This window comes from Lissotriton vulgaris, chromosome 6, assembly GCF_964263255.1.
Source record: "Lissotriton vulgaris chromosome 6, aLisVul1.2, whole genome shotgun sequence".
Classification (NCBI taxonomy): Eukaryota; Metazoa; Chordata; class Amphibia; order Caudata; family Salamandridae; genus Lissotriton; species Lissotriton vulgaris.
In genome coordinates this window covers 962,179,349-962,251,437 of record NC_141694.1, presented here as the reverse complement: position 1 = coordinate 962,251,437, position 72,089 = coordinate 962,179,349, and positions in this window count along the sequence as shown.

Here is a 72,089-nt window from a genome sequence, read left to right as displayed (position 1 = left end):
ATGGTTTGGATCATTGGTCAGAGTAGATTACTTAATGAGGCAGTTATTTTAGCTGGAAGGGGATCTAGGGGGGAGCCTGTTTTTATGTTGCTTATCAAAGACAGAATGTCATTTTGACTAGCTTCTGGGGAAGGCAGTCAGAGTACCCTTATGTATACTAGAATGTGCCAGAATACAGATAGCAGTGTCTTTGGAATTGTTAGCATTGGTAATTTTTTCATAAATAGCCTCTATTTTGTTTTAAAAAAATAAGGAGATGTCATTACATAAGGTTTGAGAGAACTCATCAGGACTCTCGCAGGCTGAGGGTTTCACAAAGGTCTGCAAGATCCTGTGAAGCTCTCTGGAGGAATTGCCTGCTTCTGTTAGCTGTGATGTCAGGCAGTTCTTCCTGGCTAGCCTGATGTTTTTGTAATAGGAAGACATGGCTTCTGAATGGTTTTTCTGGCTTTTTTCAGTGTGGGTTTTCCGCCATATTTTTTCCAACTTCCTGCAACCCTGCTTTTGTAGTCTAAGATGTTCGGTATACCATACCTCCTGCTTAGATGTAGGATGTTGTTTCATTAATTTCAGCGCGGCTAGGAGATTGACTGCTTCCATGAGAGCTGTGTTGTATTTGGAAAGAGCTGACTCTACGTTGTCTGTTACTGCAATGAGTGGCTCTCTCCATGCTTTTTGGATCTCATCTAAAGTAACCCTATGCCATTGTCTGAGCCATATGGGAGGGGCGGGGGATGTTTGGTGGATTTAACTAGACCAGGGAGGGAAAATTCAACCACACAGTGGTCTGACCAGTTTACTCGAGTCGGGGGATGGCAGTATATTGTGGGGCAATTGGAGAAAATTAAGTCTAGATTATGACCTCCTACATGGGTAAAGCCATTGTTCTGTATCTTAAATCCTAAAAAGGCAAGTTCGGAGAGCAAGGACAGGGTTTCAGGATGATCAGGGATATCAGCATGAAAGTTGAAGTCCCCTAACAGGAGAACATTTTCTTTAGCTCTAAGGTGTTGTGCAAGTAACTCAGTTAAAGACAGAGTAAATCCTGTACTTGGCCCAGGGGGGCGATAGATCAGGGCTCCTTTCCAGTGTTCTTATGGACCTGAATTAATCTTAAATATCATCACTTTCATCGAGGGGCGGCTAATCTGTTCAATTATAGAAACTTTTAAACCTTCTTTATATATAATAGCTATTCCATCTCCGGTTTTGATCGGGCAGTCCAGCCTTAGAATTTTGTATCCTGCAGGAATTCCTAGTGTAATGGCAGGGGTCTTGTGTGGTTTTAGCCAGGTTTCTGTTAAAAAACAGATTTCCGGATTGGCTGTGTTAATGAGGTCCCATACCTCAAGGTGGTTTCTAGGCAGTGAGCGGACATTGAGAAGAAAACTTTTCCAGCCCTTGGGCGCTGATGGTCTCCTTACAATGCCTCCAGTGAAATTAGCGATGTAAGATGCCTGGAATCTGCACTGAATGCATGAGAATGGGCCTTCAGGACATGGTCATTGATCACGAACACAGCCCACCGCCCCCTGAGGTTACAGGTCAAATAAGGCTTGGGATGTGTACCTGGTTTGGGTATCTGCCGTCCGATCCATGTCAATTCAAACAGAGTTTGTAGCCCCTAGCCCCGTTCTGTCGCGGACGGGCGCAGATGGGCTACTCTTTGGCTACTCTTCGGCGTAGCTTCAACTCCACTGCACGTGACTGCTGCGCGCTCGGAAGAGGGCGAGGGCTAAATAGCCCAGAAAAAAGCAGGCGCTAGAGTGCTAACCGCTCCAGCAATCACCCAACAGGAAGTGCCTGGCTCTCTCTGACCCGCCCACCGCACAACGGTACTAGGTACCTCGTCTGACCAGGGCGGGCAGGAGTGGAAATCGAGCCTAGGCTTCCTCCGCTGACCAGAAGTACCGTCCTCCCCCCTATTAAATCAGGACTGAGGAAAGGTGGTGCGAGGTAGCGCAAGGTATTAGGCTAACACAGAGAAATTAACATTTTTAAAATGTGTGCAAACAATTCAGTTCAGTTATTAAAAGTCTGTTTTTAAATCAACAGCAATTAAAAGATAGCAATTCTCTGAGCACAGCAATATAGGCACAGCGCAAGGCACAGTTCTTATACCTCTGGCGAGCAAGCGGATCGGAATGACTCTCCCACAGTCACAGTCACCCTACCGCAGCTCGCAGGTGAAAGGGCTCCGCCTAAATAGCCCAGAAAAAAGCAGGTGCTAGAGCGCTAACCGCTCCAGGAATCACCCAACAGGAAGTGCCTGGCTCTCCCTGACCCGCCCTCCGCACAATGGTTCTAGGTACCTCGTCGGACCGGGGCGGGCAGGAGTGGAAATCGAGCCCAGGCTTCCTCCGCTGACCAGAAGTACCGTCCTCCCCCCCTATTAAATCAGGACTGAGGAAAGGTGGCGCAAAGTATTAGGCTAACAAAGAGAAATTAACGTTTTTAAAATGTGTGCAAACAATTCAGTTCAGTTATTAAACGTCTGTTTTTAAATCAACAGCAATTAAAAGATAGAAATTCTCTGAGCACAGCAATATAGGCACAGCGCAAGGCACAGTTCTTATACCTCTGGCGAGCAAGCTGATCGGGATGACTCTGCCACAGTCACCCTACCGCAGCTCACAGGTGAAAGGGCTCCGACTAAATAGCCCAGAAAAAAGCAGGCGCTAGAGCGCTAACCGCTCAAACAATCACCCAACAGGAAGTGCCTGGCTCTCCCTGACCCGCCCTCCGCACAACGGTACTAGGTACCTCGTCGGACCGGGGCGGGCAGGAGTGGAAATCGAGCCCAGGCTCCCTCCGCTGACCAGAAGTACCGTCCTCCCCCTATTAAATCAGGACTGAGGAAAGGTGGCGCGAGGTAGCGCAAGGTATTAGGCTGACACAGAGAAATTAACGTTTTTAAAATGTGTGCAAACAATTCAGTTCAGTTATTAAAAGTCTGTTTTTAAATCAACGGCAATTAAAAGATAGCAATTCTCTGAGCACAGCAATTTAGGCACAGCGCAAGGCACAGTTCTTATACCTCTGGCGAGCAAGCGGATCGGGATGACTCTGCCACAGTCACCCTAACGCAGCTCGCAGGTGAAAGGGCTCCGCCTAAATAGCCCAGAAAAAAGCAGGTGCTAGAGCGCTAACCGCTCCAGCAATCACCCAACAAGAATTTCCTGGCTCTCCCTGACCCGCCCTCCGCACAACGGTACTAGGTACCTCGTCGGACTGGGGCGGGATCTCCACTCCACGTCCCCACTCACTTTCCCGGGTTGGCGAGCAGGCGGGGTAGATATTAGGAGGCAGCTCTACCTGACCCATATCGGCATCCTAGCAGTGGCGGGCAGGTAACAGGCTGCTTTTTCGGGAGAGGCTATGTGAGTATTTTCCTTCTGGTTCTTCACACCCAAAGAGGTAATATCCCTGGTACGAGTGCATTTGTGATACTGTTTTCAATAATGTCACTCACAGATATCCTCCTCCATTCCATGTTACAAACGTTGATACAGCCAACCTTAACTTCTGGTGGGGTAGAAGTTATATGTATATGTTTTATATGTGTCTATATGTATGTCTCATGTCTCAACCAGGATTTGTCACTCACAGGAGCATTAACCTTCCCTGAAAAGAGCAAATGAGTATACATTTTAACAGACTGCCAAACCTATCACAGCTCCCACGCCATTTTTTATAGACATCACGGAATTGTTTCAATCGAATGTGGATACATGATGAGTGTTGTATACACAACAGCATGCTGCCGCGCTAAAACACAATCTTTGTTTTTTGGAGATCCCCAAAATCTCATTACGAGCACTTGCAGAGGGCTTTAACTTTACGGTATGAATGGACACTGCATAGCCGGTTCCCGGTGTTTGAGGTATGTTTGTGCCAGCACGCCTCTTTGCCTATATGGATTTAAATAATCATTCGCACTATTTTGATTGTGATGGAAACAAGTGCTACGTTCTTTTTTCATAATAGTGTTGCCTGTGTTTTCTCTCTATCCATTTTTTCTCATTACAGGTTGGACTTAGAAAGTCTGAGAGGACGTTCTCAAGGTGTATTGACACCCCTTTATAACTTGAATATAGGTACTATAGGAATACTGGGTGTTGCCATCTCAGATTCCTATTTTTAATTTTCTCTGCACTTCTAGCACGGTCCTAAGAAATGCCACGGGATCCATTAGGGACCCTCCAAAGGCTTGAAAAATGTCGGCCTAACATATTCACTCACCACTATCACGTTTCGTTACCTGTTGACAACAACACAGAAGGAAAATATTCACACCTCAGATATTATTTTCCTAGAGGCCTTCTTTGTCATCAGTTTGAACCCAACCACACTGACTCCTGATTAATAGTTCTTTACGGTACCAGTGTGGTTATTTTATTTGCTCACCTCTCTTTTTTCTCCCCCCACACAACTGCACTCACAACTGCGGCGTTACTCATAAAAAGAACTCTGACAAAGAGCCCTCTCACAAGGCTCATGGGGGACTGCAGCGCCACCCCCACGACGAGCAACGCCCGATGATGAAGCATGACTCCTGCATGGTGTGTGAGGGCACTACTACCAAAAGGAGGAATTTTCTCACCTCCTCACTATTCTGTTTCCAACCTACCCTATGAGGTAATCACTCACCGTGTCTCCCAGTGACCATAATAGGCTAGCTCTCCTTTACTTTAGAAACAGTTACCCCTGTGTGATGATTACAGAAACTGAAAGCACCAGCTCCTGAGTATAAAGATCAGCTATGTTCTTTCTTGGTCCCGGCTGAATATTACTCCAGATTTTCAGAAGTGTTGCCAGTTTGAAATCCCTTTTTAGCTTTTTGATGAAGGAAGGGGAGAGGTATACAGGATTCAAGGATTCTTAAAAGGTAATCCTAACTATCAAAGAGGAAATGGGAAAGATGCCAACAATGGAGCATTTTGATATCAGTAAGAAGTCAGTATTGACACTGGATGCTAGTTTGCATAGCTTGGTTGCAGTGCTAGCTCGCTTTGAGAGTGGCAAGTAAAGGGAGGTGGTATTTGCCTCTCATTCTCTCAAAGAGAGAAGAGGCCAACTACTGTGTGAGTGAGAGAGAGGAATTGCCCGTTCATAAGTCATTCACCATTTCAAATTTTTTCTGTGGTGCACACTATTCATTGGAAGAATTGGCAGCCATCCTTTTATTAATGTGTTGTCTTGTAAAGCAGATGAGAAAGCAACGCCTGAGATCAACATGTGGCTGCAGGGCTCTGCATAGTTGACTTTCTGTTAACTTTATATTTGGAATATTAAACAAGATGGCTGATTTCTGTTTCTGACTCCTTATCTGGTCATAGGATTGTCAAAGTTTTCTCTAAGGTTTTGCAGGTCTATGAATGGAAAAGGCAGAATTGGATGAGGCTTTGTTGGTGGATGTGGTGTTGATCAAACTGAAGGAGATGGTAGTTTGAAGGTGGCCTAATTACTATGAGTAGACTAATGCAGGAAACCAGTTTTGGACAGTGAGAGATGAACTTTGCCCGTGCTGATGGTCATCTCGGAAGGAAGCTTACAATAGCCCTTCTTAGAAAATAATGCTTGTAGCCCAAGGGGTGGTGATTAATAGTATGCAGTTTGTAGGGAAAATAAAAATAAAACAGGCTGTGTTTTTACCAGGGGAAGTTCCTGGGGGACTATGGTCCATGTTAGCAATGGGTATTGTCGGGCCTTATAACCTTTTACAGCCTTTGGAGAAGGTTATCATTTCACTTATGGATAGCTAAGACATATGAGCTCAATCACTACCAGTTTTGTATGGAGTCTTTGAGGGTACATTTGCCAGTGAGGGAACACTCAAGGCCATTATATAGAATAACGGGGTCCAATTTGTGGATCACTGAAACAATATTGATGTCAACAATATCGAATTACAAAAATCTCGAGGAAAAATATAGAATACCAAAATATCGACCTCCTATCTCCAAACCGGTAAGTACAAAAATATCGAATAAAAAATATTGATGTAAAAAATACAGTTAGTCAAAATATCGAATTTTTAAAAATGCTTTAAATTAATTAAAAATTAATTAAATAATAAATATAATTAACTTAAACATACATAAAATACTTAAATAACCTAAACATACAAATTTATTTGTTAACACATATATATATATATATATATATAAACGTAATATTAATAAAAAAATACAATATTTTTACCGTAGGATAGCGGAAACGGTAACATTTACTATTACCACTCCAGTGACTGCTACAGTAGGGTAAGCGTTGGATAGCGCAGGGGTAAAAATTACTATTCCCACTCCAGAGAGTGCAACAGCAGGGAAATCGTTGGATAGCGTAGGGGTAACAATTACTATTCCCACTCCATAGAGTGCAACAGTAGGGAAAGCGTTGGATAGCGTAGGTGTAAAAGTTACTATTCCCACTCCAGAGAGTGCAACAGTAGTGAAAGCGTTGGATAGCGTAGGTGTAAAAATTACTATTCCCACTCCAGAAAGTGCAACAGTAGGGAAAGCGTTGGATAGCATAGGGGTAAAAATTACTATTCCAACTCCAGAGAGTACAACAGTAGGGAAAGCGTTGGATAGCGGAAGTGTAAAAATTACTATTCCAACTCCAGAGAGTACAACAGTAGGGAAAGCGTTGGATAGCGTATGGGTAAAAATTACTATTCCCACTCCACAGAGTGCAACAGTAGGGAAAACGTTAGACAGCATAGGGGTAAAAATTACTATTCCAACTCCAGAGAGTGCAACAGTAGAGAAAACATTGGATAGCAGCAGGGTAAAATTTACTATTCCCACTCTAAAGAGTGCAACAGTAGGGAAAGCATTGGATAGCGTAGGGGTAAAAATTACTATTCCCACTCCAGAGAGAACAACAGTAGGGAAGGCGTTGGATAGCGTAGGGGTAAAAATTACTATTCCAACTCCAGAGAGTGCAACAGTAGGGACAACGTTGGATAGCGGCAGGGTAAAATTTACTATTCCCACTCCAGAGAGTGCAACAGTAGGGAAAGCGTTGGATAGCGTAGGGGTAAGAATTACTATTCCCACTCCAGAGAGTGCAACAGTAGGGAAATCGTTGGATAGCGTAGGGGTAACAATTACTATTCCCACTCCAGAGAGTGCAACAGTAGGGAAAGCGTTGGATAGCGGAAGTGTAAAAATTACTATTCCAACTGCAGAGAGTGTAACAGTAGGGAAAGCGTTGGATAGCGTATGGGTAAAAATTACTATTCCCACTCCACAGAGTGCAACAGTAGGGAAAACGTTAGACAGCATAGGGGTAAAAACTACTATTCCAACTCCAGAGAGTGCAACAGTAGAGAAAACATTGGATAGCATCAGGGTAAAATGTACTATTCCCACTCCAAAGAGTGCAACAGTAGGGAAAGCAAGTGGATAGCGTAGGGGTAAAATTTACTATTCCAACTCCAGAGAGTGCAACAGTAGGGAAAGCGTTGGATAGCGTAGGGGTAAAAATTACTATTCCAACACCAGAGAGTGCAACAGTAGGGAAAGCGTTGGATAGTGTAGGGGTGAAAATTACTATTCCCACTCCAGAGAGTGCAACAGTAGGGAAAGCGTTGGATAGCGTAGGGATAAAAATTACAATTCCCACTCCAGAGAGTGCAACAGTAGGGAAAGCGTTGGATAGCGTAGGGGTAAAAATTACTATTCCCACTCCAGAGAGTGCAACGGTAGGGAAAGCGTTGGATAGCGGAAGTGTAAAAATTACTATTCCAACTCCAAGAAGTGTAACAGTAGGGAAAGCGTTGGATAGCGTATGGGTAAAAATTACTATTCCCACTCCACAGAGTGCAACAGTAGGGAAAACGTTAGACAGCATAGGGGTAAAAACTACTATTCCAACTCCATAGAGTGCAACAGTAGAGAAAACATTGGATAGCAGCAGGGTAAAATTTACTATTCCCACTCCAAAGAGTGCAACAGTAGGGAAAGCATTGGATAGCGTAGGGGTAAAAATTACTATTCCCACTCCAGAGAGTGCAACAGTAGGGAAAGCGTTGGATAGCGTAGGGGTAAAAATTACTATTCCAACTCCAGAGAGTGCAACAGTAGGGAAAATGTTGGATAGCGGCAGGGTAAAATTTAATATTCCAACTCCAGAGAGTGCCACAGTAGGGAAAGCGTTGGATAGCGTAGGGGTAAAAATTACTATTCCCACTCCAGAGAGTGCAACAGTAGGGAAAGCGTTGGATAGTGTAGGGGTGAAAATTACTATTCCCACTCCAGAGAGTGCAACAGTAGGGAAAGCGTTGGATAGCGTAGGGATAAAAATTACAATTCCCACTCCAGAGAGTGCAACAGTAGGGAAAGCGTTGGATAGCGTAGGAGTAAAAATTACTATTCCCACTCCAGTGAGTTCAACAGTAGGGAAAGCGTTGGATAGCGTAGGGGTAAAAATTACTATTCCAACTCCAGAGAGTGCAACAGTAGGGAAAGTAAATACTTCATATATAAATAAAAATAAATTAAATATTAATACCAATTACAAATTAATTAAAAGTAATTAACAATTTTATATAATATAATAATTAGTCAATTAAAAATAAAGTAAAAATTAATTATTAAAAAATATGACTTATTAATACAAATTATTTACCAATTAACAATTAATTAACAATTAAAAAATAATTAAAAATTTGAACAACAAAAAACCAATAAATAAATTAAAATATTTAATTAATTACAATTAAATTACTTCCCACCCTATTCCCCTACAAACCCACAACCCGCAACATAAAAATAAATTAATAAAATTAACATAATTATCAATTAATCAATTAATTAAAATAAATTGTCAATTATATTTTGTTTAATTACCAAATAAATATTTTAATATCAATTAATTCAAAATAAATACCAATAAATAAATGAAAGTTTTTTATTATTATAATCAAATTACTTCCCACCCTATTCCCCTATAAACCCACAACCTGCTACAGAAAATAAATTAATACAATTAACATCATTATCATTTAATCAGTTAATTAAAATTAATTACCAATTATATTTTATTCAATTACCAATTAATAATTAATTAACAATTAATTAAAAATAAATACCAATAAATACATTAACATATTTAATTATTATAATTAAATTACTTCCCACCCTATTCCCCTATAAACCCACAACCCGCTACAGAATTATATTAAGGAAAAATAAAATACCATAACATTAATTAATTAAAATAAATTCGAAAATAAATATACACTTTTCACACATATGCTAACATAAAAAATACTTTAAAAATGTAGATATTATTAAATAATTAATAATAACTTACTTACCTCAAATTCGATATTTTTGTTGTCTATATTCTGCCCATTCTATATTTTTGTAGTATATATTCTGTCCATTCGATATTTTGTCCATTCTATATTTTGAATTCGATATTAATGCTATTCTATTCAATATTTTTGTAGTCTATATTCTGTCCATTCGATATTGTGTCCATTCTATATTTTTAATTCAATATTAATATAAATCAATATTAGAAACTCGATATTTTGACTGTATACCCCAATTTGTGTTGCAGGAAATGCAATATTTTATCGGGGAGCTGACCAGTATACATCAAAAAGTGGCTCACATTTCCTGCATGCTAATGGGTTAGTTAAATGGATTAATATGTTGGTCAAGGTGTTGTTTGCAGAAAGATGTGGCGTTTAGGTAGCCACTCAAGGGTGTGCTACATGAAATGTAGTGGGCTCATAGAACAGCCACCAATTACATGACTAGGATTTTGTTAGCTTGAAAGGATGTCCACCCAGTACAATGTTGAACAACTGTGGTTAGAGTGTAGTTTAAGTAATAGGGAATTAGAGAGGATGTATGTGTCATATAGGATCAAAGAACATCACAGAAGGTATTAGTGTTAGCTCGATAGGAGTCACAAATTCAAGTCACGATCAACTACTGGTCCGCAACCTTGACATGTGTATCTGTGGTGTGGTACATCAATGGATTTCCTCCTTTCTGACAGATCGGACACAAAGGATCCAACTGGCAGACCGCGTGTCCAACAAAGGGGCACCAGCGGAGTCCCACAAGGTTCAGCGCTGTCTCCAATATTCTTCCATATCTATCTCCGGCACTGGTGGCAGCTCTGGCCCGTATGGATTATCAGGTGTTCAATTATACAGATGACACACAATTTATCCTTAAGATTGACAGCTCCTCTCAAGCCCTTTTGCGCGTGTAAAGTATCCTCAGGCACACAGTCAACTGGATGACAGCCAACCCGCTCAAAGTCAATCCTGACAAAACACAGGTCCTAGTTGTGACCACAGGAAGTAACCCATGGACTGACTTCTCTTTTGGCCACAAGAGATGGGCGCCACACCCACACCTGTTCCAGTCGTAAAGTGCCTAGGCATCAAAATAGATTTCAAGCTCACCCAGTTTACAGCTTTATTTATTATGATTTGGGTATCTGTAGAGTTCCACATAAAAGAAAAATATACATTCAAAAACCAACATTACACTCCATAAAAAGAGAGACAGTGAAGTGCTAAATTCATCATATAATATCATATAAAAGCAAGGTAAAACATATATATGGGAACCATTCAATACACTTTCTAGTGCCAAGAGGATTGATCCATAATAAATCAGATTGCCATTGATGGGTATTTAGGAGACTTTTACAAAGATTACAATCTAATGCTATCATAAAACTTTCAAAATTTAAACCATATAGTAAAGTGTGGGGATTTGTCAATTCACAATACAGTACAAGATAACCAGCAGCATAACAATGTAGTGAACAGGGAGTAAATTTAGTATAAGCAACAGAATAACTCTCCGTACTCCATGTTTAAGATTCCATAAAACGTATGGTTGGGGTTTTTTGTAAATACTACTCCCCCAATACAAGCATTTTTACTATTCACTGCGCACATTTCAGTATCTCTTTCACAAGAAACCCCATAGATTGTTTTTTTTATTCTGATTTTCAAAGCATGTTTACAGAGTACCGCCGTACTATCCATATCTAAGCCGAACATTGTCATTGCTTTTAAATAATTCCTAAAAAGAGCACTCTTTTCTTTCATGCTGTCAAAGATTTCCTCACATAGTGATACCTGTAATATATTCTGGGAGCAGTTTACGAGTGCGTTGCTCCATCTTAACCATGCAGCCGAAGATAGCACATAAGTGGAGAGTAAATGAATGAAATGAAATGAATGAAATGAAATGAAAGGAAATTTATATCGCGCAGACTGAGCCCCAAAGGGCATCAAGTCGCCTAGCTCAATATTGATAGATTATCTGTCCCCGGAGCTGATTACTGGTAGGCTTTCTTAAAATACCATGTCTTCAGGGCCTTTTTGAAAAAGTGAAGATAGAGACTTAAGTTCCAGAGGGAGTGCATTCCAGAGACGGGGGGCGACTGTAGAAAAGGCTCTACCTCCCCAAGTCAAGCCTAATTGCTGCGATAGGAGCAGGGCAATTCAAATGACATATTTGGCGCCAGATCCGTAGTTCCAACTTCTCAAATTCATGCCACTCTTGTGCATCTATTGTTTCACAGGCATAGCTCACTGCTGGTGGTATTTTATAGACTGATAAAATATGTGTTAAGTGTCTTTTCCTGCAGTGAGTATACAATTGATTCATTGCAAAGGCCTATGAGATTGCCTTACCTTTACAATGATACATATGATTGCTACCGGAACATCTGTTTGTAAAGATTTTTCCAAAATATTGATAAAACTTTACTACTTCCACTTTCTCATTTCCCAAGAACCAATGCAATTTTTTTCTGACTTTAAATTCCCGATAAGTACAAATCATAACTTTACTCTTTAAAATATTTATTTTTAAATAGTATTCTTCTGTGTACCTAATCAACTCAGCAAGGCGTCTTTGAAGTCCAATTGGATTTAAATCCATTATTATGGCATAATCTGCATATAACAGGCAGCGTAACGTTAAATTTCCTAATTTTGACGAATCCCCTTTGCTGAGCCCCACTCTTCTTTGCAAATCATTAATGTAAATAGAAAAAAGAAGAGGGGCCAAAAGGCACCCTTGCTTCAGCCCATTATTAGTTAAATTTTTTTTTTAAAGACCCTGTGTTCCCCCCAATAAAACCTGCATCCAAGTAGAGGAGTGCAGTGCAATAACCAATCGTAATAAATTCCCTGGTATCCCATGGTGACTAGGTTTCTCCAGAATATCTCCCGATCTACCTGGTCAAATGCCATAGTGAAATCTATAAAAGCCACATATAGCTGCATTCCCTGGCTCACTGGATATTTTTCAGTTAAAGTTTGAAAGGCGGTGATATTATCCAAGGTACCTCTGTTATTGCGAAATCCTGTTTATTCTATGGGAATGAGATCGTTTTCAAATGCCCAATCTTGCAGATGGGTAAGAATGCTCATCGCAAATAATTTGCCATTCGCATCCAGAAGAGAGAACTATCTAAAACTGGCAGGGGAATTATTTGGACCCTTTTCGTATAGTGGAACAATTATACTTCCCTTCCAGGATTGTGGGATGTCGCCATGGGTATAACAATGGACAAAAAGTGGATGTAAATATTTCACCCATGCTTCGCCATCCTGTTTTATTATGGCTATTGGTACATCATCTGAACCCATTGCACTAGAGTATCTTGCCCTTCTAATATAACCCTCTATTTCAAGGCATGAAGGGGCTCCATATTCGCTCCCCACCGATGGGGCAGAGCCAACATTTTGATTCCATCCAACTGCAGAATTAAAAGCATACAGCTTGGAAATATACGTAGACCATTCGGCATCTGGAGTTAAAATGGGTTTTGACTTCTCTCTCCCGTTGCAAAATGTTGCTATCAGTGCCCAATATTTCCTAGTGTCACCGGTTTGAGCAACCTCTTGAAGTTTCATCCAATTTGAGTCTACGGCCCTTCTACCTTCCGATACCATTTTCCTTTCCGTACCTGTTTTAGTCTGTTAATGTCCCTTTGCCTTGGTATCGTAAACACCCTATATTGTTCTCTAATTAAAGCATTAATTTCCCGATTACCATTTTTGATTTCCCATGGTATAATCACTGGTGGTGCAGAACTATGAACTTGCTTTTTTCTTCCAAAAGATCCAATTGCAGTCAGGATTCTCTCAAAATTGTCATAGGGGTTTCTTGAGTACATGCAAGGGCAATCTTTTCAAAGACTCTCTTAAAACTTGGGAGCAAAATATTTGACCAACAAATGCGCCCATTACTGTGATTATATAAAACCTTTTTTATTCCTATGATTCCAGAGTTTAGGCTTCTCTATTTCTATTTTAATATTAACAGCAGACTTCTATGATCACTCATATTTGTTGGCAATACCTTGAATTGTGTACATGCACCAAACAGTTGGTAAGATACCACCATGTAATCAATTAATGAGCGGCCATATGGGCCCGGTAAGTATAGGAGACTGGGGAATCCTCTGGAAATCTGCCATCTAACATTACTAGGTCGAATATTCTCAAATTATGCAAATATAACAGGTTTTGTTTATCTGATCTTAAATGATCGGGCAGTTAAGAATCTGGAATGAACCATACTTCCTCCAACTCAAGGTTTGAAAAATACATGACTGCACCGTTGGATAATTTGGCATTAAAATTACCCACCATCATAATCCACGAGCATTCTTCAGTGCTACTTATCCTTTGCATATAAGTACAGATTGAATCAACCAGTGAGTTGGATGCTCTCCCTGGGGAAATATACACGTTTATCAGGAAAAGAAAAACAGCTTGCCCTGATTTATCTTCACCCATCCTCAACTTCACTTCCATACAACACTTTAAGAGATTAATGAAAATCACAGGATCCCATCTTATGGTACAGCTAAGTAAAATAGCTGAACCACCCCTAGCATGCCCTTTTACAGAAGATTTTGCTGCACAACAATATACATACAAATTCACAAAATGAAAATCCTCATCCTTCCAGGTTTCCTGGAGGCAAATTATTTTAGGGTCATATTCTAATAAGGATTTAAGCTTACAATTAGTCTTTCCCACACCGATAAATTCCAGGATAGGATTCTCTCCCAATTGGCAAGGGCATTGTTTTTTGTTTCTTTTGAGCCATTCAGGGAACCTGCCACGCAGCTCCACTGGGCCATCTCACCCTCCACAATCGGATTACTGGGACTTTGAAATTGGGGACCTATAATGTTAATTCTCTATTTTCTAGATTTCTCCCTACTGTTATTTCAATGTCTTTAGGCTTTATAGGGATTATAACATCCATAGGAGAGGAGAAACTGCTACCCTGCACCTGGTAGGTCTTTGCTGAACTTTCAAACGGACCTGGGCAAGGGTTCACATGAGATAGCATGTCAGTTCCTCTCTTCCTAAAGGAATCTACATTAGCTAATACTAACATTGAAACTACCCCTGATGTGAATGTGACTCTAGCGCTTGGAATGGTACTCCTCAAGTCGCAATAGACCTACTCTAGGTTTTGCTTGTTACAAGTCGCAAGTCCTCTATTTCTGATAACAACTGAAGAAGGCTACTTCTATTCAGTAACATTGAAACAGTGTGGAACAGGGAAACAAAAAGCAAAGTCCTGTTCAAGTGCCCAACAACCCTCCCTATATGCCCTAAGGGCCTTTTACTAATCAGCCCCAAGACTGATCCCTTCTCTGACCTAGCCCTCTACTGCTACAAACTGTGATTAAGTCCCCCTCCCCAACTCTCCCCTGGCTGGGAACAAATCATACTGGAAAAATGTTCCCGTCCACAAAGAGGAAGAGAGGCACCTCCGCTAACTAAACCCTGTTCTAATACAGACATATATGAATTTATCAATAAATTTCCTAGTATAGGGTCTCTACTTGTTTCATAATAAGCTAAAGTAGGGATGTGGGGAAAACTCTGATTCTCAATGTCACCCATGTTGACTTTAGGAGTCCTTCTTTCTTCCTGACCCTCTTGGCTCCGCAGCTTAATCAGCTCCGAGCTCGAGCAGGTCATCTGATTACCGTTATCTATCCCTGCATTATGACCAACATTCAATATAGATTGCCCCAAGGGCCCAGGAACCTTACTACTTTTTTTTAACAGAGTTTATTAGCAGTTTTCATGTAGTGTACAATACAACACAATATTATCTTTCACAGACATACAGAATGGGTTCCACCACTCGTGGCTGTAGCAATTGCATATATATCTTACATTTGTGTCGCAAAGTAGGATGCCATATCCCCTTATAACAGTATTCTTAACAGTACGATCTGCACCCAGAAAGTGAGCAAGGGTGGGATTCAGTAAAGGAAAAAAGTCCAGGACATACATGGCAATGTTCAAGTATCCATGTCCTCCAAGTTGGGCTTGTATATGCATCATAATGTAATGTCCCTTTGTATCGCTGTAGAAATAAGCCGTCTCACCGAGTCCCAGAAGCACCTCAGGTGGGGACAAGACCACAGCATGTGTGTTATACCCACCCCCTCCACATAGCATCTAGGGCAATGATGTTGGGTTTCTGGGAGCATTTTGTCCAAAGGGTGTGGTGTGAGGTAGGCCCTGTGGAAGACCATGGCCTGGATAAATTTAAATTTTGTGTTTCTAGTGACTTTCCTAGGGTGTTCCATGATTTGTCCCCATTCCTTCTCCCCCAGGACCAGCCCGATGTCTTCTGACCAGGCATTTCACAGTTGGGTAAGGGGTATGGCAGCATGTGTGTGAATCCCTATGTAGAGCCATTTAACCAGGTGTCTGCCCCGTCCCATAAAATGCAACAGTTTGACTAATTCGTGAGTATCCGGTTCCCACCTAAGCAGGGCCCAATGTGTTTTCACATCATGCGTCATTGCCGCATGTAGAATATATAGATGGTCCGGCACCCCTGTGGTCCTAGCAAAGTTATCGTAGTCTAATAGAAGACCTTAGTGGAACAAATCCAAGACCGTGCTTACACCTGCGTCAGACCAAGGGGCAATAGCGGGGCGTGTAATATGTCCAGCAGCCTAAGGTATACCCACTAGTAGGATGTTACCAGCATAGGCAGGGGATGTGTGTATGTAGAGAAGAGCCACTTTCCAGGACTGCAGTGCCGTGCGTAATAAGACGGGGAGCTGACGGGAAAGTTTACAACGCGGTAGCATCAGCGTGTGCAACGCTCCCGCTGCTATGTCGTGCTCGGTATAAACTATCTCCTGGAGGTTGCGTTCGGCTGTCCAGAAGGAGAGCCATGGCAATTGGCAGGTGTAATAGTAAGCCCTAAGGTCAGGAACCCTGAGTCCCCCAATAGCTGTGCCAAGTTGGAGTTTTTTTAGGCTAATCCTCCGTCTGCCAGTCACCCATATTAAATCAATCAGTAAGGTATTTAGAAGTTTAAAAGTACGGTGTGGGATTAGTATTGGCAAGTTTGTAAAATAATAGAGGAGTCTTGAGAGGTCTACCATCTTATTAATGGCTATCCTACCCATCACTGACAACGGTAGTGTGATCCAGAAGGCGGTACTAGCACGGAGGGCTCTAATTGCCTTGTGCAAGTTATCATCCACTAAATCGGTGGGTGTCCGGTACACTTGTATTCCCAAGTATTTAAAAGTCTGTGGGGCCTATTGTATTTCCACCGGACCGAAGGGAATAACCATGGGGAGCGGCTGATCTTGAAAGAAAAAAGCATGAGATTTCACCAGATTAATGGCCAACCCTGATATGGTTTCAAAGACAGCGAATATCTCCGCCAGGGGTGCTAAGTCTGAGCAGAGATCTTTGACATAGTGGATTATATCATCCGCATAAGCTGAAAAAAGATGTGTGGTGTTTCCGGTCAGGATACCCAGGTTCTGTACCTCCGTCCTCAGTTTATTAGCCAGGGGTTCCAGCGCCAGTATAAATAAAAGTGGCGATAATGGACACCCCTGCCTGGTCCCATGGAAAATCGGATAAGCATCCGATATATGGCCCCCGGTGAGGACTCAAGCCGTAGAGGTGTGGTATAATAGACAGAGTCATTTAAGATAATCTTCTGGAAGCCCAAATTTGCCTAGTGCCTTGAACAAATATCCCCAGTCCAGTGTATTGAATGCCTGGCGAAGGTCTAGTGACACACATCCAGTGCGACAGAAGTGTGTTGGGGTTGCAGACATGAGGGAATGTAGTCTTCTAATGTTCAAAGATGCGCTACGGGACGGCAAAAAACCAGTCTGGTCTATATGTATCAGGTTATGTAGGAATGGCAGGAGTCTATTTGCTAATACTTTACAAAGGATTTCGTACTCCGTTGCCGGGAGCGATAATGGGTGGAAGCCCGCCATGTCAGCAGGATCCCTACCCAGTTTCGGGAGTGTGATTGTCAGTGCCTGTGCCATTGTAAGTAGCAATACTCCTTTTTTCAAATGTCGTTTTATACAAGAATTCCAAATGGGGATGAGTAAATCCCCAAAGGCATCATAAAATTCTGCCAGGAACCGTCCTACTTGATGGTGATTTTGTACTATTCAACTCCTCAGTTACGAAACGGAACCGCAGTTTTTTCTGTTTACGTTTTGGGATACATCGAATCCTGTTCTTCTCCTTTCCCCTCCGACTATGTCGGGTATCATTTCCTCTCGGTGGGGCGACCTCCCCTAAGGGTACAGTGACTAGAGAATTAGCAGTCTCTTCAGTAAACTGTGATTTAATCGAGTGACATGTTTGAGATACTTTTTTTAAAATAGGGTATACCCGTAATGGGGACGTAACCGGGGTTACTTTTAAATTTAAATTTCCCCATTGACAAGTAGACTGGGAACTCTCTCTATGTTGTTTAACTGTGGATGAACTTACCAGGGGACTACCTCTGGGTGGTACACCTATAGAATCATCCTTAACTTCCCGCTCCTCTATCTTAATTCCCCTTTAAAACACCCTGTCACATGTCTGGCATGAGCGGCAATCTATATCAGGGACCTTTGTTAACTTATTTGTTGCTTTATTAACTTGATTAAGTTCTTAGATCCCCATTAAAAAAGGAGAGATAACTTCCCATATATCATCAGAATTTAACATACTTTTTTCTAACAAAGATAAAATTGATGATAGAATCCTCTTCAGTGCATAAACAATCTCTAAGTAACCCCCATACATTCTCGACCGAGTTCAAGATGTTATCTGCTCCCTTATCCAGAAATTCCGCAGATGTCCCCATATTGGACAATTCTAGTGAACGAACTTGAGAAAAACTAGTGGGGGTACTGCTGTACAAGGTGGGCATATGTGAGTGACCAGCTAATAAAACCGGAGACATCCTCGATTCCAGGTCCAGATCCTTGGTACTTGTTTTTCTCAAATGCGCCTTCAATTCTTTGTTTCTTTCAAATGGTATCGCAATATCCGGCTGAGTATAGTCCTCCATTTTCACCAATACAAGCTACAATCTTTGAGCTGTGGCACCTGCTCACACAACTTTGTCAGAGAAGGACCAGAATTACATTCAATGATACTTCTTGGAGTGGTTTGGGGTTTATCAAACAAGGACACCAACCCTGCCCATGGTTATAATGATGAAGTTTCCTTTCTATCCAAGCTCTCATTCGAAAAGACTTCTACTTTGCCCTCAGCTAGATCTGTTTCCATCTTACGGTCCTCCATTCCTGCTTGTAAAGCAGTTCCACCAAGTGGCTGTGTAAATGTGGACAACTGAATGTTTTCACCTGTGTTCTGGTGGTGAATAATTATGGCGGGATAAGGAGTCAGTTTAAAATGAGAGGGCGGGCTGGACGCCGTCCTCATCTCCGATTTTAAATGGGTGTCCATCTCCCGATCTTCCTGGACGTCCCTTTCCTTTTCCTTTGCCACCTTACCACGTTTGGAGCTCCTTACACCCATTGTGAGCATTGACATCAAGGATGGGTACATGATCGCCGGATATTCTTTGGGAGTTTAAGGGGACTACAGTGGTTCTTTGAGCGATTTGCTGTGCTTGCAGGTGGCCCTGACAGTCCTGTAGCTGATTCTACTGGTGCATTCGAGTGCAAGCACCTGGATGGCATTACAAAATATTATTTTGTAATCTATTGTAATCCCACAAGGTTTTTTGGGCCCAAAGGGAACCAGCAAGCTTCGTAGATGTGGGGGTAACCTAATAGCCTGGAGCAGAATAGCCCGGCGGTTAAAGATCACTTTAAACTCTGTGGCCCCTTATCTCATTGCCTCTCCAGACCTTCCTTTAAGCCACCCGCTCTCCATTCCTTCCTTCGCATTCACCGTGCTCTATATGTTGCACACCACTCCTGCTGTGCCAGAAGCACTGCGAGCCTGCCTGATTTCACTTTAAATCAGCCGCCAACCTCCAGCGTATTGCGTGAAAACACCCACACCTGCAAGTTTCAATGATCACGCTGGGAGCCTGGAGCAAGGTGAGTATTCCCTGCCCCGATCCCTCCAACTCCCTCTACTCCCCGGCAAGTTGAATTTCTAAGGGGCAGGAAAAAGAGGAAAACACTTTTGCTGGTCCTTCTATGCAGCTTCAACACTTCAACAACACTTCAACAACACCACTGGCTGTAGGTTCTCGGGCTCTCATGGAAGATGGTTAAAGCACAAACAAAACCACAACCACTGTTGCCACTGATGGAGCATATTTCATCTGCAGTCAGGCATGGTTTTATTTTTTGTGCTTCAGACAGACTGCATTTAAATTGCCACGCACCTTTTGGTGCAAGTTAAAAACATGGCACATGAAAAACATGAAAGTGAGGCGTATTCAGTCTGAAATGTTTTTGCTGAATTAACATGTGTTTTTTGAATGTAGAGAAAAGTGGCCTTTTTAGCTTTGAAGATTAATAGAATATGTTTCTCTCTTCCCAGCTCATCCCTTGCAGTCTAAATGTACTATTTATGTCTTAAGAGACTCTGACTTGTTGCATATTTTAATAAATATTTTCAGTTAATAACACCTCTTTTTATAATGTGTGTGAATTAATAATCCACCAAACACTACACTGGGGCTAAATGCTTTTTGCATGAAAAGCTATCTAAAACACTAAAGCATGTTGCTGTGTGTGTTGTATTAACTGTGTGCTCTATATTAACTGTGTGTGCTTTTACATTTTACACTAAAGCATCAAAATGCTATGTTGCACATTCCACATTTATTTTGCATGTTGTCATAAATAATAGAAAAGCTGCTTTACACTAATAGCTTGGCTAGGTAAACATTTATAAGGGGTATTAGTATGGAGTTGGGAAACATAATAAGCTGATTTACATGAAATTACTATTCTATTTGTGTTTGTTTTATTTTTGGGCCTACCATTAAATGGCTGCCTGTGAAACCAGCAAGGCTATGGCATCCTGTTTAAGCCTCCGGTATGTTCCTCTTTCCCAAAATACTCACCTTCACCGTTAGAAACATGTAATATCACCGGATAAAAATCGGTACCGGTATTGTTTCCATAGGTGATGCGCGACCCGTCCAATTAGGACACCATCCCCATCCTTTCACCCCCATTGGAGGTAAGCCTCCAGCAATATGCACCTATTCGAAACGCGGACCCCGCTCACTTTCCGTGCGCCAAATCCACACCACGGCGCCACTGAAAACCCTCACCCTGTCCCACCGCAGGATTTGCGTAAACTGGCTTCTTCACCACCTGCATTTAGCAGCTAGTTATTCAGCACTTTGACCAATGCACTGATTTGTAAATTATATGTTTGCACGTAATGCCCACGCCAGCAGGCATCACATTATCACTGCGGTTCCTAATACTGTAAGTAAATGGCTAAAGCTGATATCCATCAATATTCTTTGTAAAACTGACTATATCTGTTTACTTTTTGTTCTTCCCTGTTTTCTTCCCAACAGGCGTTTAATTTCCAATCAGGCAAAAACTACTTTTTAAGTCCTGAAGATGATCCCTATATAACCTGAGCACGGGATCGAAACGTCGACTCCTTTGAGTAGACATACGTTTCACCTTTCTATATTACTGTATGTATGTTTTACTCCAGGACACACTGATAATTTTGATTCAAGACAGTGGCCTGATAGCTCACCCTGTTTGCCTGATATTCTTTAATTCTATTACTTTCTCACTTTCTCCTCCCTTGTACGGTACAGGACTGTGCCCTACTGTATTATAATGCTTTGTTGCTAAAATGTACCCTTACCCTTAACAATTTGCTTGATTATTAAATTTCCTGTCCGACTGGACAAGGGACAGAAATATATAGTAGCCTACTGTGGTCTATATAATATTTTTGCATTAATTCCTTTATGCTGAGGACCTTTTGTTTCCTTTATAATACTTGAAAGAGAAGAGAGCATGCGCAGACACCAGCTTGACTCAAACTGCGGAAGGAGTCAAGGACATCTTGAACTGTACATTCTTGTGATTGTGCCAATGAACCAGTTTGAAAAAGTATCCATCCTGCTGCGCTGTGGCAGGAAGGAAGGAAAACTATAGAAACATTTTCCCTAGCAATTGTTGCAATCTTATAAAATTTATTTATCATGTATGCTTCTTTTGTTAAAACTGGTAAAGTCAGGTTTTTAGAATGAGTCAGGGTAGTGAGAACTCATGCCATCATGACTGACCAATCACGTACAGGTTTTCCTGAAGATGAAAAATTTTGTGTAGTCTGCCAAGGATTAGAGTATAAAAGCCACTCTGGAGGGGCTTTGGCTTCTAGGCTCATTAGGGTGTGTGTGAGCTCTTGAGAGAAGGAACAGATTAGACCAGACATTCTATGGGTTAGGTACGGGATTGTCACGGGATTCAACCTTGGGCGTCCGAGGAGAGTCAGGTGGGGGGGTTCCCTGGTGATTTTTTCCCCAAGTCTTGGCACGTCATATGTTGGCACTGCAGGCCACATTCCCTTGAGGTTCTGTGAAGGGCGGGCTGTCTCACTCTCTGTTTTGCTATTTAGACACAGGCAGATGCAGAAGAACAGCAACTGATAGAAAGGCTTTTTAGATTCAGATGCTAAACTTTAAGTTTATGCTTTGACTAATTAATGAGGTCTGAAAGATTTATTTGACTTATGCATTTATTTCTCTTAATGGGAGATTTTTGCCAACTATTTGATTTTTGATTAGCCTTGCAAGACTATTTTTCTTAGAAACTCTTCAAGAGTTTTGACTGAAATTTTGCGCCACATTTTCTTTCCTACATGTAATGCTTATATGCAGACTGTAATATGTTCTGTATTAATGCTATTTTTCCTGTTTTCCAAATTCTGTAACCTGATTGATATTTTACTAATGAATAAAAGGTCAAAGAAAAACTTAACTTTTGACTAGAAAATAAAACCCTTTAAATACTCAACAACTCTCTTTATTGGCTTACAATAATAATTGCATTTTTGACTGTTCATATTTATTTAAAGTCTCCTGAAGGTAATACATGGTGTGAAGGGCCCAACACCTTTTGAGCGGTAAATTAGAGGTAGCATGAAGGTTTTGCATTTAGAAACTACCAGAAGAAATGACCGCTCCATCAGTTTTTGGTAAGCAGAGGATGGTCATTATTGATTAGTTTGGTGAATAATGATTATTGATTTCACCATCAACTACTCAACTAATGGATCATTGACCTTAAGAAGGGAAATAAAATAATTGCCCAAGTTAGATAAATGTCCAAGTCCTGATTCCTGACTCCAATGCCCAGAACCTGAAGACTGGCAAAGCAGTACTGGAAGGTGATGCAAGAAGTGGTGTGAGTATCAATAGGGTTGCGAAATGTTGTTAATATGCTAGGATGTATTTTTGAAGTGTTGAAAATATTAAGGTTTTTTTTTTTACTGTTGGTGACATTTTGCTCATTTTGAATTGATGGTGTTATTGATTATATTGGTAATTTCATAAAACATAATTTTTGGTTATTGATTACATGTTTTAACTCTTTATGTTAAATAGTGTCTTGTTCTATGTTGTCTGAACACCCAGGTATGCACACCTGTGGAATCCCGGGAAGGCATAGCGGGTGGTAAATGGAAGCCACACTGCACTGAGGTTACTCGTCTGTTGGAATAACACTGAGAAGCTATGTAGGGCTGGCAGTGTTAAATTAGGGACTATTTTCTGTGTGAGTGATTGATAGCAAAGAGTTCGCTGGTGAAACTTTGGTCTGATATCACTTAGAAAGGGTCACACTAAAGGAGTAGCAGGTTCTCTGAGCTTGATTGATAGCAAAAGGGTTCACTGGTAAAACTTTGGCCTAAGATATATCCTGAAGGATAAGGCCAAAGGAGTAGCAGGTTCTTCTGAGCTTGAGTGACAGCAAAAGGGTTCGCTGGTGAAACTTTGGCCTAAGATATATCCTGAAGGATAAGGCCAAAGGAGTAGCAGGTTCTTCTGAGCTTGAGTGACAGCAAAAGGATTCGCTGGTGAAACTTTGGCCTAAGATATATCCTGAAGGATAAGGCCAAAGGAGCAGCAGGTTCTTCTGAGCTTGTGTGAAAGGTAAGCGGAAGGGATTTACCTGTAGTGTTTGAAGAGTAAACGGAAGGTCTTACTTTGTGAACGGTAAGCGGAATGTGTTACTTGCAGTGAATATAAATCTATCCTTTATTTAGCACAACAGGCAGCGTAGCGAATGTATTTATGTTGTTACTAACAGAGTTATTAATTAAGACAAATATTGCAGTTAGATTTTGTGGAGGGTCAGTAGTAGGAGTAAAACTGACTAAAATTGAGACTGACAGCTTTGGAAAAAAGAAATTGCACTGAACTATTGCAAAAATGAAATTGTTTGAAGGCTTAAAGAAGCTGTTAGGAGGTAAAGTGAAAAATTCGTTTTTTATTGGTGATGCTCCTGAAGGAACACCTGTGCATTTTATGTCTACCAATTTGGGACAAAATACATGTATGTGGGTTCACCAATGGTGCAAGATTACTGAAAAAGAGGGTGCTTTGAGGTTTCCAAAAGATGGTACTTTTGAATTGAAAATTATTGACAAATTAAGGGAAGTCTTATGTGAAATAAAGACACCATCTAAAGCTGCATAATTTGAGGCCTTAAGCATATGGGAAAAGACAGCAAGAGAGAAAGCAAGTGAGGATAAAAAGGTAAAGCACCAAATACAGAAGAAGAGAATTAATGATGATAAAGAGCTTCAAATAAATAATGAATCAGGGGATAAAATAATGGATGCATTGTTAACTGAGTATCCACCACTTTATGCGGTTCCCATTAAAATACTGAAAATAGTGTACTAGTAAGCACTACAGTGGCTACTGCTTCTGTTGAACAGAGAAAAACACAGATTGAGAAAACTGTGCAAACATTTCAGATTGACCCATTACCTGTTGATTCAGCACTGACAGTGATACCTCCAGGTGTTACTGCTTCAAATGTGCCTGATTCAGTCCAAGAATTGCTAACTGCAGATGCACAGATAATGCATAGAAGAATTATGACTGTCCCAATTAATATAGTCCCTACTGAAAAGGTTCAAAGAGCTGCAGAAAGAGTGATTATGGCAGAGTTAATTTCAGAAACTCAGAATTCACAGATTATTGACCAGAAATTACATCAAGTACCGAAGGGTGAGGAAAAATGGCCTTTACAACATCTACAGCTCAGGATAAAATAAATATATTTGAAAATGGGATTTTTCAAACCTGCTTTGAGGAAGCAGCAGTGATTAAAAATATAGAAAGCATGGGAGAACATATTAACACAGGCCATGAAAAAGAGAGACAGCTTAGTGTTTTAAATTCAGCACTTGAACATGGAGAAAATAACAGTCCATGCTGTTTAAATAATAAAAATATGAACCAGTGTCAGGAAAAAGAATTAATTTCCCTGAGTAAGGAAACAGTTGCATGTGCATTAACTACACATAATGGCCTGACAGATTTGGCTCAAAAATATGAAACTGATGGTTCAGGAAGATTTCCATCTCAGAAAAGTTCTAGGGTACATATGGATGATGAAGCAAATGAGAAAATATGTTCTTCAGAAATGCAATTGCACATTGCAGAAATAAAATATATTTTTAATTGCAATGGGTTTGAGAAATTAGGAGACAAATGGGCAAGAAAACATGAGAAGAAAAAGAAACCACCAGACCTTGCAATAAAACTGGATAAGGAAAAGAAGCCACCAGATTTAATTGGGAAAAATAATAAGCAGAATGAGGGAGAAGCTTTTGCTTACTCATTGAGAGAAATGGTGGGAGAAGTGCATGTTCCTATGCCACAGAATAAAAGTGAACTTGCAGCATTTCTGAACATAATCCCACAATTGAGAGGCAAAATTATGCTGTGGTACCCACAAGTTGATGGATTTGTTGAGATTTTAAAAGAGCTGTGCATTAATTTGGAAATGTTCTTTTATATTGCCATGCAGAATGAACTGTGGTTTGAATCTAAAGTTATTCAAAGGACAAGTGAAGAGGCAATGAAAAGGGTTTGCATGAATGCACCATCATTTTCTGTTGTTATGGAGGAAAACATAGCAGTGATTACTTTCCTGAAGGGCAAAGTGCCAGCAAAGGATGTTGATTGGGTACAGATTAAAAGAACACAGGATGGAACTAAAGGTGGTTTGGTTTGTGCAAATTCGGGAATGGATGTTGTACTGCTGGAAAATATGTCCTTTTGCCATCTTTATAGCAGATTTGAGCATTGGAAGAAGAAAAATAAATGTAAACATGATGCACAAAACATGGAGAAATGCAGATGCAAAATATACCAGCTAAGCAAATGCAAATGTCAGTTCAGAAACAGGTACCTATGGCAGGAATGTTTCAAGCAAAGATCCCACAAAATATGGAAAAAGCTCAAATTAATTTAAATAAGGTGTCCAGAGCAAGAGTGAATTATTTCCAGAGACAAAATCAAAACCCAGTCCAACAGGTTGCTGTGTTTGAAAATGAGAGTTTTAACAATGCCAATTCTGAATTTACCAAGTCCATTGTGAAGGCAGTGGAAAGTCCAGATTAAAATGCAGGAGTTTTAAACAAAAAATTACAAACCCAGTTTTTGAAGAATTTGAACCAAAATTAGGCCCATTTGAGGAAAATTACAAAACTGTTGTCTGTGACTCAGGCCTAGCAGGAAAACAATTGTTTTGCAAACTAAGCAGCACAGATTACTGTACATCAGATAATGTTAATTTTCAGATTTCTGATGAGGAGGTACATTTTAAAATGGCCCAACAAGAGACAGCTGTAGCATTATTGTTAGAAAAGACAGTTGAAAAATTACCTTCTGATTTGGAAAAAATAATAAACACAGAAATAAGAGAGTTCACAGAGAAGGATGTCAGATTAATAAAATGTACAGAACATGTCTTATTAAAATTAGAACTAAATGACATGTATTCAGGAACACCATCAGTTGCAGAAATGTTACCAATAAAAGGATTTTTGATGGAATTGATTGGAAGTTTGTGTAACTTTCTGATCACAGGTTCACAGAAAATAAATGAAAAGAACAGAATAGTGCAGGAGATTAAAAGCATATTTTTTTCATGTTGTCCTGTGGTACCGAATCCAGCCAATATGTTTTTTCACATTCCATGTGCTGAAAAATGGCTTACTTTTATTGATTTTTGCAAAGTCCATGTAACAGTGCCATTGGATGAGAATAGTCAGGAGTACTGTAAAAAAGAAGATGAATACCTGGGACACAAAATTGGAAAGGGAGGTAGAAAGTTGTCACCAGAGAAGGTGGAAATTATTCACCAGATGAATCCACCTCAATTTAAGAAAGAAGTCAGGACATTTTTGGGAATGGTTAGCTGCTGTAGAGAGTGGTTACTAAACCTTTCCCTAGTGGCTAAGCCTTTACGGAGGCTGACACATGAGGATGTGTCTGATCCGCTTCCATTGGACAACAATTGGACAAAAGCATTCCTAGAGTTGAAAGAGAAAGAATGTCGCGCCCCAGCGCTAGGAATGAAAGTTTATTTGAAAGAAAATACACCAATTTGCAGTGAGAGGGAGGGCTGCACTCTCTCATTGCCTATTCAAAAAGATGAATGTGTTCAAAGATCTGTGATGTATTGCTCAATGACCTTTGACCCTAACTACACAGAAATGTCAGCAAATGAATTGGATTGTGATGAAACTGAATATGAGTGTCTAAATATCAAGAAAATATGCATAAAGCCAAATTCAGACTTTAAGGATGAACGTCTGAGTCAGCCCAACAATGTCCAGTTTGTAGATGGCCCATGTTTGAAAGGTGACACATTAAAAGCAGCACATGCTGTGCTCCTTATACATTATGTTGTCAAAGCTTCATGGCTTTCAGTAGTTACCTCAGCCCAAAATTCGAAATTGATTGCCCTTACCATAACATGCAGTATATCTGCTCAAATGAGAGTCACTGTTGTCATGGGAGAGAGAAATGCTTATTCAGTTGCACACATTTGTGTTCTGTTTGCATGTACATTCTATGGAATCTTCACAGTTGAATTAAAAGAGGCTCAAGAAAATGTTTTTGAAGCAGCACTACAGGGTTGTATCAGAACTGTTTTTGAGAAAAGTGACAACTGCATAGTGGCAAAAATGTTATTGCAAAGACTGATGCCCAGGTATAGATTGCCAGATTCTCTGAAATCAGATTATAATGCAGTCTCAAAGATAATGAGTGCAGAACAACAGATTGGACAAGGAAAGGATTGTAGTTCTCTGCCTGAAGTGTCAAGCATAATAAAGCAACACAATGGCAGCACAGAGCTACCTTTTGCAAAAGACGGTGCTTCAGCATCACCAAAGTGGCTTGAAAATGCATATGAAAATGCACTTGTGGAAAACACTGATGTGAACACTAGCCATTGCTGTGTAGGTCTGGTTGATGTACAGTGTGCAGTTTCTCACCAGATTGCAGCTGCTACACAAGATCTCCATAATGGATGGTGCAACGGCTTTGATCTGAGAGATGCTGTGGTGAAACATCTGAATATGATCAAAGTGCAAATAAGAGTGAATGGCAGTAGTTGAAAAAGTGCAAGAGATTGATGGTGCTCTGTCAGAGTTTCTCAGCACCTAAGTAGTCTAATTTGCATTAAAAACGTAGAGAATGCCTCACTGTATGAGCCATTCTGATGGCAAGCTGATGACAAAGAGAAAAGAAATGCTGAAACTGTCCTGTTTAATTTTCCTTTTTTATTATTTTAGTCACTTATTTTTAGGAAGACTAACTGTTCCAAGAAGCTACTTACAGAACTTTGCACTAAAACATCTGAGCTTGGCTATATATGATCTGATTACAGATAGACTTGTGTTTGCCTTAGAAATAGAAGTAAAATTGTTATATGCTCAGCTTTTGCAGTTTAAAACAAATAAAAAAATTCACTTTTCAAAATGAAATATGTGTGATGAATTATAAATCATTTTATTATGATTTGAATCATCAGAAGGGTGGATTGATCGAGCAGATTTCATCTGCAGTCAGGCATGGTTTTATTTTTTGTGCTTCAGACAGACTGCATTTAAATTGCCACGCACCTTTTGGTGCAAGTTAAAAACATGGCGCATGAAAAACATGAAAGTGAGGCCTATTCAGTCTGAAATGCTTTTGCTGAATTAACATGTGTTTTTGGAATGTAGAGAAAAGTGGCCTTTTAAGCTTTGAAGATTAATAGAATATGTTTCTCTCTTCCCATCTCATCCCTTGCAGTCTAAATTTACTATTTCTGTCTCAAGAGACTCTGACTTGTTGCACATTTTAATAAATATTTTCAGTTAATAACACCTCTTTGTATAATGTGTGTGAATTAATAATCCACCAAACAATACACAGGGGGCTAAATGCTTTTTTGCATGAAAAGCTATCTAAAACACTAAAGCATGTTGCTGTGTGTGTTGTATTAACTGTGTGCGCTATATTAACTGTGTGTGCTTTTATATTTTACACTAAAGCATCAAAATGCTATGTTGCACATTCCACATTTATTTTGCATGTTGTCATAAATAATAGAAAAGCTGCTTTACACTAATAGCATGGCTAGGTAAACATTTATAAGGGGTATTAATATGGAGTTGGGAAACATAATGGGCTGATTAACATTTGTATTTGTATTTGTATTTATTTATTTGTAAAGCGCTAACATTCATCCTGAAAGGACATCACGGCGCTGAAGAAAGTTGCAAGTGATTTGACATCGGCTCTGATTGAAAATTAGTGATCTAGCCTGGGAAAAAGGAATGTTTTCAGTTGTTTCTTAAATGAGACAAAGCAATCATTTGTTCTAAGATTAGGGGGTAGCTCGTTCCACTTTGTTGCCGCAATGTGAGAGAAGGCCCGCTCTCCCATCCTGACAGTACGAGCTCGGGTAATAGCTGCTCTTCCTAACGTCAAAGATCGTAGGTTTCTGGAGGGTTTATGAAATCTAACCCTGTCATGTAGGATGGTGGGGCCTGAGCCGAGGAGTACCTTGTGAGAAATACACAACAGCTTAAAAATGGCTCGTTGCCGCATTGGGAGCCAATGAAGCTCACGCATGCAATTTTTAGCTGAGTCATATTTTCTTTTATTGCAGATGGCTTTGGCAGCGGCATTCTGAACCATCTGTAATTTGGAGAAGAGATAATCTGCCATTCCTACAAACAGAGAATTACCATAGTCCAACCTACTCATCAGTAGTGACTGGACTAAGGTTTTCCTGCAATCCGTTGGCACCCAGGGGAAGACTCGTCTAAGCATCTTCAAAAGTCCAAAACTCCTTCCGCAAGTTATGGAAACATGGGATTTCATGGATTAGTCCCTATCCAGTGTTATTCCTAAGTTTTTTGCTTTTGCAGTAGGATTGGGAGGCAAACCCAAGTCATTTGGCCACCAGCTGTTGTCCCAGGCCTGTGTACCTCTGCCGAACAATAGGATTTCGGATTTGTCGGTGTTTAGTCTAAGACAATGGTCCTGCATCCAAGTTGCCACTTCAGTCAGACAGTTCGTCAATCTAGTTTTGGAGTCATCATTTCCATCAATGGTGACCATCAGCTGAGTGTCATCAGCATAGGAGCACATTTCGACACCCCACTTTTTGCCAATGGTTGCCAGCGAGGAGACGAATACATTAAACAAAGTTGGGCTTAATGACGCCCCCTGGGGAACTCCGTATTTTATGAGTCGTGGAGGGGATGTGTAGTCACCCAAGCGCACTGATTGGGTTCGGTCCGCTAGGAAAGATTGTAGCCATCCTAATGCTTTGCCCAGTATTCCTTTCTCTGCCAGGATGTTCAATAGTTGATTGTGGGGTACGGTATCAAAAGCCGCTGATAAATCAAGGAGTATCAGTGCGACTGTTCTACCCTGATCCACCTTGGTTCTGATACTGTCTGTCACCGCTAAGAGTGTAGTTTCGGTACTGTTGTTTGTCCGGAACCCTGTCTGTGAATCGTCCAGCAGACCGTACGCTTCCAAAAATGTGGAAAGACTTCTGTTGACTAACTTCTCCAGAACCTTTGATAAATAAGGTAGCTGGGATATTGGTCTGTAATTGGCCGGATTGTTTACGTCTGCTCCAGCCTTCTTTACTAAAGGGGTGACTAGGGCCTGTTTCCATGATTTTGGGAATTCGGCAGAACTAAGGGAAAGATTGAGCACTCTAGTAACTACTGGACATATTACAGGGGTTAACTGGGAAAAAATGTGATGTGGACAAGGGTCAAGTGGGGAACCCGACTTGACCTCAAGCATGACCTTTTCTACCTCCTCTTCTGAAAAAGGGCCGAAACCGTGGCAGCTGGTATGTGCAACGGTTGATACATATTGTTCATTGATTTCGGTCAGGTGGTTTGGAAAGGAGGCATAGATGGTATCAATTTTTTCACAGAAAAAGTCATTAAGCTTGTTACAGTTTTCCTGTGAGGGGGTAAGATGTAGGGAGAGATTGGTTGGATTACATAATTCCTTGACGATTTTAAAAAGTTCTTTTGAGGAATTTTTATTCTCAGATACTCTACGTGTGAAGTATTCCTTTTTTGCCTTTCTGATTGCCCTGTGATAGAGTGTTTGAGCTTTCCTGAAGTTATCTTTGGTCTCATCTGTTTTGGATATTCTCCATTTATGCTCAAAAGAAGTGCAATTTCTTTTTAGAAGTTTAAGCTCAGGTCCGTACCATCTCTCTGATTTTTTGTTGCCTGGTGTGTGACGAGATTGGGTGGTCGAACAATGTTCAAGAGCATTTTTAATGTTTTTGTGAAGGAGATCTATCTCCTCATGGATATTGGTGCTTGTGCAAGAGGGGTGTGAGAAATGATTTCGAAATTTATCAATTGTGAAAGATTTCCAATTTCTCGTGTTTGATGTAAATACACTGTGTTTTTTGGTCTGGGGGATGGGAAGATTGATACGAAAGGTAATCAGGTAGTGATCAGTCCATAACAGTGGTGTTAGAGGGTCGATGTCTATAGATTCTATATTAGAGAATATCAAATCTAATGTATGTCCTGCAATGTGAGTTGGTTGATGGACTCTCTGAGATAATTGCAGGATGGCCATGTCTTCCACTAATAGATTCGTCAAGGAGCTACTGCTGTTGTCCAAATGTATATTAAAATCTCCAAGAAGGAGGATATTCTTGTTCTTCAAACAGACAGGCATGATTTGTGTAAGTAGTTGTGTACTAAAATTTAAAGTGCAACCTGGGGGATTATAGATTAAAAAGCCTCCGAATAACACATTGGTGTTTATGGACACAGTAAATGCCAGGACTTCATATTTTTCAGCCGGCACGATACTCTCTTGCCTGCATGAAAGGTGGTCTCTGAACAATAGAGCTACACCACCACCCTTTTTATCGACTCTATTAACGTTCAGTATCTTATAGTCTGGGGGAAGGGCTGTGACTATGTCAGGGATATTGTGGTCATCAAGCCAGGTTTCCGATAAACACAATAGATCAGGTTGATGTTCATTAAGAAGATCCCAAATATAGGTGGAATGTTTGGGTAGTGATCTCTAACATGAAATTAATATTCTATTTGTGTTTGTTTTATTTTTGGGCCTACCATTAAATGGCTGCCTGTGAAACCAGCAAGGCTATGGCATCCTGTTTAAGCCTCCGGTATGTTCCTCTTTCCCAAAATACTCACCTTCACCATTAGAAACATGTAATATCACCAGATAAAAATCGGTACCGGTATTGTTTCCATAGGTGATGCGCGACCCGTCCAATAAGGACACCATCCCCATCCTTTCACCCCCATTGGAGGTAAGCCTCCAGCAATACGCACTTATTCGAAACGCGGACCCCGCTCACTTTCCGTGCGCCAAATCCACACCACGGCGCCACGGAAAACCCTCACCCTGTCCCACCGCAGAATACGCGTAAACTGGCTTCTTCACCACCAGCACATAGCAGCCAGTTATTCAGCACTTTGACCAATGCACTGATTTGTAAATTATATGTTTGCATGTAATGCCCACACCAGCAGGCATCACCTTATCACTGCGGTTCCTAAGACTGTAAGTAAATGGCTAAAGCTGATATCCATCAATATTCTTTGTAAAACTGACCATATCTGTTTACTTTTTGTTCTTCCCTGTTTTCTTCCCAACAGGCGTTTAATTTCCAATCAGGCAAAAACTACTTTTTAAGTCCTGAAGATGATCCCTATATAACCTGAGCACGGGATCGAAAAGTCGACTCCTTTGAGTAGACATACGTTTCACCTTTTTATATTACTGTATGTAATTTTTACTCCAGGACACACTGATAATTTTGATTCAAGACAGTGGCCTGATAGCTCACCCTGTTTGCCTGATATTCTTTCATTCTATTACTTTCTCACTTTCTCCTCCCTTGTACGGTACAGGACTGTGCCCTACTGTATTATAATGCTTTGTTGCTAAAATGTACCCTTACCCTTAACGATTTGCTTGATTATTAAATTCTCTGTCCGGCTAGACAAGGGACAGACATATATAGTAGCGTACTGTGGTCTATATAATATTTTTGCATTAATTCCTTTATGCTGAGGACCTTTTGTTTCCTTTATAATACTTGAAAGAGAAGAGAGCATTCGCAGACACCAGCTTGACTCAAACTGCGGAAGGAGTCAAGGACATCTTGAACTGTACATTCTTGTGATTGTGCCAATGTACCAGTTTGATAAAGTATCCGTCCTGCTGCGCTGTGGCAGGAAGGAAGTAAAACTATTGAAACATTTTCCCTAGCAATTGTTGCAATCTTATAAAATGTATTTATCATGTATGCTTCTTTTGTTAAAACTGGTAAAGTCAGGTTTTTAGAATGAGTCAGGGTAGTGAGAACTCATGCCATCATGACTGACCAATCACGTACAGGTTTTCCTGACGATTAAATATTTTGTGTAGTCTGCCAAGGATTAGAGTATAAAAGCCACTCTGGAGGGGCTTTGGCTTCTAGGCTCATTAGGGGGTGTGTGAGCTCTTGAGAGAAGGAACAGATTAGACCAGACATTCTATGGGTTAGGTACAAGATCGTCACGGGATTCAACCTTGGGCGTCCGAGGAGAGTCAGGTGGGGGGTTCCCTGGTGATTTTTTCCCCAAGTCTTGGCACGTCATATGTTGGCACTGTAGGCCACATTCCTTTGAGGTTCTGTGAAGGGCGGGCTGTCTCACTCTCTGTTTTGCTCTTTAGACACAGACAGATCCAGAAGAACAGCAACAGATAGAAAGGCTTTTTAGATTTAGATGCTAAACTTTAAGTTTATGCTTTGACTAATTAATTAGGTCTGAAAGATTTATTTGACTTATGCATTTATTTCTCTTAATGGGAGATTTGGGCCAACTATTTGATTTTTGATTAGCCTTGCAAGACTATTTTTCTTAGAAACTCTTTAAGAGTTTTGACTGAAATTTTGCACCACATTTTCTTTCCTACATGTAATGCTTATATGCAGACTGTAATATGTTCTGTATTAATGCTATTTTTCCTGTTTTCCAAATTCTGTAACCTGATTGATATTTTACTAATGAATAAAGGGTCAAAGAAAAACTTAACTTTTGACTAGATAATAAAACCCTTTAAATACTCAACAACTCTCTTTATTGGCTTAAAATAATAATTGCATTTTTGACTGTTCATCTTTATTTAAAGTCTCCTGAAGGTAATACATGGTGTGAAGAGCCCAACACCTTTAGAGCGGTAAATTAGAGGTAGCATGAAGGTTTTGCATTGAGAAACTACCAGAAGAAATTACCGCTCCATCACCACTGCTGCCACCATGGGGCGCTGCTTGCTTCCTCAATCTCAAGGCATTTATTGCTTTGATTTTAGCTTTTTGTTTTTTGGCTCTGTCGCTAGTGCAGGCTCCAGGCAGGCAGGCAGGCGGCCAGATGCAGACAGAGAGCCCAGCTCCTCACCGCACTCTCCATGGGCTCCAAAGGCCCTCCAAGAGACCCAGCCTCACAACGCCTCTAAATGCCCACAGTAGCACCCTCAGTCATCAACAGCGCCCAGTACAAGCCACTATATCTTACCGGGCCATATGAGGGAGGCGCGGGGTGGCATTGGAGAGGTCAGTGCCCTCAGCTGGGCAGTGCTGGGAAGTGCTGCACAGAGTCGGCCACCCAAAAGCACAGGTGCAACAAGTCAGCACCTCTCACTGCCTCCAGTTCTCGACTCACTCTCATTCTCTCTCCGCTGCCTGCAGCTGCAGCTACACGCTACGGGGGGCCGTTGGAAGTCCCGGAGAAGCGGAGGCTGCGGGTACCGCGGGACCTCTACTGACCTCGATGGGGCTTCACCCTGAGGGTGAACGGGTGAGCAGCAAACAGGTGGGATAGGACGACAAGAACAGTGCAGAGGTGTGAGCGAAGAGCAGTGTGGCGTCTCCCTTCTCATGCTTGCACTCTCATGGAATGGAGCGTCAGCATCTTTGTGGCTATCGTGAAATCCTGGAGCCAAGCTCACCCTGTCAAACCAAGTGTTCACCGTGGTTGGGATCTGTGTGGGCCTGCTGAGACAACTGAGGAAACTGCCACCTCTCCTTCCATTTTCTACTCTGTGGATAGTAGGGTCTAAAATGATTGTGTCCCATCTGGACTACAGCAATGCCCTGTAGATTGGACTTCCAGTGAAGATGTTAGGCAAGCTGCAAGTATCTATGAGCTGTGTAGCTCGGCTGATCTTTGAGCTCCCAAGATGGCACATGCCACACCTTTGTTGCAGCAGCTCCACTGGCTCCCCGTAAAACAGCGAGTCAGGTTTAAGGGCCTTTGCATCACTCACAAAGTCCTTCATGGACATGCCGCAGTAGGAGCTTCTGGGATGTTATGTTCCAGGACTTACCCCTCCGGGTGTCCGAGGCTGGCCTGCTGGCCTGTTGTGGTTCAACACAACTACAACACAACTACAAAAGGCAGGCAATCCTTCTCTGTCTTGAACACTCAGTTATGGAACAAGCTACCAGAAAGCTTACACAAGGAAACCACCTGTCTCCCATTTGGGAAAAACTTAAGACCCTCCTATTAACAGAGGCCTGGGAACAGCACACTTTGACCTGGTGTACTAACTGTCAGCCGATGGTGGGGTTTTAGTTACTATCTCTCATCGCTAAGAGACCTGCCGGTGATTATGCGCTTTATAAATCTCAATTAACAATAACAACAATAACAGTAAAAAGAAGTGTGTCTAAAGACAATTGGGTGGGGAAGTTTTGGCAAAAAAACTATGGTTTATGAAAAATGTGCTTCAAATTTCTTTGGACCTAGCAATATCCAGACTTACATCTTGTGACATCACTTCTTTTTGCTGGGTGAATATAGTCTACTCCAAAAAGAAGCAGGAAAATCAATTTTGAACCAGCCAGGGAATGCTTCAAAAATCTTAATTGACTACCACCATTTTGGATAAAGAATTATTTGAGACATTATAGATTCTTGCATCACTGATTCTATTATCTGCATATGCATACTATTTTCCCGTAAATATGCATTGGCATTTTTTCCTAATGTGCATTTGGTATTTATTGAGAGTGTTTCACTTTTATCATTGCTAGTTATACTGTTATTTTTTTTTGCTTTTCCTCATTCTAGCTGTATATAGCTTTTTCTGATAATGAATAGCAGGGTCTCTGAAATTGTGTAATATTAGCCAGAATATAGAAGGCAAGTGACTAAGGGATGCTACTACGTCCTGTGAGTCAATCAGTGCAAGCTGCCCTTCTGCCCGGCCGATTTCTGTTGCTCTGTAGTGTAATGAATTCATCTTGGTGGAAACTACGCAAGGCTCATCTTTTGAGTTGAGAAACAGCACATATACTTCACACTTCTGGGTGCCAACGTCGCTCTTGGAAGAGCAGCTGAATAACATCGTTTGATAGGAGTCTTTCATCAGCCAACTGACTAATTGTCTGAGCCGCATCATCAAAAGAACACATGATGGAAGTTTATGAAAGCCCTTTCCCTGTCTGCATTGGCATTTGGATGGTTAGAATGTTCATACCTGTCCTGCTTGTTAGTATCCAATTTCCATCGGCATGGGGCATCAATGTTTTCGTCCAGCCTACTCAACATAAATCAATGTATCAATTTCGATTTCCTGAACCTAATTAAATGCAAACCTGAGGCATTGATAGTAGATGCACCCAAAGCAGAGCTCTGCAAGGGAATATTACTGCAGCAACTCGGATCTTTGCCATTTCCAATTTATTAAGTAAAACATCTGGGGAGCTAATACAGATAAACAGATAACCAGGAGGTATCAAAAGCCATGCAATGATAGCTTGATTCTTTCATCTGCAGATTCTGAATTCCATCTTCTTTCTCCTTAGCCGCCCTCAGAGAATACTGGCCATATTAGTAATCATCTTTTGCCTGAATATATACCTGGTGTGTCATATTTACCCTATAAAGGAGTTCCCAAGACTGCAAAATGCAATTGCCCATGCAGCATTAGTGTTAAAGCAGAACGTCTATATTGGTCCATCATTACTGTCTCAATATTGGCTTCTGGCAACAGAGAGAATTACATTTGATTGCCTGGGAATTCTTCACAGAGATATACAAAGACAATGTTTCCAAATCCTTGTAAACCATCCATTTAAGACCTCTTGTGGCCACATTCAGAAGTGAGAGACGAGCCTTTTTAGTGGCATTGGCTCTTCTATGGAATTTTCTTCAATCTATACTAATATAATAAAGAGAGAGCCCAAACCTTTGAGGTAATCTCAGGAACCACAGCACCAATCACAACACCCAATACAGCGTTGGAAAGGGCAGTTGCAGCAGAAGGACAAAGGCTATGCAAACGTCCACCGTATACAATTAAAAGGTAAAAGAACCGTGCCAGCAAAGTAGTCCCTTGTGGGGGTGTCTGCGTTGTGCTGTGGGCGTGTGCTGGGGGCGTGACAAATGCTGGGGGCGTGTGGTACCTTCCGCCCATCATGCCATGTCTCATATCGTGTGCTGTGGGCGTGTGTTGGGGGCGTGGGCGTGTGCGGGGCGCGGGATTACGGGAAAAAAAGCGAGCGTTGTGCCCAATATTTCATTGTTTTTCTTCCCAGGTTCTGTACATTCCAGCTCCGGGTATGCTTGTCCCGCGCTCCCTGTGACGGGCACCTGCTTTACTGTACGGAGGTCAGGCATGGCGCTATTCCCAAGGGCAGGAAAGAGCGCAAACAGGGGCCATTGTGCAGGAAATGTAATCTCGCCTTAACTTCCGGTGACGCCTAAAGAGCACACTGGAGATTTTCCACTTCTGTTTCGTACAGGCCTCGCGCCACGCACATCCAGAAAACAAGTCTCGCCTCCACGGAAATAGCAAGAAAAGGACTATCCCTGTTATGTTATGTTATGTTAAGTGCGACTTATAGAGCGCGCTGACACCGAAGCTTCCTGGCGCTGACAGACAGAACAGGTGAGGGGGGAGTATAGATGACAAAAACTAGCCAGAGATGGGGAAGAGGTGGGTTTTTAACATTTTCCTGAAGTTCAAGAGGGAAGGGGAGGATTTGATTGGGAGAGGGAGGAGGTTCCAAAGCACAGGGGCTAGGTAGGAGAAACGGCGGCCGCCGAATCTCTTAGTTTTACTCCTGGGGGTGATGAGCAGATTGCGGTGAGCTGATCGCAGATTGCGTGTGGGACGGTGAGGGTGAATGAGGGATTTTAGGAAGGTGGGACCAGGGCAGTGAAGTGCCTTGAAGGTGAGACATGCCACCTTAAAGGCGGCCCTTCGATCGACTGGGAGCCAGTGAAGGCTCATGAGCAGAGGCTTGGCTGATTGCCATCTGGGGGTTCCATGAATCAAGCGGGCCGCTTGGTTCTGGACAACTTGAAGACGTTGTATCAGAAATTGCGGCAGACCGTGGTAGATGGCATTAGAAAAATCCAAACGGGAAAGTACCAGCGAGATAACGATTTGAGTAAGTGCCGCTGGGGGGAGAAGGCAGCGAACTTTGCGGATCCTCCGAAGTTGGTACATACAGGAGGAAACCACCGCTCCAACTTGAGCCCTGAGGGAGAGCTCGGTGTCAATGATGACACCCAGACTCTTTACTGTTTTTACTGGGGTAGGGGGGAGCCGAACTCTGGAGGCCAGAACTGTGGGCCCCAGTAGGTGTGACTGAGCCCAGGGAGAAGGAGCTCAGTTTTACCGGGGTTCAACTTCAATTGGTTCTGGTTCATCCAGAGTTGGATGTGAAGCATGGCTCCATGGAAAGTTTTGATGGCATGTGGTGAGTTGAGAGAAAAAATGATTTGTAGATCGTCAGCATAATTGTAAGTGACGATGTCCCATTTCAAAAGTGTCTGAATAAGTGGCCGAAGATAAAGATTAAAAAGGAGCGGGGAAAGGGAAGAGCCCTGGGGGACACCACAGGAGGTGGGGGTTTGTTTAGCAGTGTAGGGACCTAGGCGGACCGCTTGGGTTCTTCCCGTGAGAAAGGATTTGACCCACTCAAGAGCAACGCCTTGGATGCCCGCCTGTTCGACACGGTGGAGAAGGATGTTATGATCCACCGTGTCGAACGCGGCAGACAAATCCAATAGGACGAGGGCTTGGGGGGTTCCCGCGTCCGCATTACTCCTGAGTGTATCGAGAACTGCCAAAATGACAGCTTCTGTGGAATGGGCAGGTCTGAAGCCGGCCTGAGTCGGCTCGAGATAACAGGAGGATTCTATGAAGCTTGACAGGCAGCGGGTGACATGGGCCTCCATAAGTTTGGAGAAGTAAGGGAGGAGGGAAATGGGGCGGTAGTTCGACGGCTCTGACATGTCAGCACCCGTTTTTTTTAGAAGGGGTACCAGGATGGCCTCCTTAAAGGAGCTAGGACAGATGCCTTTGCTGAGCGATCTGTTAAGTAGGTGTAGAACACTATCTGGTAAGTTAAGGCAGATGCTCCGCAGGACAGATGGTGGACAACAGTCGTTCGGAGAGCCAGATTTAACGCGGGTGGCTAGTTCCGCCAAGGAGGTGGAATCTAGAGCAGGGAAGGAGGTGAAGGTCGAGGGATTGTTAAAGGAATTATCCGGTAGTGGTGATTGGGGAAGTGGGGGGATAGATTTTTTGATTATTGCAATTTTTTCTAAGAAGAAGGAGTTCAGGGTGTCACAGGCCTCCTGGGTGGGGGTCTGGGCTGGGAGGGTTCTGTCGTCTGTGGTTAGCTCATTCAAGACTCTGAACACCTCCTTAGATTTGTCGACTGCCAGGAAAATCCTGCTGGAGAAGTGTTCCATTTTGGCTGAGCGAATAGCTGTTTTAAAGTCTTTGCGTGCGGCCAAATAAGATTGCTTGGCTAAGTCAGAGTAGTCACGTCTCCAGATGCGTTCTAACTGGCGTGTTTTTAATTTCCGGGCTTTCAGGTCGTCGGAGAACCACCTATGAGAATTCCGGTGTCTAGTACAGGGGAATTTGACTAGGGGGGCAAACAAGTCGCTAGCCGACGCTAACCAGGAGGCGATGTCTTGTTCTAATCCATCGATGTCGTTGGGGTCGTGATTAACTGGGCAAGAGTCGGCTAGGGCGATGAGAAAGCCCTGGGAGTCGTATGAACTCCATTTATGGGAGAGGCCTCCAGCCATCAGGGGGGCAGGCGTCTGACCGACGACTGTGATGGTGGTGTCCACCAAGTGGTGATCAGACCAGGCACATGGAAGTATGTCTGGTGGGGACAGCGCCAGGTTACAAGTCCAAATCTGGTCCAATATGTGTCCCTTAATATGGGTAGGTTGAGAGACATGTTGGGCGAGATTCAGATTTTTAAGAGTCTCAAAGAGCTCGGTGGCATGAGGGCCGGCATTAGTGTCGCCAAACCAGTAGTTTAGGTCGCCGAAAATAGCAAAACGGGAGTGCAGTGTAAGGAGGGAGGACAGTTGTTCACTCATAATAGTGGAAAAAGATGGCATAGAGAGTGGAGGCCGATATAAAAGAAAGAGAGTAAGAGGGCCGGTATCTGTTTGCACGTTGATGAGTAAGTTCTCCACTTAAGGGAGGGGAAGAGAGTAGGAGGAAATGGAATTCAGGCGTTTAGATATGATGGCCGCTACCCCACCCCCGGGCCGGTCGCCGGGACGGTCGGCGTGGAGAATGTAATAATCGGGGGGGAGGGCCGCCAAGATATCTGGCAGGGATTCTGAAGTGAGCCACGTCTCCGTGAGTAGGAGTATATCAGGATGAGAACTGGAAAGCAGGATGAAGATGTCCTCAGAATGCTTTACTAGCGATCGAGTATTCAGATAGGATACCCTGATGGATGTGGGGTTCCTAGTCAAAGTAGCTGGGGGTGGGAGACCGTCGACAATGGATTGGTCAGGGCGAGTGAGACCAGCAGATGAAATATGTTGCAGAGTCAAAGGAGATGGTAATATGGCAGTGTTCTGGAAATCCCTGAGTGCTTGGGGTGAGTATCTGATGGGGTGATCAGCTTGGCATGCCCTCAGCCCCGTCCTGGCGCGGACGGGCGCAGACGGGCTTGCCTATGGCGCGCCGCCGGCGCGCCGCCGGCGCTCCCGCTGCGCCCGCCCGCTGCGCGGACGTGGGAGGCACATAGTTAAATAGAAGAAAAACAGGAAGGGGCGTGGCCTGTTGTGAAGGGGGCGTGGCCTCCCCGGGAATATGTGATGATATTCCGCAAACCAACATCCCGCATACCATCACTCCGCAATTTTTATAACGCGGGACTATTACTCCGCAAAGACATAATTTCTAAAACTTTTACAACGCATATGACTATGGACACACAAGGCAAGTGGAGCCGAGAGGCAATATTCATACGGGATTTTCGACAGTGGTACCGCGCTACCGATTTGAGGGCCAGTGCGGCAGGGATTTCCTTTCCGTGCTCATAAAAAACGCTGTGCAACGAAGGGATCGCCACGAGTGAGTGCAATCATGACAAGAGGGAAACAAACAGCGGCGGCTGCTGCAGCAACAACTACGAGAACAACCACAGTGACTGATACCACCACTACCCAGAACCGCCGTGCAGGCAGGGCGGATGAAGCGAAGTCACTGTTCTGTGAAACTGAAGACACAACAGTGAGTACCAATGATGGGGCAACTGCACCACCTGATAAAACTTTAAAACAAATGCTGTTCCACTATGAGAAACTTTTGAAGAAAGAAATGAACCGCTGGTGGGAGGTAACTGCATTGGAAAATTATATAGAAGTGGGTAGGGTCCCTAGAGGACTAAGAATCATGATCACACCGACCTACCAAAACCCCCACCCCAAATTAATAGCTAAATGGTCCGAACTGATGGCGGGGACATGCAAGAACATGCTTGGCTTACTATCGAAATACGCTGCCATTGAACTGGAACAGGTCATTAAGGACATTGGCAAATTAAAGGAAAAACTTGATAAACATGATGCCAAAGATGAAATAACCAAGGCAATTGATCAAATGGAAAAAAGGCTTGACAAATATGAAGAGGAAATCAAGCTAAAGAAGAAAAGGAAATTCCTGAGGGACAAGCAGGATTATGCCAGTGGGCGGATCTTAACGTTCGGCAAAAAAGTATGATGGAGCCATAAGACAATTTAAGCAGTTTGGAGCAAATGCACAACAGCGCAACGTCACCGTGACGGAATCAGGATCAGAAACCTATTCGGATATGGACGAACTGATGGATGCCAGCGGGAGAAATCTACTTTCTTTTAAACCACTAGAGGAATATGATTTTTTACAATCAGCCATGACACTAAGGGCGAGACCACCGGAGCAGTCATTCGGAAGAGGCAGAGGCGCAAATGTAAGAGGAAAGCCACGAGGCGGGGAGGAAAGAAACACAAGAGGAGCAATGTCGCATGGGAAGACAACATGACAGACCAAACAACAATAATGGGTGAGCCCAATCTGACTATTATTAACATTTCTTCCCATACCCTAACCTTGGCTGAAAGATCGGTATTGGAGTTGGGCTTGACTTTTTGCCCAATGGGCAATTTCAATTATAGCTGGACTAGAATCGACATTTTTCTATTTGTACGTAAACTAAAGCTAATGAAAATGTTTATGTTAAAGAAAAAACGGGCTCTAGAACAGAAGAGGAATGAACCAGATTGGAGCACACAGGTCTCAAATGTTTTGAGTATACAGGATGTTGAAAGTTTGGCATGTGCTATGGAATTGTGTGGCGAGGATGTTAGTGGTTTGACTGATTCCGAGATACTAGACAGGATGGGCCTGACTTTGGGAGGACGAAATGGGACCAATCATAGACCCAAATCTACCTTTAATCCCATCACACCACACGACCACTTAGAGACATTTCACGACATTGTTGTTAAGGATTTGTTATTTCTGTGGGGGAACAGCAAAAACAAACATGCTCACAATCTATCGCCAGACCAAAGGAAAGCCCTTGGTACACTCAGTGCTGACCCATGTTGTATAATTAAGCCTTCTGACAAGGGAGGGAACGTTGTCCTGTGGGATGTGAACCTGTACAGACAGGAGGCCAGGAAACAACTTGAATGATCAGGCAACTATAGGAGATCAAACAGGGATGAATATGGTTCTAGTATTGCTATTTTTCATGATAAACTACAGCTTTGGAGAGATAAGAATCTGCTTGCAGAGTCAGAACTCAGATTTCTATGTGTTAAACAACCTGTCTCCCCCTGTTTTTATATGCTGCCTAAAGTGCACAAGGACGAGAATAACCCTCCCGGCAGACCAATTGTTTCTGCTAACGGCAGTCTTCTTGAAAATGCATCCATCTTTTTAGATACTTTTCTCTTTCCCTATGTCCTCAACCTCCCGTCCTATTGTAGGGACAGTACAGACTTCATAACGAAGATTGATGGTGTCAGGTGGGAGGAGGGTTACTGGCTAGTAACAGTTGACGTGGTATCACTGTATACTTCAATCAGACACGCTGATGGTTTGAAGGCATGTAGACACTTCCTAAGGGACAGATCTGTCTTTTTTCTACAACAAACCGAAATGTTACTTGAAATGTTGGAGTTCGGTTTACTAAATAGTTTCTTTCTGTTTGAGGATGTGTGGTTCAAGCAAGAGGTGGGCACTGCGATGGGAAGTTGCTTTGCTCCAAGTTTTGCCTGCATGCTGATGGGTTGGTGGGAGGAACAAGTGCTTTGGTCAGATGGAAATGCCAATCTCACACATCACATTGCCTTTTACACCAGGTATATTGATGACATTTTTCTGATCTGGGATGGTTCCAAGTTAGAACTGAATAAATTCCTTGCCTCCCTCAACAGGAATGATGTAAATCTCAAATTTACCAGCAAAATAGACCAGAGAGAAATGGACTTCCTTGACATAAGAGTCAGTATTTTGGAAGGGGCCATACAAACCAGCCTGTTTAGGAAACCCACCTCAGGCAACAACATCTTACATGGTAGGAGTCACCATCCCAGTAGTCTCAAGGATAGCATCCCTTATGGGGTATTCCTAAGGGCAAAACGTAATTGTAGCTCAGAGACAGCGTATGAGAAAGAACAGACCACCATGAGACAGAGATTTAGGGCTAGTGGCTACTCCGACCAGGTATTGGTGGCAGCTAGAGAGAAAGCCAGAGCCAGAGATAGACAGACACTTCTGGTCCAGAAGAAGGTAAGAACTTTAACGAGCCAGAAATCCAACAACGTGAGGCTGAAACATCTTACAATGTGGAAGCCGGTAGAGTACGTAAGATTCTGAAGAAACATTGGCACATTGTCAAAAGTGATCCCGTCATTGGCAAAACTATCAACAGTCAACCCCAGATAACTTACAGGAAGGCTCGTTCCTTGAAAGACATGCTAGTCAGGAGTTACTTTGAAGCTCCTAAAAAGACCAATGCTTGGCTCAAGGAACACAAAGGTTTTTAGGTCTCGCCTTTACCATTCCGCAGGAATGGGAAATGGGGAGAATTCAAGTCGGCTATTTTCTCTTCAAACCAAAGGGCTTTCAGCCGCGGTTTTCTGGCAGTTCATGTGAATCACGTGATCAAACATGCACAAGCATTCACGTCCAGCGCTTCTCCTCCCCTAGCAGCACTCCTCCCACACCAGCAACTCTCCCCTCCCACACCAGCACCTCCCCTCTCTCTCCCCGCAAACACAGCCTTGCCCTAGCAGCACTCCTCCCACACCAGCAACTTCCCCCTCCCACACCAGCACCTCCCCTCTCTCTCCCCCGCAAACACAGCCTTGCCCTAGCAGCACTCCTCCCACACCAGCAACTTCCCCCTCCCACACCAGCACCTCCCCTCTCTCTCTCCGCAAACACAGCCTTGCCCTAGCAGCACTCCTCCCACACCGGCAACTCCCCCCTCCCACAACAGCACCTCCCCTCTCGCTCCGCGACTTCCCCCTCCCACATCAGCACCTCCTCTCTTTCTCCCCGCCAACACAGCCTTGCCGTATCAGCACTCCTGCCACACCAGCACCTCCCACGAAAAAAAATGGCGGCCGCGCATGTAGTTTGTTTACATCTCTGCCATACCCCCCTCCTTGCCTTTCCACGTCCCAGCGCTCTTTTCTCCACCTTTCTTCACCCACCTTCCTTTCTTTGCCTTCCCTTCCTCTTGCTCGGTGTACCCTCTCCCCATGCGTCTTCAATCTCCCTTGCACACACTGTTTCAGAGACACGCTTTCCGTTCGTGCAGCACGTGCAGTGGAACCGGACGCAGAAAATACATAAAATCAAATAATTTACATTTGTCCAAAGACTCCATAGCCTATCCTTCCTACTACGCTCTTCCATCCTTTCTTTTTACATAGAACTCACAACACTTTCAAAGTTTTAAGTGACCTATTTTCCGACAATAAATAAACACCTCCCCTCTCTCTCTCCGCAAACACAGCCTTGCCCTAGCAGCACTCCTCCCACACCGGCAACTCCCCCCTCCCACAACAGCACCTCCCCTCTCGCTCCGCGACTTCCCCCTCCCACATCAGCACCTCCTCTCTTTCTCCCCGCCAACACAGCCTTGCCATATCAGCACTCCTGCCACACCAGCACCTCCCACGAAAAAAAATGGCGGCCGCGCATGTAGTTTGTTTACATCTCTGCCATACCCCCCTCCTTGCCTTTCCACGTCCCAGCGCTCTTTTCTCCACCTTTCTTCACCCACCTTCCTTTCTTTGCCTTCCCTTCCTCTTGCTCGGTGTACCCTCTCCCCATGCGTCTTCAATCTCCCTTGCACACACTGTTTCAGAGACACGCTTTCCGTTCGTGCAGCACGTGCAGTGGAACCGGACGCAGAAAATACATAAAATCAAATAATTTACATTTGTCCAAAGACTCCATAGCCTATCCTTCCTACTACGCTCTTCCATCCTTTCTTTTTACATAGAACTCACAACACTTTCAAAGTTTTAAGTGACCTATTTTCCGACAATAAATAAACACCTCCCCTCTCTCTCTCCGCAAACACAGCCTTGCCCTAGCAGCACTCCTCCCACACCGGCAACTCCCCCCTCCCACAACAGCACCTCCCCTCTCGCTCCGCGACTTCCCCCTCCCACATCAGCACCTCCTCTCTTTCTCCCCGCCAACACAGCCTTGCCGTATCAGCACTCCTGCCACACCAGCACCTCCCACGAAAAAAAAATGGCGGCCGCGCATGTAGTTTGTTTACATCTCTGCCATACCCCCCTCCTTGCCTTTCCACGTCCCAGCGCTCTTTTCTCCACCTTTCTTCACCCACCTTCCTTTCTTTGCCTTCCCTTCCTCTTGCTCGGTGTACCCTCTCCCCATGCGTCTTCAATCTCCCTTGCACACACTGTTTGAGAGACACGCTTTCCGTTCGTGCAGCACGTGCAGTGGAACCGGACGCAGAAAATACATAAAATGAAATAATTTACATTTGTCCAAAGACTCCATAGCCTATCCTTCCTACTACGCTCTTCCATCCTTTCTTTTTACATAGAACTCACAACACTTTCAAAGTTTTAAGTGACCTATTTTCCCACAATAAATAAATATTTATAACATGCGTCTTCAATACTATATACTAACTACAGCTGTATGTGTTCTTAAATAGCACACCCTTCGTCACTGCTCTCCCCTGTCCATTGCCCAAACTCTTTCAGAGACACGCTTTCCGTTCGTGCAGCAGGTGCAGTGACACCGGCCTCAGCAATCCATACTATCAAATTAATTTCCACGATTTCAATGGATGGGACACATACACGAAAAAAAACATCTCTGTTCGTGTCTCTTTGTTATCACGGCCGCCAACATGCACAAACAGACAACAGACTTTCTCTTTTCCATTCACGCACAGAAACACGTACACACCCACGAACTCCTCACACCCATCACAACACTCTCACACTCACTATACATCACACACTCTCAGCCACAAACGACCTCACTCACCCTCACCCTCACACACCCTCACCCTCACCCTCACACACCCTCACCCACAGTCACACACTCAACATACAAACTCGAACACCCTCACTCACCTTCACACCCTCATCCAAGCAACACCACTCCCACATCAACGCAACTCATCCACGCAACGCCACTCATCCACGCAACCCCAGTCAGCCACGCAACACCACTCATCCACGCAACGCCACTCATCCACGCAACGCCACTCATCCACGCAACGCCACTCATCCACGCAACACCACTCATCCACGCAATGCCACTCATCCACGCAACGCCACTCATCCACGCAAAACCACTCACCAACGCAACGCCACTCATCCAAGAAAAACCACTCCCACATCTACGCAACTCATCCACGCAACGCTGCTCATCCACGCAACCCCACTCATCCACGCAACCCCACTCATCCACGCAACGCCACTCATCCACGCAACGCCACTCATCCACGCAACGCCACTCATCCACGCAACGCCACTCATCCACGCAATGCCACTCATCCACGCAACGCCACTCACCCACGCGACGCCACTCACACACGCAACCCCACTCACCCACGCAACGCCACTCACCCACGCAACGCCACTCACCCACGAAACGCCACTCACCCACGCAACGCCACTCACCACGCAACGCCACTCACACATGCAACACAACTCACCCACGCAACCCCACTCAAACACGCAACGCCACTCACCCACGCAACGCCACTCACCCACGCAACCCCACTCACCCACGAAACGCCACTCACGCATGCAACGCCACTCATCCATGCAACGCCACTCACGCATGCAACTCCACTCACACACCCCCTCACCCTCAAACAACTTACACTCACCCACGATCTCCTCACACCCATCACAACACTCTCACACTCACTATACATCACACACTCTCAGCCACAAACCACCTCACTCACCCTCACCCTCACACACCCTCACCCTCACCCACAGTCACACACTCAACATTCAAACTCCCACACCCTCACTCACCTTCACACCCTCACAACACTCACCCTCACTCACGCTCAAACTCTCACCTTCACTCACCCACACCTATCATCACACACTCTCACATCCCATTACCCTCACCCCCTCATCTTCACACACCCTCATCCCATCACCCACACTCATACTCACACCGTCACCCTCACTCACCCTCACACACCATCACACACCCTCACACCCCCTGAACATCACATCCAATCACCCTCACACCTTCAAAGTCCACCCTCACAACCCTCACTCATGCTCACACCGTCACCCTCACTCACACTCACACACCATCACACACCCTCACACCCCCTGAACTTCACATCCAATAACCATCACACTCACACCGTCCAAGGCCACCCTCCTAATCCACCCTACAACACCACCCTACAACTCCACCCTCCAAAATGACTGCGCATCTATGTTAATGCAAGCAAAGCTTTTGCAGTGCGGCTTGATGTGTACCTTACCAAAACAAGTAATGAAAAACAATTACATGTATCATATAAAACAATTACTGATGTCTGTGATTTTGGATTCAGCGCTAACAACAGCATCAAGAAACATTACATAGGTCTCTTAGCTTCAGAAACAACGCTTCACAACATTAATACATTTGAAGTGGACAATTTTCAAGGCAAAAACATAAACACTTAGAGCCATCATCACAACAACTCTCACTCACACCCACTCACACCCTCACACACAGCCTCACACACCATCACTCATCCTCAAACTCCCTCACAACCTCAAACAACATCACTCAACAACACACCCTCACCCTCAACAACATCACCCTCACACACCCTCACTCACCCTCCCCCACTCACCCTCACACACCATCACTCTACATCCCCCCTCACCCTCACACCTCCTCACACACCCTCACCCTCAACAACCTCACCCTCACACCTCCTCACACACCCTCACCCACCCTCACCCACAGTCACACACTCAACCTTAAAACTTGCACACCCTCACTCACCTTCACACACTCACACCCTCATAACACTCGCCCTAACTCACCCACACCTACCATCACACACACTCACACCCCATTACCCTCACCCCCTCATCTTCAGACACCCTCACCCCCTCACCTTCAGACACCCTCACCCCCCTCACCCTCACAACTCTCACACCCTCACTCATACTCACACAGTCACCCTCAATCGCCCTTACACACCATCACACACCCTCACACCCCCTGACCCTCACATCCACTCACCCTCAAACTCACACCGTCCAAGTCCACCCTCCAACTCCACCCTACAACACCACCCTACAACTACACCCTACAACTACTAATCCACCCTCCAACTACTAATGCACCCTCCAACTACTAATCCACCCTCCAACTCCAAAAGTAAATAGCATTAGGCAAAATGTAATTCAATAACAAAACATCAGATTACACACTTGTAGGTATTCAAAAATTAAAACTTAATGCATCGCAAGGACAGTGCACAAATTAATACATAAAAACGCAGTAAAGGATTGTTCAATATAACATTTTTTCAAGAAACAAAAAAAATACGAAGAAAAAAGGGAAACATCTGAATACACAGCGAGTAATACACCTATTTAAAAGGGGACAAACACCTCTAAAGGACAAAAATTCACAACATAAAGCAGTCACTAAAGTAAGGGGAAGTAAATAAACAATTAAACAATGGTGGAAATAATCCACAAAAACAATAAAGTCCGTCATCACAAGAACACTAGACATCACATCCTACTTGCAATTCACTAATAAGTACAAGAAAGAATTTCACTCAAACTAAACAACAACAACAATACTATTTTTAAAGGTGGCTTCATACTTATAGTTTGCCACAATTAATGCACATCTGTTGTCGGAAATTTATAAGGAGGTAAACATTGTCTCGAATAAGCAAACACAGACAAAATCAATGCGCATCTATGTTAATGCAAGCCAAGCTTTTGCAGTGCAAATTGATGTGTACCGTACAAAAAAATGATTACTTTTGACATGGATTATATAACAAAGGTTACTGATGTGTTTGTTTTTTGATTCTGCCTTTACAACAGCATCAATCAACATTACATAGGGCAGGATTAGCTTTCTGAAAAAACGCTTCACAACATTAATACATTTGAAGTGTACAATATTCACAAGGAAAAAATGATCACTTATAGGCATCATCACTATGAATCACACCCTCAGCCGAACACACCCTCACTCATCCTCACCCTACATCACACTCTCACACTCTCACAACCTCACACCCTCAATCACACTCATACCCTCACACACCATCACTCACCAACACACGCTCAGCCTCACTCACAACATCAAATGCCCAGACACTCACATCCACTCACACTCACACTCACACCGTCCAAGTCCACCCTCCAACTACACCGTAAAACACATAAATAGCGTTAGGCAATATTTACCCTCACACCCTCATCCTCACACACACAATATTATGCTTCACTATCATTCATAATGTCAAAGACGTAATCTATTGTGTCTTTTATCACCTAAGCTTACTTTGGGGACTCTTGCAAATTCTTGTTCTCCCACACAAGGGCACCCTGCTCCTGCGGTGAACACTCCTAGACTGGATTAACACATTACTATCACACACAACTTGTTCATCATCAAACAACAAAGCTACAGGTAGCACCCTTTACACCACATGCTCAGACTGTGGATCGTTGCTTCGTCCACAAGGCACTACACAGGAGTCCCCCAGGTCACGGATTCAGAACATTCTGAAAATGTCCGCCTACCCACAAATAGGAAACATCAAAAATAAAGGTTTCTGCCAACTTATCAACCTAACAATAATGCTATGCTGAAAGAAGATGCCTTCACTCTGAAGGGTACATTGTCTAGAACTATCTTCACCTCCAATTAACACCTACAGACAACTTCCGGCGTTTAAAAAATTCACATCATTATTAAACTAGCATGCTCTTTTTATTCGAGTACTATACAGCAAGTTTTTTACACACTATTATTAACGTTTCACATCAACTACTTTAAAAAAAATAATGTACGATATCCTTTTGAGACCTAGACAATCAACTACAAAACTAAGGCCAAACAACAAAACGAAAATGCAAAAAAAAAAAAAATAAATAAATAAAATGCACAAGATCTGTAACGCACCAAGTAAATAAAAACGACACTAGCTAACAACCACATAACTAACTCATAATACGTACATTATTAACACCTTTAGGTAACAATCACAAAACTACAAATTTAAAAGCGAAACAATCAACACAGATAAATGAAGGAATAATGAAAATAACGTCAACATACATTTGCAAATTAAAACACAAAGAAACATCCACATTTGCAGTTGCCTTACATTATTCGCATATTTCGTTAATAAAAATTAAAAACATAAATAACATTCGCAAAAGTATACATTTACACATCTTCAATTAAACACTGTGCCTCCGAAACATTTACAAACATTGTCATTGAAAAAATAAACAATTTAAATCATTAAAACTTATCACATCCAGTTATTACATAAATACAAAGTACATACTTCTTCTAAGTTAAAATACAGATCATGTACGTAAAAATACAAATAGAACCAATTAAAACATTAAAATTGACAGAAACAGACATTATATATCAACTTTATAAACAGTTAATTAACTATATTATAAGTAAATAACAAAAAAGTCATATAGTCGCGAACAAAAGATTTACATTTTTATAAAAAATATAATATTCGTTACTTTATACATACTATCAATACTACATTCGAATACATAAATAAAACAATTAGAAATAAAGTCTTACCTGTCTAACGACGCAACAACAGCACAGGAACAAGAACACGCCTTCTGCGACCCGCGAATCTCGATCTTCTGGGGAATTCCACCGTTGACGCACGCCAATCGAAACGCAACGTCAAAAACGTAGCGCTCCGATTGGCTGAAATAAAACGTCAATCAAAAATTGGACACTTCCAAAAGGAAAGCAAAAAAAAACTAGACCGATGACCTACTAAACGTAGGTTGCGTCAAGGGGACGCATTGCGTCCGCCATTTTTGATTTCAAATACATACATAAGCATCAACAAAGGCAGTCAACATATTACTACACACAAAAAAATACAAAAAAATTACATACACATTCCATTTATTACATAATGCTAAAAAATAGTTACACAACATCACATCTACAAATATACACATCACACTATAAACATAGCAACACTAAAATACACTCAGACAGAACCAACAAAGAATCAATAAATAACACCACCACACAACTAAACAACTACGCAACGCTCACACATGCAACGCCACTCACACATGCAACGCCACTCACACATGCAACGCCACTCACACATGCAACGCCACTCAACCACGCAACGCCACTCAACTACGCACACGCAACGCCACTCAACTACGCAATGCCACTCAACTACACAATGCCAGTCAACTACGCAACGACACTCAACTACGCAACTTCACTACTCAACGCCACGCAAATACACGCAACTACGCAACGCCACTCAACTACGCAACACCACTCAACTACGCAACGCCACTCAACTACGCAACGCCACTGAACTACGCAACGCCACTCATCTACACAACGCCACTCAACTACGCAACGCCACTCAACTACGCAACGCCACTCAACTACGCAACGCCACTCTACGCAACGCCACTCACACATGCAACGCCACTCACACATGCAACGCCACTCACACATGCAACACCACTCACACATGCAACGCCACTGTCAACTACGCAACGCAACGCAACTACACAACGCAACTACTCAACGCAACTACGCAACGCCACTCAACTACGCAACGGCACTCAAATACGCAACGCCACTCAACTACGCAACGCTGCCCACTCAACTACGCAACGCCACTCATCTACGCAACGCCACTCATCTACAAAACGCCACTCAACTACGCAACGCCACTCAACTACGCAACGCCACTCATCTACGCAACGCCACTCATCTACAAAACGCCACTCAACTACGCAACGCCACTCAACTACGCAACGCCACTCAACTACGCAACGCTGCCCACTCAACTACGCAACGCCACTCATCTACGCAACGCCACTCATCTACAAAACGCCACTCAACTACGCAACGCCACTCAACTACGCAACGCCACTCATCTACGCAACGCCACTCATCTACAAAACGCCACTCAACTACGCAACGCCACTCAACTACGCAATGCCACTCAACTACGCAACGCCACTCAACTACGCAACGACACTCACACATGCAACGCCACTCACACATGCAACGCCACTCACACATGCAACGCCACTCAACCACGCAACGCCACTCAACTACGCAACGCCACTCAACTACGCACACATGCAACGCCACTCACACATGCAACGCCACTCACACATGCAACGCCACTCACACAGCCAACGCCACTCACACAGCCAACGCCACTCACACAGGCAACGCCACTCACACAGGCAACACCACTCACACAGGCAACGCCTCTCACACAGGCAACACCTCTCACACAGGCAACGCCACTCACAAATGCAACGCCACTCACACACGCAACGCCACTCACACACACAACGCCACTCACACACGAAAACCACTCACGTTGCCAATAGATCTCGCAGTACGACAGTTGGAGCCATTACAATTGCAAATAACAATGCCTTTCACTGTTGTTATCATTTTTAATACATAAAGGGCTTTGTCATTTACACAACCAATAGCTCCAACTTTCCTACTGCGAGACCTATTGGCAACGCCAGTGCTTGTTTCAAATGTGGCAAGTGCAAATCCTGTGTTAATAGCAAGAATGTCAAGACATATCCCCTCCCCACGGGCAAGAGTAAACAAATTGGGAAGTTTATGAATTGTAATACTGACTTTTGTGTGTACGTGATTGCATGCCCTTGTACCAAATTCTATGTAGGGAGCACCATCTTCCCAATTAAGAAACGGATATTGGAGCATATGAAGGCCATTAAGAATGTTGACATGAATTATGCGACTGCACGCCACTAGTTACGCTTCCATGACAGCAATGTTAACCAATTGTCTTTCTTTGGCATTGACAGAATTCCTGCAAATCCGAGAGGGGGTAACAGACTAAAGCAGCTACGAGTGCTTGAATCCGAGTACATCATCCGTCTAGATTCAAGAAACCCCTTTGGCATGAACGAGGATGAGGAATTACATGTGCACATTGGCTGAAGACCTTATGTTAGGCCCTGTATTACCTCACCTTATCTAAGCACCTGTACCTCTCCCTGTCCTAATTTCCAGCTGTTGGGTTTGCTACGTCCAACGCACACTATCCCATTTGAGAGGGCTCTCTCTGATGATAGCTGTGGAGTTAGGAGCTTCACAGTATAGCTTAGACTTTTGACTTCGTAACAATTGACCTAGTCCTGCACCTATGGCAACTTGCACACTGCAATTAACCTATCACCATATCACTTATGGCAATATTTCCCCTCTCCCTTTGTGCACACAACCTGTATCCCACCCCCCCTTTTTTAATGACACAATCAAACCCACAACTATACTTCTAGGTGTAGGTCTGAGTAAGCTGTCCATAGAAAGTATAGGGTTCACTTATTGCACTACTCACGGTGCTAAATGATCCCCTTTAGCACTTTTCTTTTATCACAGCCATATCGGAGGATTGGCATCACTCACCCTAGTATCCCCTCACTCCCTGTGACCGAGTCCCACCCCCCACTACCTTAAGGATTTCTGTAGAGATCTCTTGGCAGGATGAGGGAACATTCATGTAGAAAGCTCTCACACATGACCTGCATCAAAGCTAGTGAGAATGCCTCACCCTCAGACCAATTGGCAACTGGACCGGGAAGGACAATTATTCTCTTCCTCTGTAAATTGGAGGATGGGGGATATATATTTATATTTGTTTACATGCTGTATTCCCTAACCGTCCAAGAGACAATATGAGGCCACTTGGCCTAAATTCAATGTGATCTCTGGCTCTAATATGTGCTAAATCAAGGATGAAAACATCCAGTGCTTGTGTTTAATGCCACTGGGCCAAGCTGTTAAGTTTGTTTATTTATTTATCTTATTTTTATGTAAAGTGAATTCATTCATTTATGGATTACATATATGAATAATGAAATGTGAATCATGAAGTAATGTAAGCACAGTCAGGTTAATAATTGCACCAAAGAGTCTTTCTTCCATATTCTTTGTAGTTCCTACCGGATGTGTAGTTTACTTTGGGATGTGGTCCTACGTCTATTTCCACTTTTTATTTAGTGCACTACCAAATGGTGATTGTAATGTTTATTGGGTTGGCTATCGAAGAAGACCGTTTGGTCGAAACGCGTCGCCAATAAATATTTTCAACACGGACCCTGGAGTGCGAGTCTTTTGTGTTTTCCTTAACGACGGAGGGGAGCCTTTCAGACATATATATATATATATATATATATATATATATATATATATATATATATATATATATATATATATATATATATATATATATATATACACACATTTTATAAATTTAATTAAAACATTTATTCTTTTAAATTGCATTATTTATATTATTATTATTTATTTATTTTTTACACCCTAAAAACTAATCCCACCCTGCTCCCTTCAAATACCCCTGCACCCCATAATCATAACCCACCCTTACTCCTTAAAATACCCCAACACCCTTAAACACTAACCCATCTTAACCCTATAAATATACCCTATACCCCAAAACCCAAACCTATCCCTAAACCCCAAAAACACCCCTGTACCTCAAAACCCAAACCTACCCCTGAACCCTTTAAATACCCCTTTACCCCAAAACCCAAACCTAGCCCTGAACCCAAAAAATACTCCTGTACCCCAAAACCCAAACCTACCCCTGAACCCTAAAATACCCCCGTACCCCAAAACCCAAACCTAGCCCTGAACCCTTAAAATACCCCTGTACCCCAAAACCGAAACTTACCCCTGAACCATAAAAATACCCCTGTACCCCAAAACCCAAACCTAGCCCTGAACACTAAAAATAACCCTGTACCCCAAAACCCAAACCTACCTCTGAACCCTAAAATACCCCTCTACCCCAAAACCCAAACCTAGCCGCTGAACCCTAAAAATACCCCTGTACCCCAAAACCCATACCTATCCCTAAACCCTAAAACTACCCCTGTGGCCCAAAACTATATCTGAACCCTTAAAATACCCAAACACCCCAAAACATATACCTCAGTACCCCAAAACATATACCCCTATACCCATACTTACCTTATCCAAACATTAAAAAAAAACATGCTTTTACCATTTATGCATTTACAACGAATTTAGTTGTAAATGTATGCGTGGTAAAAGCATATAAAATGTAATGCCATGCGTTATATTGGCATTGCGGAGTTATGGTACTTTCGTAATGAAAGTATGCGGAGTGATGGTATGCGGAAAGAAAGTTGCGGAATAATGGGTGTTTACCCTCCCCCGGTAAGTACATTGGTGGCACGGCGGCCCACATCTCCAACAACATACTCATGTTTTTTCACCACCCATTTGAAAAATGCACAGGTCTCTCTCATTGATGGCCAGCACCGACATATACAGACACACCTCCTGCCACAAATTCTAGAATTGCGAACTTTAGAGCTGGGGAGCTACGTTTGAATCTCTGCATCAGCTCAACATCCTGTGATTCCAGGCAAATCGCGTTGTCTCTCCGTGCCTACCACAAATGAATGTGTTCTTCTGTAATGTAAATTGTGCTCATGCCATGTTGTCGAGTTCGCGCTATATAATATTGCAAGGAAAAATAAAGTGGGGAAACTCGAGTTCACACACTACTGAACGCCCACTCTTACGTGCATCAGCAGTGCACTGTGAGTCGGAGCGTTTCACAGGCCTGTCACAGATAAGAAATGCTATCAAAACAAAATCCTACAAAACAATATACTACTGGCCGGCAGTAATTCATACCCGGACAACGTTGGGACGGGCTGCTAGTTTACTATAAAGCTGCAGATAAATCATCTGTGGTTCAGGCGATGCCTAAAATGCTGCTGTTTCTGAATCAATAATCCTGTCTATCAAGAGGTTGACAAATCCCTTCAGCTCCAAGAGGCCAGTTTCAGGCAAGCACAGCACTACATCAAATATGGTTAACATTAACAATATTTTTCCACTGAGCTGGAGTGAAAACATGCTCCTGTATTGCTGTGTGCAGATGGCGCGGTTTTAATAGATGACACTATAATGTTTGTATAGAGATCACATGGCAATAAACCTAAACATCGGCAGATCGATGAAATTCAAATAAAAGAAGACAAAGCAACACAAAGTCTTTGAGATTCTTTCATGGTTTCAAATAGGATCTGGTAAAATTATATAATTATTGAGGTATGATATTAAATCAACGTTGTTGTTATAACCCTTTACTCCAACCTATAAAGTGATCAGTCATCACTTCACTGACTGAATTAAGAGGTTTGCATGTTCAGTATGAAAATATAAGATTCTAAGGCTTTGGGTAGTATATGTATCAAAAAATAGTTGAAGCAATATCCTATGGTGCTTCTAGACGCATCATATTTTGCAGCATTAATGTGTGTCCCTGGAAGCTCATGCAGAGAAGTCACAATGCAAATCCCATTACAGTACACTTATTTAAAGATTTTTGTATATGACACTCACTCCAAGAAGTTTCTTGGCGCTAATAGACCTACCTCCGGATTCGTTTTCTGCAAGCCAGGGTTGTACAAAACCTGCAGAATTGATTTGACGTGCAGGCAGCCCCAAATAGTCTGTTTGAAAGACTGAAGGAAGCTATGGCCCTACATTATCAGTAGAGGATTATGCCAGGATTTGAGTGGATGGTAAAATGAGGGGTGGGGAGAGCATCTGGTCTGACAGCTAGACTGCCGACTTTGGTGCTGGAAACCAAGGTTCGAGCCTTGGGGTCGCGTCCACATCCTGTGATTCTGGGCAAATTACTTAATCTCCCTGTGCCTGAATGTGTAACGTAACTGGTGTTCATGTAAAGCGCTCCAATTCCTTTGGGTGGAGTTCGCCTATGTAAATCTGCATTCAAAAATCAGTTATTTGGGTGACTTAGTTTCAGAGACCTTATTCGATATGAAGGATCAGAAGTGGCAACGGGTCTAATTGTAGGGTACTATTCTTCATTATGTCACTATTTTTTGCTATCCTGGAATGATAGTTGGACCATCACCTTAGATAAAAAAGATTCAGTATAAATTACCAATGGCGTCCTTCTTTGACTTTAAGGGCTGTAACCAGAAGTGATGCTCAGAGCATTGTGCAGATAGCTAGCGCTTGCTGATGTTAAACTGGCTCCAGTGTCCTCTCCTTCTGCCCCACTGCCTTTTTGCAAGTTGGCAAACCCCAACCTTTGCCCGCCACGCATTTTCTTCTATGCATAGCACTAACAAACTAAAACGCAGTAATAAGTGATGTACAATAAAAAATAATTACACTTGCTCATAAACTAAGTGAGTCGATTTCCTGAACCTTATTCAATGTAAAACTGGTAAGCAATGTAAAGAGGCGAAGGTGGGATTCGGACGTGTCAGTGCTGTCACTGAATGACCTTGGGCTGTATAAGACATGCGTGTAAATGTTGGCATTGAGTTGCTGTCTATGTTGTTGTAAACGTTATGTTTTCTTTAGTTTATAATGTCAATTATTATCATTATTATTATTATTATTATTATTATCATTATCATTATTGGTATTATTATTATAGTTATTGTTATTATTATTATTATTATTATTATTATTATTATTATTATTATTATTATTATTATTATTATTATTGTTAATATTATTATTGGCATTATTATTATTAACAATCATTATCATTTGAATGACATTACAGATGAGGTTGATGGAGATGCCCCACAGGTAGGCGGTTGGTAAACTGCAATGGAAGGAGGTGCGGGGGGGGTGGGGGGGTGTAGTGCGGTAATCTTCCTCTATCGGCAGCTAACTGGAGGCCATGGATACCAAGTCAACGCGATGGAAATTATAAAAGAGTAGACCTGGGAAAGTTTCCTGAACATGGGGATTCCCTGCACGCCTGGGGGGAGGTGGGAGGGTAGAGTAGGTGCGGTTGGTAATAACGTTGAGGATGGGGGATCTCATTTTGGTAACTTGCATGGCATATCAATGAGGGCTGTGGAGTTGATTATAAATGGATCTACGGAGATTCTAGTGCCTAGACACAAACCACGATACAGCAGTGGTCAGCCGCATGACTGCCACCAATGATTATTTATTGACACACATGCATATACCAAAAGATTATGCTACAGTGATTGTTTTAGTATAAATGCCTAAAAAAATCTGTTTCCAAAAAAGAAAATGAACAATCCTCATCATAATTAAAGTTCCCATGCTGCCTCTGTTCCGAGTATGTGCAGCAGCGTGCCCTGCGGTTGTGTCTGCCATAAGCCCTCTCTGCTTCAGGGCAGCTGCACTGCTGCTGCCACTGCTGTACCTATCTTGTGCCATGAGGGAATCTCATTCTCCTGCTGCCCCCACCACTTCCCTGCCAATCCTTTCTGTAAGCGATGCTTGCTAAAAGCAGCCGCCATTGTGTGTGTTGGTTTATCTGAATGGGGGGAGTTCTCATTCACCTAGAAACCCTGCCCTCTCCCATCAGCGATGCTCTCACTGATCCCTGGCTGACGTTTGCTTCACCTTGTGCTCCTGGATGTCCGCTCTTGACAATTTTTAGAGAGGGTGCCGGCCCACAACTTCACCTCACTAAATGCACAGAGATTATGTGATAGTCTATCCTCCAAAAGACCACAAATGCTGCCAGAAGAAAAACAGTGAAAGGCAGTTTTATTTCCATATCTAATCTGTTGAAAGTGTTATGCTACAGTACCGCCCGCATCCCAAGTTCCTGTGCCAATGGACTCAAGAACATCCTCTCATAGTGGATCCAGAAAACGTATTTAATGAGCCTGTTAAAGCAGTCTTTATGTCCCTCCATTTTACATTAAAAAAAATGCCCATGAAAAATAAGCACGAAATAGCTCCTCCTTGCAGTGTGGCTCTGATTACAAGAGGGACAGATAGTTCTGACACCTAGACAAACCCCTATTAACACAGGGGCCAAGCTCATGATTTGGGTGGAGCTTACAGCACATGGACATTGCCCTTGTGCAATCGTTTCCACAAACTCACAGTTTTCCCACAGTACTAATCGGCAGGTCAAATCTGCCAATATATTCCTGGAAAAAATATGTCTGCTAAGCACTGGGGGGCTTATTTACAAATTATTAATGCACACAAAGAATCAAAGGGAGAAGCCCTAATGAGAGACCGTACTGCTCCCTACCTGAATATAAGCTCACTAGAAGTGCGTTCTCGAAAAAGAACAAACAAAGAACATTTACACGCCCGTAGCGCCGCCGGCACCTCACTGTTTCTCATAATGAAAGTGAGGCGCCAGCAGCTCAAGGGGCTTCAGTGAGGAAAGCACCAAAACTGACGTCAGGACAAAGTTCAAAGGGATCTTATTCAGTAAATTCAGATCTCTGGGTATTAGATTTGAATGGGTGCAAACGTTATCACCAATCCCTACGGAATCTTGCAATCAGAACCTAAATTATTCTATATCAACCAGCACCTAACTGTAAATTACCACTGTCTAGTCAGTTTAAGTAATGCTGTTTGTTCTTGCATCGGTACAGTCACTGATAAAGAAGGGGAGACCTGGCACCTTCGGCATAATTTCCTCTGAGTAAGTCTACGGTAATGGTTGGGCCTAGATAAAAGAGAGACCAGGAGAGGACTCTTTATTTAATTACCATTCTTATACCTAACAAGGCCCTGTATCTCTGATAGGTGGACTGACAGCACTCTGCTCTGCTGCTTCTCCTTGGCTGATAGGATATGCGTTTTGGTGCGGTCTACGTGGGAGATTTGATGTTATAATTTTCGAGGACCCATGGGGGTTCTCCTGTTGTATCGCAGTGCACATAAACCTGTAGCAAAGTGAAGAAACGTCAGAAAGACCTACCATCGTTGTGTTTGGCTGTGTAGAGTGGGGTTATAGAGTGGGCTACGTGGGAAAAGTGTTGGCGCAATTTTTTAGGCTGCTTTTATACATTGCTTTGTTTGTGAAAAAGAAAACACACAAAGCTTTTCTTAGGAGTCCGATGCTGTAGGGCTTGCTGAATACTGAGGCTGCCTAGTTTTGATTCTACCTAATTTATTTTTCTTCCACCATCTGAACTTTCTATCTTGATTTCACTGTTGCAGGTTCATTTCCGTCCCAGCTTTCTCTCATTTTCAGTTTTGCTGTCTGTCGCTTGTTCCTATTTCTTCTATTTCTGCATTTCTCTCGTTCTTGCTGTGGGTCAACATCTGGTGGCGAAAAATAAGTACATGGCTCAGCTAAATTCCTCTTGAAAGCAAGCCTAAATGGGTCAAGCCTCCCATCCTCATGTCTATTACTGTCGACCATGGGCCTGAGTGTGACTTATGGCAGTGCAGGACTGGGTGGTATGCCACAACTGAAGGTCAAAGGTGTCCTCATGCAAATTACAAGTTTGAGGTGGTCTGTCAGGCAGGCGGCATGGTGGTCTCATTGCAGTGGTTTACAAAACAAGGCACCTCAATGGGAGCGCACAAAAAGGTTCCTGCACGACATGGACTCAAAAGTCCATGCCGTGCAGGAACTGGATTGCATGCACATAGGGGGACTCATTATGTGGAGTAGAACACTCCATGACACCACCGGCATTAAGGAAACTCTTAATACGCTTGGCGGGACCACCGCAGTCCCGCCAAGCATATTGCTGCCTCTACCCCACTGCGCTATCGCCGGGGAACAGTGGTACCCTGGTGGAGGAGGCAGTCCCAGAGTGGTGCGACAGTGGCTGGTCCACTACTTCCATGCCACCACATGTCTGGCGGTCGTCGGGCAACCAGATTCGCAATCATGTGCTTTGTGTCATGGGGAACCGGTTACAAATCCCAGCTTTGACTCAACATTTTATGATTTCTCGTACATCTCACTAAGCCAGAAAAAAATTGTTCAGTAGTCTGTGTCACTTGTGAAGGACTCTTATGTCCTTGGGCAAAGTTTGCTCAATGCGAAACTGCCCAAAATAAAATGTAGGCTCTGTCTGTCACCTATGCTCCAAACTTATCCTCCAACAATCATGGACAAAGCAAACCTTGAATGTTCGAAAGAGGTACCCATCTATTGGTTGAAATACAATGTAAAACTGGAAAATCTGGGATCAATCCCTGCTTCCCTGCTTGACTAAATTGTGTGATCCTGGGCATATACTTTATTTCACAAACCTTCCTTTTTGTTCTTTATCATGTGTGAGAGCACCTTAACATATATGCTGTACAACAACCTCTCTTGCATTTGATTTAATGGCATATAATCTTCCTCCAGCTATAATATGAATTTAGTCCATATATAGGGTAGACATCACAACCGATGTTGCCACTTAGGTCACTAAAAGCATTGTCATCAGGGCAGGGGCGGAATGTTTCTCAGTGCAAGTTCAAGAAGTCTAACTTTTAACAAATACACCACATGCAAATACCAGTACACATTAAGAACTGCTTCTGTGCATTTCTAAAGGCTACTCTAAGTGTTTCGTGAAGTGAAGAGGGTATTCTTATGCAATGTCATATATTCTACCTTGTTTATACACAGAAACCCGAGTTTCCTTGCTTTAGGACTTGAAGGAATTCTGAATGGCGCTTATTTATACACGTATACATGATAATCAATTACAGGTCGCACATACCTTATTTGCAGGTCATGGTAGCTACGAGCAAATTGAAAAAAATGTGCCTCTTGATGTGGTTGGATTGGATATGCAGGTATTCTGGGTATGCATCCAAATTGATGACATTATGCCTTAAAGCAACTATTTTTTCTCCTTTGTCAGACAGATGGTAAATGTTTGTTACTTTGGCTCCTCAATGTCCTTGTGTGCTTTGAATTTGAAATATATATTTTTTTGTTTTCCTCTGCAAATTCCGTAGTGACTGTCTTTATCTTTTATAGTCGGCGTCTTGCCTGCTCGAGAATGGCTTGAAAGGTCTGTAACCTCCATTACTAAGCTCTACCCAAACATATAGCAAGCTCACAGAGCACTCTGCCCAGAGCAATTTATCAGAAAATGGGGTCGGGAATGACCTTCCAATGAAATACGCCTTTTTCTCTGGAACATATGGAACCCACTCGCTGCAGGAATTATTTCTTCAACGTTCACATATTTCAAAGAGATGCAACATCTTGGGGCAATAAATGTAGGACACAAGGGACTACAATTTATTTTATCACAATGAAAAAAGAATTAGAAGAAACGTTTTGCATCCATGTGGAAGAGTTGTGAGATTATTTTGTTTCATAAAATCGTGTATGTTGTTTTCTCTAGTTATTTGCCCTTGGTTAAAAGTGTAATATTAATGCTGTCTAGATGCATGAATTATGGTCTAGGTAAAGTGAAAAGCTCTGGAGGGCTCAAGGCTGTTAGCACAGGCTGTTCACTGATTTTGTGAGCAGGCACTGTACATTCCTCCTCAGAGACCTCTGGCAGTGCACCCGGGGAATGGAAGTTTCAAAAAGATTTCATGTAAGAACAGATGCATGGCACTGAAGATCAGTTTCAACACAAGCTTCATCAGAGTACTATTTTACATAAGAAGTGATCACTACTTGACCAAAAGGTAATATGAGAGGTACCCTTATTTTGGAAAAGGGATGGGTATAAGCATTTAGACAAAAAACAAAGTTCCCTTTTCCTTTTGTTATAGATGGAAAAGATCGGTATATTCAAACCCAATTGTCTATCCAGCTAGGGCTGGATCAACATACGTTTTTTAGAATCAAACTTTTACAAGGTCTAATCTTGCCAGGTTACCACATTTACATATAGATTTATACAAAGTGACCCAAAGTTAGAAACAATACAAGTTCAAAGGAATGTTCTATTTGTCTATTTTATTAGTCAGCAAATTGTTTTATCAAAAATATTTAACACAATCCATTAAAAACAATTAATCATCAATTTTTATTTAAAACATGCATTATACATAATAAAATTAAGAAAAAACTGTTGTCGCTGCGTTTCGGTGTTCAAAATGATTGTTACTTTCTTCAGGACAATGATTTCAATATTTAAAAATAATCTAAATAAAATATGGACACTGTGTTAGCAACCGACCTATAGATACATTCCTTTGCTTTCTCAACTATTCTTCTATTTGGCAACCTAGGCAGTTATTCTGATCGGTATTCTATATATATTTATTCCCATTTGACAATTTGAGGTATCTTTTTATCCACCACTACATTTCAGAAATTATCCCAATTACTTTGAGTACATTCTTGTTATACTTATATCATCACAATCTTTGTAATACAGAAAGAAACATTTTACTGGTCATCAATTCATGTAGTAAACTATAAATTTTTTCAATCATACATTTCTCCTTAGAAATAGTAATGTTTTCACCCATTCTTGTTATTTCTTTTATACTAAAAACATCTGTATGATTGGACCCAAATATCATCGGCAAAGCGCTGTTTTTATTACATTTACCATTGTTGTATTTGGTAACCTGTAGACAAGCCCCTGAAACATATTCTTTAGGTGGTTATTTGTAAGGTTTAATTATCAATTCACTTTTTATTCCATTTGTATATCATCATATCAATTGTCAGTGAATACCATAACATACCTGAATTAGCACTATATAAGCCTTTCTCAATTGGCTTCAATAGTTGAATAAATCCTTAAGTACGCTCAATTAAAAGATACAGTTCAGTACTGAAATGAAGAAAAACAATTGTAATTTTGAATTTTTCTTGAATGTTCCTGCTTTTTTTGTCCCTTTTAATAACATTGTTCCACTTGAAAATAGTTTGTGGTACCCTTACATGATACCTGATTTTGTATCCAAGATTATCACTTGGGGGCATATGTATCAAAATCCGTTTTTGCGATTCTCAAATAGCGAATTTTTGAGAATCGCTATTTGAGACTCGCAAAACTGGATGTATTTAAAAATTCGCAAATATTTTGCGATTCCTTAGTATTCCTTAATTGCGATTAGCAAATTGCGAAATCACAATTAAGGAATACCTTCCCATTCATTCCTATGGGCCAGGAGGCCCTTAGGACTGAATGGGAATTCCTTCCTAAGTTGCGATTCGCAATTAGAGAATTGCAAATTGAGAATAATTTCAAGGGTGCAAGGGTATCAGGAAACCCTGATGCACCCCGGAAATGAGCATGTGCGCGCATATGGCACACATACATACCCTAGGGGCTTTATCCTCAGACTTATCTGAGGATAAAGAGTGCCACAAACAAATGTCCGTCTTGCTAGCCTTCCAGACGGAATCTGGATGTTAGCTTCTTTCCTGTTCCCTTTTATCCCGTTTCTGATTGATTCCTAATTGCCTAATTAGAACAGCTTATTAGTATTGCCCTAAACGATATTCTGAGAGCTCACTATTATCTTAGTGGCCATCTTGTAGTGTAGTAAAATTGTAAAAGGAATTATGTTTTGCCTATACCTTGAGTTTTATTTTTTTACGCTTTTGCGTTCTAAGCTCCAAATCCTTGTTGTTTTTAAATTTAACTAACAATATTTGTTTTTATAAGATAACATTTGGATGTTTCGTCCATATCATTCCATCTTCGATTTTTACTTTCGAACAAGTACCGTTATTCATTAGATGATCGGAAAATATCCGGCTTGCTGAAAGATTGCCATCTTTTCCATATATATCTTCCAGTTACCTATTTTTATTATTCCGAAATATCAGAAGCTCGGGCGTATGTCATCACCTCTCTGCCCCGCTTTTACGTTTCTATCATTGCGGAGGCCATCTTAGAATGGGTCTGTTCTGGTTTATTTTTTTGTTCTTCCGAAAATTCCGAGGCTCACAACGCATGCCTTAACCTCTCTACTTTAATTACACTGCGCTTACATCGCTCTCATAGCAGCAGCCATCTTTTAATTGGTGTCTCTAGTGTATACGTTATGGAGATTACATCAATATCATTAGTTATTAACGCTTTGGACACTTTTCACTATAATGACTCTTACAGTATTTTGTGCAGTATTTCAAATTTACATGCCGTACGTAAGTGCATCACCCCCAATTTTCGTCACTACTTCCTAATGTACATGAATAATTGACACAAAAAGTGGGGTATATTATTCACATTCATATCTGCTTTCTAATTGCAGATCTTTCTACTTCTTTCTTTTTCAATGTTAGGTCATGTTTCTGGAAATCTTAGAATCTGCATTATTGATATGAAAAACAAGTATTTTCCTGTTGTGACTGATAAGAGAGAAATAAAGTTGGATGTTTAAATAATTCTCTCCCATTCTTCCCTGCTATTCAATCCGCATTATATGTATTAAATTTTGACATATAATACCTCTCTCTCTCTTTTTACTTTTCACTGTTAGGTCACCTCCTGTGGTATTTATTGTTACTGCCTCAATAACGCACTATTATAATTCATCTATATGGTGTTTCTTTTCTTCCCAGTGTTCTACCAGGGGTGCATTTTGCCGCTTTGTTCGAATGGCAGATTTATGTTCATTTAGCCTCACTCGTATTTCTCTTGAGGTTTCTCCAATATATCCTTTCTCACATGGGCATATTATTAAGAAAATGACATTCTTAGTTCTACAACTTACCAAATTCTTTTGATGATGGAATATTCCATTGTATGTGACTAAGGGTCCCTTCATGATAGAAATACACATTTTGCAAGAATTACACGGAAATTTCCTGCGGGTGATGAACCATCAATCGTACTGATTTGGTTCCTATTTGTTATGTGTGGATATGTGTGTACTAAATGGTTTCTTATTGTTTTGTTTCTTCTAAATGCGATGATCAGTTTATGTAAGGGAATAGAGCTCACATTATTGAGTAAATCCCAGTTCCTTTTTATCAGATTTTTTATTTTATTACTTATGTTTGTAAAGTTGGTAACACAGACAAGTTGTTTCTTGGCTTTAACTTCTCGCAGTTTGGCTCAAAAAGACTGTCCCTATTGTAATATTTTGCTTGTTTATATGCTTTTTTTACCATTTGTTTAGGGTAACATCTGTCTGTGAACTTCCTAGTTAGGACTTTGGCATGCTGTTCAAAGTCTCGCATATTAGTGCAAATTCTTCTGACCCTGAGGAACTGTCTAAAGGGAATGTTATTTTTCTGGCTTGCAGGGTGAAAGCTCTCGAAATGTAACATGGTGTTGCGGTCTGTTGCTTTAGTAAATAGTTCTACAGATAAAGTGCCCTCGGAACTTTTAATTTTTATATCTAAAAATTCACACATTTTGTTACTGTAGGATGATGTGAATCGTACATTTTCATCACCTAAATTGAACCATTGTATAAATGATAATACATTTTCTTCACTGCCCTGCCAAATAAAAAATACATCATCTATAAATCGTGACCAATTAGACACGTTTTTATAGTATGGAGCCAGTTCATTAAAAATATGTTTTTCTTCAAAGGCAGATACATACAGACATGCCAGACTGGGAGAACACTGGGAAGAAAAGAAACACAATGTAGATTAATTAAAAAGGTGCATTATTGAGGCTCACAGTATTGTATGTCAAAATGTAATACATATAAATGGGGACCGCCGCATTGATAGAAACGTAAACGCGGGGCAGAAAGGTGATGACATACGCCCTGAGCTTCTGATCTTTCGGAATAATAGAATTAGGTAACTGGAAGATATATAGGGAAAAGAGAGCAATCTTTCGGCAAGCCGGATATTTTCAGATCCTCTAATGAATAACGGTACATGTTCAAAAGTGAAAATCGAAGATGGAATGATATGGACGAAACATCCTAATGTTATCTTATAAAAACAAATATTGTAGTTAAATTTAAAAACAACAAGTATTTGGAGCTTAGAACGTAAAAGCATAAAAATAAATCTCAAGGTATAGGCAAAACATAATACCTTTTAAAATTTTACTACACTACACTACACGAAGGCCGCTAAGATAATAGTGAGATCTCAGAATAACATATAGGGCAAAACTAATAAGCTGTTCTAATTAGGTAATTAGGAATCAATCAGAACTGGGATAAAATGGAACAGGAAAGAAGCTAACATCTTGATTCAGTCTGGAAGGCTAGCAAGACGGACGTTTGCTCTTGGCACTCTTTATCCTCACTCTAATGCAGGAACACTATGGGTAGTTTTACTGTAAAAAGCAATAAGAAGATTAGAATTCTTAACCAAGTTATGTTCTCATTCTTAGCTCTTGGTCCAACAAGTAAGGACAAACACCACAATTGAAAGAAAGTGGGAGGATTGACAAGGTATAGGTTTTTCATTCAAGGTAATGTGTAGCCAAAACTGATATATAGCAGAAATAGTAATCTATACTAATATAATAAAGAGAGAGCCCAAACCTTTGAGGCGGGTAATCTCAGAACCCACAGCACCAATCACAACACTCAATACAGCGTTGGAAAGGGCAGTTGCAGCAGAAGGACATAGGCTATGCAGACGCCCACCATATACATTTAAAAGGTAAAATAAACGTGCCAGCAAAGTAGTCCCTTGTGAGCGTGCCTGCGTTGTGCTGAGGGCATGTGCTGGGGGCGTGACAAACGCTGGGGGCGTGTGGTACATTCCGCCCTTCATGCCATGTCTCATATCGTGTGCTGAGGGCGTATGCTGGGGCGTGGGCGTGTGCGGGTCGCGGGATTAAGGAAAAATAAAGCGAGGGTTGTGCCTAATATTTCATTGTGTTTTCTTCCCAGGTTCTGTACATTCCAGCTCCGGGTGTGCTTGCCCCACGCTCCCAGTGACGTGCACCTGCTTTACTGTATGGAGGTCAGGCATGGCGTTATTCCCAAGGGCTGGAAGGAGCGCAAACAGGGGCCATTGTGCAGGAAATGTAATCTCACCGTAACTTCCGGTGACGCCTGAAGCGCACACTGGAGATTTTCCACTTCTGTTGTGCACAGGCCTCGCGCCTTCACGGAAATAGCAAGAAAGGGACTATCCCTCCCCTGGGAATATGTGATGATATTCCGCAAACCAACATCCCGCATACCATCACTCCGCAATTTTTATAACGCGGGACTATTACTCCGCAAAGACATCATTTCTAAAACTTTTACAACGCATATGACCTTATCACGCATGCCATTATAACGCAAATGCATGTGTGGTAAAGTCATATACATTGTAAAAGTACATTATTAAAACATCAAATATATGTTTGTATATATGTGTATTTATATATATATTCACTGAAAAAACCATAGGTTTTAAACACGTTATAGTTAGGAAGTTGCATTTAAAAAACCTATGAAATTCACTGAAAAAACTATAGGTTTTACACACGTTATAGTTAGGAAGTAGCATTTACAAAACCTATGAAATTCACAGCCACAACTGGTCTCCCAATGCCTATTTTGGAAATAGATGAAGAGCTTGGTTTTTTAGTGGAAGAAAGGTTGCGCACTTTGAGACCACGCCAAAAGAACTCAACAACACCCGTAGAAACAAAAAAAGACGGGAAAGGAGAAGGAAACGCAAACAAAGGGGGATGGAACAACAAGAAAACAAACCAAACATGGAAGAAGAAGAAACAGAGTTAAAGAGATCCATTGTAAATCTCTCAGATATAACTTTAACAAAAGCGGAACAACAGCTTCTATTGCTTGGACTTAATTTCTGCCCCGAACAGAATTTCAGATATGCCCCCACTAGAGTGGATGTATATCGCTATATTCGAAAATTGAAATTGAAGAAATTCTTTGCGTTACAAAAATTGAAATCCACAACAGGCACTGAAACCTATACAAGCAGTAACAATATTGAAAATACAGCTCAACTAACAGCCTCTGATGTACCACTTTTTCTTGACATGCATGACTTAGACAACGCAACCAGCTCTCAACCAATGACTATTGATGGCGAGACTAGCACACAAAAAAGATTAGAAAAAATTCATGTGATCCAAAAAGGTGCTGATATCACGCCATTGAAAGGAAAATCAGATTTTGTACCCATCAAGGCAAAAGATGCGGTGGACGTTTTTCAGGATTGTATAATTGCAGACATTAAAGATTTGTACAGAAGGACTAACAACTATAAGAAAAAGAAATATAACGTGCAAAAGGCCAAATATTTTGAACTCATGAAGAAACTAAAAGACAACCTCAATATCGTAATAAAAACTGCCGATAAAGGGGGTAACATCGTCATTTGGCCCAAATCTGAATACTCTGCAGAGGCACTAAGGCAATTACAAGACCCTGCCTGTTACATCAAATCAAATATTAAAGAGTACTCAAAAGCTAATGATGTTTTGCAGAAACTACTTCTAAAATACCGCAGAGAAGGCCTCATCTCAGCAGATGAATATAAATTCATGTACAATGAACATCCTGTACTGCCATGCCTCTATTTAATTCCAAAGGTCCACAAAGGAACAACACCGATTCCCGGCAGGCCCATTATCTCCGCCATTAATAGTTGTGGAGAAAATGTGGGACAATATATTGATTTCTTTTCAGAGAGTTGGGTTAGTAAACTTCCCAGCTTTGTCCGAGACACCACTGACTTTTTGGCCAAAATAGAGGATTTGGAATGGCAGAACGACATGTTACTCATTACTCTTGATGTTGAACAATTATACACCAGTATTTCACATCTTGATGGCTTAAATGCAATAACGTATTATCTTGGCCAACGACCTGTTGAACTGTACGAACATAACAAGGAGATATTAAGTTTGATTGATTGGTGCCTAAGTAATAATTATTTTTCATTTGGTAAGGAAGTCTGGAAACAACTAAGGGGTGTGGCTATGGGGGCCTGCTTCTCCCCCAGCTATGCGTGTTTAAACGTTGGCTGGTGGGAGGAGCGGGTTCTTAAGGTCACACACCAAACCTGGGTACGGGAGAAGATTGTAAAATATCTTAGATATATTGATGACATTTTCATTGTATGAAAAGGGGATGAATATGAAGCACAACTATTCATTGCTGAAATTAATGATAACCCCCTCAACTTAAAATTTACTTCTAATATCAGTGCCAAACAAGCAGAATTCTTAGATGTCAAGATATACATAGATGATAACAACCACATCCAGACTACTTTACACAGAAAAGCCACGGCGGGCAATACCACGCTCCATGCCGCAAGCCTTCATCCTAAGCATACTATCCACAGCATACCTTATGGAGAAATCCTAAGGTTAAAAAGAATTTGTAGTACGGCTGAGGATTTAAAAAAATGCACGCTTGAGTTAAAAGTACGAATGAAGGCCCGTGGATATTCAGACCAGATATTCAACCAAGCACTGGCTAAAGCTGAAAGTTTTTCTAGAGTCAGTCTACTCTCAAACACAGTAAACAAGAACAATGCGGCCACTAATGGGTCCGAAACAGATGATGTAGACTGCCCTAGATTTATCACAGATTACAGTAGTCAGGAAAACAAAATTAGGCAGATAATCAACAAACATTGGCCTACTATTCAGACAGATGCTGTTCTGGGATGCATGTTACCTGACAAACCCTTGGTCACTTTCAGGCGGGCACAAAACATGGGCGCAATTCTAGATCAGAGCAGTCGTGAATTACAACAGAAACCCAATTGGTTATTATCAGCAGGTTTTCGCAAATGTACAACTTGCAGGGCTTGCAAGTTTGGAGTGAACAAGACTCATTATAGAACTCCTTTTTCTACTGTTGATATCCCAATTAAAGGTAGCCATACCTGCAAAACCGAGTATGCTGTGTATGTCCTGACGTGCACTTGCGGCCTTAATTATATAGGCAGTACAAAACAGCAAGTGCACGTCAGGATCCTGCAGCATATCAGGGCTATCTTACATAGTGACCAGGCATATCCAGTGGCTCGCCAATTTATAAGCACCCACAACAAAGATCTCAATTGTCTTTCCTACTATGTAGTGGCTTCTGTCCCCAAGCCCAGAAGAGGAGGCAATCGGGAGCTTAAATTGAGGTGATTAGAGTCGAGTTTGATCCTCGAATACGACAGCAAATGGCCTAATGGCCTCAATAATACCGAGGATCTACGCCACTTTCTTTAAACACTCACTCTAATATTTATATGCTGCACTAAGAAAACTTGTCATCCTAACAGCATCTTAGTGGCTCCCTAGATAGGTCAGGTTCCCTGTGATCTAGGGAGGTGACCCTTGCTGATACTTTGCACCTAATGAATAATATGTTCGTATACTTTGATGCAAGTGGCTGGACAAGTTCCTTGTCAGCCACTTCTTTGCACATTGTTCTGCTTCTTCACTGTATATAGTATTCACTTTTATATTTACATATTCATGAATTTTAGATGTGAGATTT